Source organism: Pollicipes pollicipes, unplaced genomic scaffold (assembly GCF_011947565.3).
Source record: "Pollicipes pollicipes isolate AB1234 unplaced genomic scaffold, Ppol_2.1 Scaffold_6686;HRSCAF=7923_pilon_pilon_pilon, whole genome shotgun sequence".
In the NCBI taxonomy this organism is placed as follows: domain Eukaryota; kingdom Metazoa; phylum Arthropoda; class Thecostraca; order Pollicipedomorpha; family Pollicipedidae; genus Pollicipes; species Pollicipes pollicipes.
Genome location: NW_023596921.1, coordinates 31,139,709 through 31,211,391, shown reverse-complemented (window position 1 = coordinate 31,211,391; position 71,683 = coordinate 31,139,709). Strand labels below are relative to the sequence as shown.

The 71,683-nt window shown below is 50.3% G+C and overlaps 2 protein-coding genes across 3 annotated transcripts; one reads left to right on the top strand and one right to left on the bottom strand.

Moving 5' to 3' along the window:
* Nucleotides 1–35,833: 35,833 nt before the first annotated feature.
* On the top strand, nucleotides 35,834–56,559 carry LOC119108172 (dual serine/threonine and tyrosine protein kinase). The gene is made up of 17 exons (XM_037231750.1): nucleotides 35,834–36,259; nucleotides 37,564–37,902; nucleotides 38,129–38,299; nucleotides 38,719–38,863; nucleotides 39,486–39,652; nucleotides 40,762–40,993; nucleotides 46,417–46,646; nucleotides 47,026–47,232; nucleotides 50,151–50,334; nucleotides 50,725–50,881; nucleotides 52,062–52,224; nucleotides 52,465–52,548; nucleotides 53,054–53,166; nucleotides 54,046–54,182; nucleotides 55,810–55,933; nucleotides 56,415–56,440; nucleotides 56,528–56,559. Exons 1-17 carry the CDS (start codon nucleotides 36,230–36,232, stop codon nucleotides 56,557–56,559), a joined length of 2,541 nt encoding a protein of 846 aa, XP_037087645.1. The 5' UTR covers nucleotides 35,834–36,229.
* A 2,564-nt stretch (nucleotides 56,560–59,123) lies between these two features.
* On the bottom strand, nucleotides 59,124–63,340 carry LOC119107884 (putative NADH dehydrogenase [ubiquinone] 1 alpha subcomplex subunit 12). 2 transcript variants are annotated; one of them, XM_037231456.1, is made up of 5 exons: nucleotides 63,307–63,340; nucleotides 61,809–61,946; nucleotides 60,189–60,271; nucleotides 59,760–59,875; nucleotides 59,124–59,329 (listed from the first exon to the last, which is right to left on the bottom strand). In XM_037231456.1, exons 2-5 carry the CDS (start codon nucleotides 61,901–61,903, stop codon nucleotides 59,201–59,203), a joined length of 423 nt encoding a protein of 140 aa, XP_037087351.1. In that variant the 5' UTR covers nucleotides 61,904–61,946; nucleotides 63,307–63,340; the 3' UTR covers nucleotides 59,124–59,200. The 2 variants fall into 2 exon arrangements, with proteins under 2 accessions (XP_037087351.1, XP_037087350.1); XM_037231455.1 differs by lacking the exon at nucleotides 63,307–63,340 and adding an exon at nucleotides 63,205–63,288.
* Between the last annotated feature and the right edge of the window lie 8,343 nt (nucleotides 63,341–71,683).

The following is a 71,683-nucleotide window of genomic DNA, read 5'->3' as shown; positions in this document are numbered from 1 at the left end:
GGGCTTCATTGGCATCTCGTGCCGGGAATACCTTTTGTCGCACGCCGTGATTCGACAGCGGCTGACACTCCTTATGGCTGAGGAAGTCCGCTGTGCCACCCCATTCGCGTAAGATCGGAGTGGAAGTCATGCCGTGATTCGACAGCGGCTGACACTCCTGATGGCTGAGGAAGTCCGCTGTGCCACCCCACTCGCGTAAGATCGGAGTGGAAGTCATGCCGTGATTCGACAGCGGCTGACACTCCTGATGGCTGAGGAGGTCCGCTGTTCCACCCCATTCGCGTAAGATCGGAGTGGAAGTCATGCCGTGATTCGACAGCGGCTAGCACTCCTGATGGCTGAGGAGGTCCGCTGTGCCACCCCACTCGCGTAAGATCGGAGTGGAAGTCATGCCGTGATTCGACAGCGGCTGACACTCCTGATGGCTGAGGAGGTCCGCTGTTCCACCCCATTCGCGTAAGATCGGAGTGGAAGTCATGCCGTGATTCGACAGCGGCTGACACTCCTGATGGCTGAGGAGGTCCGCTGTTCCACCCCACTCGCGTAAGATCGGAGTGGAAGTCAACCTGAACGCGCAAACCGCCTATTAAAATACACGTAACTGGCACACCGGTGATGCTCCGAAGGCACCCACGCGACGTCATTCTGAGGCATGCGGTAAGTGTTGGTCTTTCCTTATCAGAAGCGAGATTGGGACGGCCCATTCGGAAGGTCCCTGGAGGGCATCTTGCAGGTTGCATATTGAGCATTAAGAAGGGCGTACAAAAAAATGCACGTTTGGACTGTAGTTGTCCCTTTGGGGATCTCGATGATTTTCGGAAGGCTGTGGGTAGGTGGTCACGTCAGCTAGTTTATAAGTTAGGAAAGGCGCGGGGAGTACTGTAAAATAAACAACCCTGTGCCGGTTTGTTTGAAAACAGGTATCCTGCTGTACGCAGCTGTTACATTCTTTGCAATCTCACAACAGAATGTTTAAGGCAGTCCATGATATGCCTAGGTCTTGGCGTAGCCGAGTTTGTAAAGAGCCAACACCCACCCTAGCTTGACGAAAATGGTAATACTACCGTTAATCGGACTTAAGCGACGGCCGATCGCAATAGAAAACAGGAGACTGACATTGAAACCCCTTAAGGCTCTTAAACTTTTTATCGGTAAATCATGTCAAGTGTTCGTCTTTGCCTGTTGCTGTATCGCCTGCCTGTCGCGCGGTGCGCGGTGGTGGACATTTGCGCGATGGTTCTGCATCTGTGCATCACCCAAAATCCACTTTATCCCAGTATTCATCAAAGCACTTGTTCATCACTTACCAGCCTGTCATTCCTTAGTTTCGTCACAGTTTCATTTTCTAGGTGCCGTTCACGTGGCGTGGAAGAGACAAAATAGTTTCCACAACCTTAACTCGCTTCGGCACGTCGTTTGCTCTTGTTCGGTTCATCTGACTGTGTGTGTTGTATTTGTGTATGACTTGTCTCAAACTGTATTTTTGAAGGGTGTTATGCACAATGTCGTTTGTATGTGCTGTATTGGTATATCAACTTGTAATTTGTGTAAAAGGAATCAGTTTTTATCTCATTTTTCTCGTGATTCTAGAGTAGGGTCGCATGGGGTCGCCGCTAGTTGCAAAACAGCTTATATGCCATTTCAGTCCCGACACTTCCTCAGATTTCAGCCCCCATTTTTCAGAAACAACTTCTCAGGTGTTTCTACATTTGCTCTCCTGTCTCGGCAGCGCGGCTAACGAAGGTTAGCTACAAAGCTACAAGCTACTGGCTGCTACGAAGGCTACAAACTGTTTCCTGGTTGTGCCTACCATGTTTTGCTTCCAAGTAAGTTGGGCAGTAATTTAGGATGACGCTGGCACCTTTCTAAGAACACCAAACCACAGAAGTTGGATGGCAATGACGTTTCATTATGCATCATAGTTGCCTGGGAATGAATCCCATATCGCATCAACTTGTCATCATCACAGGATCTTCCTTACGTATACAAGTCCACATTAGTAACATTATGTCATGGAAAGGAATTATGTTCGTGTAAGTAAACAAGTATTGAATCCCCGCAGCTATTCCATTTTACGTATTGAAGTCCAGGCCTATTTCCATGCTGTATGAGTAGAGTTTCATAAAAGCTATCATGAAGGCTGAATTTGCCTCCGTTAAACGTTGATGAAAACTATAACACTCACCATTTTTGCTCCGATTGCCAGGGACTGATGAAATGCTCAGAGACAGACACCTAAAGGGAAGGCGCGAAAAGAGGAGGTCTGCCGTCCTCTCAGTGAGGAGAACCGCCAGGATTACTGTGCAGAAATGTTGGAACAAGCAGCTGTGCCACCATGCCGCAAGACACCAACAATATAAACTGACTACTGTTTTGAGTAGGGATGCTGTGATCAATGTCTTACTTGTGTCCCAGTATTTGCGACATTTAGAATAAGGACGTTGTGGGCTTCCTGAACTCCTAAGCGTCGATGAATCGTGCAAGATTGTTTCAAGCATGCGCAAATAAAGGTGTGCTTTAAACAAGACGTTTAGTTATTATGGAAAGGTTTGCTTTCCTCCCTATGGCTGGCAAGTGGAAGCCTTCACCACTTTGAAAATGATTAAATTTACATTTCAAATAAGAAGTGAACAGAACAGTAGCTATTTGCGCAGCAGTGTAATCAATTTCTTAGTAGTAGTACGTAGTCTGGAAACATGTATCTCATGACTAACTTTTTATATCTTATTGAACTAGTATGACCTCATCTAGACGTCACACCTACATCCTGACTACGCAATGATCAAACAACTTGTAACTGACATTTCACATGCATTATGGGAGCGAAATAGATGTAACAAAATATTTTGAAGCATTGTTCGCGTAAATAAAGGAAATTGCCAGGTTGACGTATGGCATCGCCTTGAGCTCAAGGGTGTTGATTTCTTAAAATGACTGCGAAGGTGGTCACATTTGTGAAAGTCGTCATGGGGGACAATTAAAAAACTTCCGGTATTTCGTGTCTCGTGTTCGCGTTATTCATTGTAAACACACACACACACACACACACACACACACACACACACACACACCACACACACACACACACACACACACACACACACACACACACACACACACACACACACACACACACACACACACACACACACACACACACACACACACACACACACACACACACACACACACACACACACACACACACACCCACACCCACACACACACACACACACACACACACACACACACACACACACCCACACACACACACACACACACACACACACACACACACGCACGCACGCACGCACGCACGCACACACGCACGCACGCACGCACGCACGCACGCATATATATATATATATATATATATATATATATATATATATATTATATATATATATATAATATACTTCTACACTTTAAAGGTCATTTGCGTTGGCTCAGCAATCATACATGGAAGCCTCGCAGATCGCATTCACTTTTTGTAAAGGCGCCTGCCCTGTGAAGCTGAAGAAGTATAGCTACAGCTCTATCTTCCATACCGAAACGTTAAATTTTTACATCATTTACCGTTACGCGCTTAGGTGCTTTATTGTGCATTCTCTTATTCCTCTCAACGACGTTATGAAGATTGAATCCCTCCACCCCTCAACAGAAAAGGAAGCTAATGCCCTGGTCTAAAACGGTTGCTTGTTTTGCCCCGACTATAGATGTTGGCCATCATCATAATTTTGTTTGGCGTCGATCGTCGAAACAATATTTCGGCAATCGATCCAGGGTCGATGTTATGTGTCCCCAGACGTTGTTGGACGTGAACGGCTTCGGGAGCAAAAAGTGTGAGTTGATTTGCGTGACTAATCCTGTCTGCGATGGAAATCCCGGCTGACTGCCGCAGGGCGGGGTGCAGGCGCAGCACTCGCGTTAGGCATGTTCGACACGCCTAGTGCTGGTGGTCACGGTGGGAAGACTGCCGCTATCAGTTGAATGTGCTAGTGTCGATCGCCAGGTTTTGCAACCGTTTCATCGGATATTCACGTCGAAGTGAATGTCGACACATTTCAAGGGTTTCTTGGCATGTAGGCAACTTATAACGTGGCCACCTTTTCGGATGTAAATATTCCCCGCACTGCTTTCCTTCGCCGGTAAGACGTCGCAGCAAAATAGCGCAACTTGCTGCGGGCAGTATAACTTGAATCATCACTGGATAGGGCCAAAAATACTCCCGCAATAGCTCACAACTAAATTCGAGCCAAGATATAATACTTTTGAAGATTTCCATCACTTTCATTTAACCCTACATGCAAGAAAACAACCTGAAATACCCTAAAATGCATACAAATATGAAATAGATAAATATAAGTGATACATGACATAAATAAATGTTATATGATATTATCACTGCTATATAGATGCATACCTATATCTTCTTCTGATTTGCGTGATGCTATTCTCAGGTGATTATGGGACCATGATAGTTGGTAGGTCTGCAGTTACAGGCATGTAATTTTACAAAATACTTAGGATTAGGGTGGCAGGGAGCTCAAGAGGAAAAAAGTCTCAACCCGTCTCCAAAATGCACTGAAAACAGTTATCTCTGCAGATTTGACGCACTTTTTTTAGGGTCAGGAGCAGCGGCGTATTTGGGCCAAATTAGTGAGGGGGAGGGGGGAGGGCTGGGCCCTAAAAATGATGCAACCTGCCACTAAAATGCGCCAGTAAGCAGGTTCGTCCCCGGATTTGACCAACTCACTCCCCGTGCAGCTGAAAAGGAAACTACACCCTGGCAGGGATAGTTAAGTCAAATACGCCTTTATGTTTGAAAACATTAATGAGCTGGTGTATTGCACAAGTGAAAAAGATAATCTTACAACCAGCCTGATCGCATTCAACCGGAGCTTTCGGCGTAATCTCTATCGCTTCTTCAGTGTTGGTCGGACAATGCTATTCATGGAAACAGATGCCAGGACGCATTAAGAAAAACCTAAAAAGTCACATGCAGTCTAACATAAACATCCCCCTGAGGCAACGAAAGTAGATTAGATGACCGGCTTTACGTTTCAGCCACGGATAAATAAAGGAGACCATTGGCAAACTGTACATTCAGTACGCTCACACTTGCGATACGATCTCAATGCATTTATTCCGAATATTATCGTGACACATCACAGCTGACACCGTGCATGCCCCTTAAACATGTGCATAGCTATTCCACAGTTCGGAATCTATTCAAGAGCCACGCATCCGGCACATTGCAACATTAAAACCAGATGTCGGACACGTGTACAAATTTCCTGTATTCCGAAATCCGCTATCACGTCCCTTGATACACATTGTCACAAACTGATTGTATTTTTTCCTGTTCTAGTCCTATCATATGAAAATTCGACGTACACTCGCCATCGATACCCAAGTTGAGTGTTGACAAGTTTGTCACTGGTGGTTAGAGAAATGAAAATACCCTCCTCAATGTTTTCTTTTTCTCCAAATTGTCTCATAACTTAAAGTTTCCCCCTCCTGCCACGCGATGCAATGGCCTGTGTCCGGAACGTGCTTCGATAAGGGTGAATGGTTTACATCCGCGCTTCTTATCGCTCGCTGGTGTTCATCCGTTCACGACGACGACAGGTTATGGTGATGCTTCTCTGAAAACTTGATAGCCATATGGTTTTTAGCTATGAATCACATAGAGATTATGTCAGATTTTGAGTCTTCAGGTAAGGCTTTATGTGCATGCATGCGATGCCTATGATTTCATCAAATGCTTCTTGCTGTATTTGTTATGCACATCGTGTCCTTTTGATGTCAGGATAGCGTTACTAGACATACATGGGGAAAAATATTTACTGCGCGATGAGGATACCAAACATGGCGTTTGAGCACAGCTCATTTATTAGCCCTGGCCCTAATTCGTCTTTTTCCAGGCTCCTCTTTCTGGAGCTGGAGCTGCCTCTCCGGTGCCGGACATGCCACCTCTACTGTGACGGACATGCGGCATCCCTGTGCTGGAAACACGACCGCCCTGACGCTGGACGACTGCTTCTTTGTCAGACACGCTGCCCCCCTTGTGCCGGCACGCGGCCGATCCAGTACCGAACGCGCGATCTCTCCTGTTACCGACGGCCGCCCCTGTCTCGGCCACGCCCCCCCCCCCCCCCCCCCCCGGTGCCGGACATCCGGCCGTTCCCGTGTCGACATTTGGCAGTACCACTGATCGAAAGAGCGACGTTCCAGTCATCAGCTCACCGCCACTGCAGTAAGTGACTGGCGCTGCACACTATGTTAGATGCAGAGCATTGTAATGGCGCGGTGCGAGTGAATGCAGGAAGTATTACACGCTTTACTGTATTTTTACGAGTTTGTGATATGTGATCCCTCAAAGGCTCAAAGTGGGAACATAAGGTGTGCTGTGCGTCAATGTGTTCACAACAGGCCAGCAAAGAGATGCTATGGACGGTTATGACATGCATACTATCGAAATGCTTATCGGTAAAGTCGCGATTTTGGTCCATGAGCGGTGCCGGAATCAGCATTGTTACTAAATACTGAACAAGGTCGTCATATAACACAACAGAAGCAGCGTCCGGAGCTCGACATAATGAAACAATGGGGCTAAACATGGCTTGTTACGCGGATATGTTGACCACCATTCGTGTAACTCTGGCCATGAAATAGGCTATGCAGTCTTTGATTTCTGGTTGGTTGTTAGACTGGGGAGTCAGAATTTCCAAGACGCGTTTTGTGGATGCTGGATATCTGGATTTTGGGCATTGTTGAAAACAACTAGCGCCATGGACCCTGGCTGAGACATGAAACAAAGTAGCAAGTTCCAACTTAAGGTTACGCAATTTGTAAGCTCAGAAGAGTGTACAACTGTAAATTGTTCAGTGTATTAACGAGGAGCATTATTCACATAGATAAGAAAGTAGTAATACCGGCGAAAAACCAGGAGAATCCAAATAAAGATAGGTTGACAGTTGACAGTTCGGATATAGATGCCTTTATCGAAGTAGTGGCAGAAGTGAATTTAAAACTGTCTACCGATGATCTTACTCAATTTTTGAGTTTTTTTTTTAAACAGCAAGCCAAAGTTTTTCTCGAACACCAACACTCAGGGGGTTAAACAAAGAGCGATTACCAGCCATTATTACGATAGAGTGTCTATCTAAGAATTATAATACGCGACCATGCGTGCACATGTAAAAACAAAATCCTGTAAAAACTGTGGCTTGCTGTTAAAAAAAAGCAACTAAAAATCCAGTAGGATCATCGGGAGGCAATTTTGAATTCACTTCTGCTGTTGCTTCGACACACACTTCACGACACGACACTTCTGCTATTGCCGAAAGATGAACTCATCTATATCTCCATTCTCCTGGTTTTTCTCCGAGGAATAAGGCTATTACAACTGTCGTATCTGAGTGTACACCTGATAGAAAAGCGGTGGAGAGTGATTTTTGTGGATGGATTAAACCCTGCAAGAGCTCTTTCTCCAGCACCGGCATTTCCCCGGTATGTCGTGAGATAATCCCTGCGGTTTGTTTCGTGCCATTTGTGGTTGTGATACAGCCACTGGCTAAACATGGTCTCGCGTTTCTCCGTACGTGCGACGTCTTAGATGTGGACCGGACGACGTGCTCATCGGCTTTAAGCCCACTGCGCCGGCCACTCATGCACTAGGACCTACATCCTTGTCACCGGGACTTTTGGCATGACCAGCAAATGATACTATAATGCAAAGGAAACCTCCGAAACAAAAAAGTTAATTCTATGGCGCATTGCGCTTCATTTACCTTTGTTTGGTGTGGTTTATCGCATTTGTAGTTACATTGTTGCAGCCTGTGATAGACTTCGCCCCAGGTAACAATTCGGCTGTTGTAAATTTCGTTCGTGACAGAAAAGACCCCTTTTCACCCCTACGCCGTGTACACATCGTTTTCACCCAAGATCACCGTCCGCCCGTGTTTCTGCCCTTGGTGGACGATGGATGGCTCATTCCCTCTTTTCGGGAACGTTTCGCCGGATGTAGAGACTGTGGAGTGCGCCGCCCTTTGCATTCCCCTAATCGCCGGTGGTCCGACTGTCGTGGATTTTCGCCATAGCGATGTGTGGCTTATGAAAATGGCTGATGTAGCCCCACGGATTCGTCGGAGCTTAATGGACAGGCACTTGCTGTATGGGAATGATGTGTCCGCAAATTGCTTGTCTTTTGGTCGTTCCTGGTAAATGTGTTCCCTGAACTTTAATTTCATAAAGCCTTTGTGGTGGCCATTGCTGCTCAAGATCTGAAACGGTTTATCTTCCCTTTCGTTGTGACATCTTATAGAATGATGGCTTCCATGCGATTAAATAAAGTTTATACGTGAGCAAAGTTTATTTATACATATATATACATATATATACATATATATATATATACATATATGTATATATTTGTATAAGTTTTACCTATGGTTAATGCCTTGGCCCTCTCGCACGTTCGCTATTGCCTCGCCGCCTTTGGCAGCGGGCCGGAGAAAAACACAAACCGCCTCCAAAACATCTTGAATTCTGCGCTGCGCGTTGTCTACGGCTGTTGCAAATTAGATCAGATCTTGGACGCGCGTGAGGAAGTGGTCTAGCCTACTGCCAGTCAGCTCTGCCAACAGCACTCCACTAGCATGTCTCACAAAATATGCGTTACCAGCGAACCGCAAGCTCTTGCCTCCCAGATGCAGGACAACTCTTCTCTTCGCTCACACTCTAACCGTCAGGACTCTGACCTAGCTTTTTTCGGAAATTGTTTTCAAAGAAAACCCGTCGTTTCTAAGCTGTGCCCATTGACATTCGATGAAACTATGACCATGAACATATGCTCCGGCTATAGCCATGCTCAAAGTCTCTCATAACCATGGGTACAGCTCTGAATCGTCTAGTTTTCTCGCCATAACCCTTTTAGCTAGTGCCCCGCTATAACGATGATCGATTATTCTCAGCATAAGAACTCTCGGCGCAATACCGAAGAACCAGCACAATGCCAATCTTGCCTGCGTTTGGAGTATTTCTATCGGATGGATTAGGATGCGCCCGGATGGCTGGTTGAATACCACACGCTAGGGGAGGGGTGAATTTGAACCTCCCGAAATCTGAAAACTAAGAGAGCTTGTGGCGCTAAGTTCACGGGTTGGGTTGACCTGTACGTGAACTTATTACGTGAACTCACATGAACGCGTGTTAAGGTTGGGCAAAGATTAAATACCTTTAGAACAACATGCAAATATTCCTGGATTAGTGATTATTGGACAACTTGTGAGCAATGCAGCGTGATCTAGTGACTTTAACTAATGATTGTGCCGCAAAGGTGCATACGTATCTTCCCTCTCTTAGAGCCAATCCTTTAATTCAGTACCTCAGCAGATCTGCTTACCAGCTCTTGGGTATTATATGAACGTACCATGTGTATGTTCGTGTTCGTGGTCATGTTCCATGTTGCGTTTTCTGGTGCTAACTGAGTCCGCCGGTTTGGGAACGTTCAAGAAAAGACGAGCCACATTTGACATTGCATAAGCTTGGCAGGCCTTGGATGTTTGATGTACTTGTCATGCTCATGTTCGTGCTTATGTTTCATGACTCGTTTGCCTATACGAACTGAGTTTCCTGTTGCATGAACACTCCATTAAAGACCAGTGACGTCAGAGTATGATGCAATGAATTTGGTACTGCAGCACGATGCTTTGTGTTAAAGATAGCCTGTGGAGCAGTGTATGTCTCTTTGGCCTGCGAAGCGTGAAGATGGCAGCATTTGAGTCCTACGGGGCGTCGGCTGTTCATCATGAATTGTGTGAGATGGATCCGAATTCCGGTCTTCCAGCCCATATGATTTACAGCACCCTGCAACATTTTCCCCTCGGTCGCATCGTTGCATAGCGGTACATCATCCCACCCCGTTTAGCATGAACGGAGATGGGAGATTACTGTCTTCAAGATAATGTGTAATGCTTTACAAATTACGCTCATTTGAAACTGTTACGAAAGTTATCAGACCTTGGACATTTTTTGAATCATGGCCGAATGCAGGGTAGATCGTTGGTCAGAGCTTTTTATTGACCCAACATTTTGATATTGCTTTAAAAGACAGAACCAAATGGCAACGTTTGTGGTTGCTGGGGCTGTGCTACAACCCTTAGGACCACAGCTGATTAGCCACAGCCTACCCCGTTTAGCATGAACGGAGATGGGAGATTACTGTCGTCAAGATAATGTGTAATGCTTTACAAATTACGCTCATTTGAAACTGTTACGAAAGTTATCAGACCTTGGGCATCGGATGAGCATGTAGTTTTCCCAGAGTGAACCGATAATAAATGAGTGACATGATGCGCTTGCTGCATAGTTCTCATGTTTGGTTACCTTAGCATAACATCATAGTTTGCTTGTTTTCTAAAAATGCGAATTGTCACTCGTTGAGAAAGCAAGGACCCACATTTCGTTTGTCGCGGAAATGGGACGCACTGGTTGGCTGTGTTGATATAACTTGATCGCAATGACCGGTTTCATACATTTGCGGTATTTCGCTACACGGAAGGAAATGAGGCACAAATCGCATTTGCCAGTGCCCTAAGTCACATCCTGGAGGGCCCACCGACATGATCGGCTGATCAGGACGGCTACCCGAACGTTTTCTGAGAGCCACCCATATGTCTGCGTAAGGTTGTCCGAGTGTTCGTGATATACAAGTACATCTAGGTAACCTTTGAATAGTCTAAAACTATATGCCCACATGTTTCAGGTAAGCAGAAGATGCTGTGTCTAGAATGGAGGATTCCGGACACTGTTTGTCGGGCATTCAGTTCTCTGTGATATTGGGTTTCGATTTTGGATTGAGTTTGTTCCAGTATTCGAGGACGGCATCAGATATGCGTGAGGTTACGTGACGCAAAGTCTCGATGTCGTTCTGTTGACATGTAACCTGCGGCAATATTTGGGCGGTCGTTGGCTTGGAAACATGTCTTGACGCTTGAATGTCATGAAAGTAATTCTGAAATTAAGGCACTTGAATAAAACACCACATTTCATACGGCATGTAATTTTTTTCGTTACTTAGATGAATGGAATGGAACATGTCTTGACGCTTGAATGTAATGAAAGTAATTCTGAAATTAAGGTACTTAAATAAAACATCACATTTCATACCGCATGTAATTTTTTTTCGTTTCTTAGCATTTTACAATTCTTATCTGTTGTTTCAGCTGCCTCAGTGGGGCCGGGCACGCCCAAAATATTCTGCGCGTCAGGAATAGATTCTATGTTACGTTACATAGAATCTACGTGCTTCGCCTCTTAGCGAACGACCAAAACGATGCGGACGGCAGTGAATGTTTGTGACGTCACGTCCTTTGTCACGTCACATCTTTGCTATCCGGACTAAGCGAACGCATCCATGGGCTGAAGCCAGGAGAGAAGGAAGAAGAAGCATTTGTCCCCAAAACAATGGTGATGTAACTGACATCCATGCTTTAATTTTTGCCATGCAACGCAATAGGCGTGATGCTATTTTCTGGGATATTGGGGATGTAACTGCATTCCCAATCATCAAGAAGGGGCATCCTTCCCAATCATCAATCCCAACATCATCAAAATCATCAATCATCAAGATGCATCCATGAGGGCCGCGGATCCTGATTCTACCTGACCCATACCGATGTTACGATTCTCAACACGTGTTTTCCTGTTGCGTCCGCGAGCGTACAACATCCACAGTGCACAGATGCTTCAGCACCGAATCAGGCATGTGGTTTCTGCAATGGATGTAGCGTGAGCAGGTGTTGTGGCTACCGTTACGAGGAAGTGCTGTGGCTGCCGTAACAAGGAGGTGCTGGGGATACCGTAACAAGGAAGTGCTGTGGCTGCCGAAACAAGGAAGTGCTGTGGCTGCCGTAACAAGGAAGTACTGTGGCTGCCGTAACAAGGAGGCCCTGGGGCTGCCGTAACAAGGAAGTGCTGGGGCTACCGTAACAAGGAAGTGCTGTGGCTGCCGTAACAAGGAGGTCCTGGGGCTGCCGTAACAAGGAAATGCTGTGGCTGCCGTAACAAGGAGGTCCTGGGGCTGCCGTAACGAAGAGGTCCTGGGGCTGCCGTAACAAGAAGATGCTCGGCTGCCGTAACGAGGAAGTGCTGGGGCAGCCTTAACGAGGAGGTGCTATGGCCGTCGTGACGAGGAGGTGCTAGGCCCGCCGTAACGAGGAGGTGCTGGGGCCGCCGTAACGAGGTACCCACCTATCAAACTGGTCTTATGCGAAACGAATCGCCGTCTCATGGTGACATGGATCGAGTCAGCAGATCCCCACTTCATGCCAGCATTGTATGTATTGCAAATGAACATGATGCGCCGAAATGAGGCGGCTGAAAAGCATGCATATCCTCTGTTCTCGGCCGAGTTCCCGGATGCCGATTATAGAGGAAGTGGTGATGTCATCATGGCCGAATGCAGGCTAGATCGTTGGTCAGAGCTATTTATTGACCCAGCATTTTGATATTGCTTTAAAAGACAGCACCAAATGGCAATGTTTGTGGTTACTGGGGCTGTGCTACAACCCTTAGAACCACAGCTGATTAGCCACAGCCGATTATCAATCAGGATAATCAACTGCACTCCACATGGTACGGTAAATGGAATCATTTGGCTTCACTCGGCGCTTGATATATCATACTAACGGCATGGCCACTATAGCCACAATTTCCTGGTGGATATCCCCATATAAGCTCTGCTGAAGCCACGGCGTTCGGAGAGAGCCAAATTAAAAGTCATGCAGCTTGAGTCAGACTGATATGCACCAGGCGCCGCACAACAAGATGTGCTTTGGGTTTGCCATGCTGGAGTCCCTTCTGAACGCATAGACAATTTCTGATTGCTGTATCCAAGACATGAGTTGAAGTTGGGGCAATACTTCAGCCGTGTCAGGTAAATTGACACCCGGAGGTTTACTTCGCCTACAGAGCCCGCTTATACCGAGTTGGTGAGGAATGTGTAGGTGCTCGGGTGTGTTTGCCAGCTGGGGCGATCGCTAGCTCAACCTCCGGTGGGTGACCGCGGTCTGGGGAGACGTGGGAGAAGGCAGGGCGACGCCTGAAAACAGTCAGGGGGACCCACAATGCATGCGCATTGTTCAGGCAAATATCGCGTAATAGCCTCGTCAATATGTGGGGCGTCAGTTGATGTCAAACAATGGTGATTGTGACATGTCAGCTACAGCTGTCTGCAAGCTTGCCAGGGCGGACTGGTCGACATGGCCGGATAATACCGCTCCGCCATTGTATTTTCCTTGTCCTTCGAGGCTTTCGTTTCACCAAACCCGATTTTGGTTTGATTTTGACTAAAACCAGTACGGCTAAGAAAGACCATTTTAGAGCTATGAAATGAAGGAGTGGATATTGGTGGGACGAAACATGTACCGCGGGCGCTCCCCGAGTTAGCCCGCAAAGGAACCCCTGCACAAAATATGTGATCGATGCTTGGACGGGGCCACCAGGGGGTAGTTCAGCCACTAATGGCAGGCGCATGCAACTTTCCGCAGATGAACGGGGCGTCATGAAGATGCAGAAAAAAGGGTGGAGGAAAGAGCGGCGGATGTCGTGGCCCGAGAAACGTCACTTCCGTGCGTTTCGGTTGCGTGAGCCAACTGCTGTGAACTGCATAGGCTGGGCTCGTAAACTGAGAGGGCTCGGGGACCTCGTCCTCCAATCCAGTAAACTTTGGGACGATGCCCATGAAGTTCTGTATAAGGACGCGAACGAAAGCGTCCGCGGCGCCCAGAAGGCTGCGGAAATTCCCAGGCCACGTGCTTGAGACGATAATGCTGTTGCGGCCACCTGCCGGCCATTATTTGAAAAGGAAGTGTTCGACTCCGCGGTTGAGGCAGATGGCAGTAGGGAGAAAATTCTTGTGTGGTTACAGAACAGTACCACCGAGTCTAAAGGCCTTATGCAGGAGATGCCATGCATGAGCTTTGCCATGACTCGGGTTTTCTCGGCCTTTGTACAGAGCAATGACGTCACTTGTCCCGAGACTGCAATGCGACGCGGTCGCTAGCCGTGGGGCGCAACACCGCAGACACTCGGAACATCTGACATCCTCGTACAGATAGTGAGTCTCATGTGATCAGCGAGCCGACTACGTAAAGCTCCAGGGTAAATATGATGTGCTTTGCAAGCCTATGCCGCTTAAAACTGCGTGCAATGCAAAAGCATGACGAGTGTAAATGAACACACGGTAGTTGCACGGGATACGATGGCTGGACCATCGGATTCTCTTCGTAATGACAATAAACAAACTGTCAGCAGCAGGTACATATGACTAGCGATCGAGCGAAGTAAACGCCAGATATGATGATATGCTTTGCACGCGTATTTGATCAGCCATTACAGTGAAATGGTGGAAATTGAAAACCCTTACGTGAAAGCTGCTGCAGCCGGAATATCGGACTGCCTTCGTACTGGCAATGGACGAACTGCTGTGGGCGGGGGCATATAAACAGGGGGCCGAATGCGTAAATTTTAATGGGAGTATGATGATGTGCTAACTACAAGGTATATGACTAGCGGGTAAAATGTTTTAAGCGTACAAAGCAAAAACGTACAAAACGAATACAAAAACAAAGAAAAAACAAAACGAAAGCACCCGCGGACTGTCGGAGATATACAGCCTAAATATCAGGTCTCCAAAGTCACCTTGGCATTCATAACGTCATAAAAACGTATTCAAATCCTACCGCCCCATGCTTTATGAGCTATGTGGCGGTCAAGGCAAAGACAAATGCAATGGTCGATTAATTTAATCTAGCGTTTGTGAACACGACTTCCAGGTGTCCAGGTGTCAATTAGTTCTCAATCAATATTGCGCAAGGTAAGATGACGTAATCAAATAAAAACGTTTCATGGAGCATGCTTACTAAATGGATAATTTGCGTTGCCGGGAGAGGTCTACTTGTTTTCCCATATCTGGTGCTTGGTTCAATATCTTAAACGTGAAACATTCCCCTTTAAGGGAATGCCTTATCTTTGCGGCACACTTTGAAAACATACTGTAGTGAAACCTCAGGACCATTTGCGCCCAGGAATAGCTCTGGCCAGTGCCAGCGCGGCATCATCAAAACATAATAAGGATATCAAGTTGAATTATTTTCGAGTCCAAATTACGCTGTTCACGCTTTGCAACATTACTATCTAGTGCCACTACGCTTCTCCCCTGGATTGGGAGCCACAGTCGTTATGTGCCCCGTACCACGCGCACCTCCACTAGAGCGAATAAAAGAACGTTTGTGATTTTCCCCGCAGGCAAGGTCCTGTTACCGAGAAGTAAGCTGGCTGAAGTTTGAACCAGTGCGTCACATGGATCATGTGATACTCTCATTCTCAAAGCCAAGTGTGCCTCGAAAGAACCAGCCTGGTGAACATCAAAAGGGAGAAATAAAAGCCATAGTATGACTTGTTCCACTCGCGGGATAAAAGTTTCATTTTCGCATTAATTTTTGTCTAAACAAAGTGTATCAAACTTTTGTAGCATGATTACACATACACTTTGACACATAAATGTGCTACAAACATTACAGAACACACACATCGGAAGCATCAAAGCAAATGAAAGGTACTTCTTTCCTAGTGGTGAACAGGGGGTCAAATTAGATTTCTACCGCAGGGTCGGCTACTTTAAATAAAAGTTCTGAGCTACCAGAAAGCATTTCGAGCAAAAACTGGCATTGCTGACCAAACCGTGAGCGCTTGGTGTAACAATAAGTGACAGCACAAAAAAAGTTTGGACGCTCCCTTTAACTGCAGCAGACAACAGACTCGCCACGCTAGCCTCGGACTCGCACCACCAGGCGGCGGCACGACCGCGGGGTGCGAGGCCTTGCAAGGCCACAGCGTATCGTAATGGACTACCGCTTAAGGCTGCTGCATACATCATCATACTCGCCGCTTAATTGCACGGAATCGGCTCACTGGTTATATACATCTGCCACCAACAGCTTGCTGTCGGCACCAAGACAGCCTGATGTTCACGCCGCCCCATGGCAGATAGGTCTTGTGTGCGCGTGTTCACTTTCCAGGCCATTGCATCTTGATACTTAGCTGCATAGGCTTGGAAAGCACATCATGTACGTCATAAGATTATACGAAAGCGGCTGGCTCGTCATATGCACCTCCCGCCGACGGATTTTGCACTATCTATACAAATGTCTCGATGTTCCGGTTGTCCCTCACTGTGACGTCAGGGGCCAAGCGGCCCGTCGCGCACTGAAGCCTCGGCACCAGTGATGTTACGCCAACGTTAAGGGCAATGTTCCACATTTTAAGATGTTGACGGCATCAGTCATCAGGCATCACATATGACGAAATAGGGTCACTTATAACTATTGGCATATTTTAAGTAAAAAGACGACTCTAGACAACACGATTTCTCCTTTTAGCACACATGCTTCTGAATACGCCATTGTTTCATTGCGCCATCGTACCTTGCACAACATTGGCTGAGAGTCAGTTGGCGGCCGTTATATCTGGAAATCGTGCTCACGGACGTCAGATATGCACGACTCGACAATTATATTTTTCTTGGCCTTGATCGCTGCATGGCTAATAGCATGGCAGGATTTGAATGACGTTAGTTTGACGTCCTGGATGCTGGTGACCTTGAAGTAGTCTTCCCGAAAAAGTCTGCACATTTTTGCGGGCGCGTAGCTCAGAAAGTAAAGGGATTTTGGGGTCTCAAAAAGGACATGGCTGTGAACTGCACGGACTGTTCTTCAAGACGGCCCTTTTAGTTCAAAACCTTCTACAAATGTGGAACCGTGGGTGTAGAAACAAGGGGGGGAGGGGCATGACGGCCACGGTCCCCCCACTTTTCAGGGGGGGGGGGGTTGGACCAGCGGTGTCAACTACCCTCCCCTCATTTTCCAGATTAAGGTTGTGTATATCTTACTTTCGCACTACATGAAACATGCATGCCGATTTATCTAGTTCACCAGCCGTCTTCCAAAAAGTGCTTCGTCTTTTTTCGTTTGCTTATTGACCACCACTTAGTATCACAATCGCAGGGTCGACGTCGCGCGGGTATGGAAACTGCAACGCCTGGAGTCGGGGCTGTTGTTGCTATTACTTGCGAGCGCGCGTGTTCAAAACCATATTACATAGTCTTTTATCAGTGATCAGTTCTGACTGAATCTTATCTCTAAGTATCTCTGAAGAACACAGAAAAAACATGGAACTGGAGTCTATGTGACAATAATTGGACCGCCTGCGGAGATCACGGATATTGTTGCGTCAATGACGTTTCCTGTACTGATCCGAGGCCAACTGGCGGGTCAGAAGGCCTCCCGTGTAAGAAAGGGGAGCAATGCGATATAATATAGCCCTCTAATAGCCTCCGGATCGACCAGGAGATCCTGCCCCGCGTCGCCAGAATGACAGCCAGAAGACACTTCGCGATGGGGCCCCATGGCCTTTCGGCCCTTGACCGTTAACGGTAATGTGCCCCTGGTGTTCTACTCAGGGGGCCCCTTGCCCGAAAGGAAATAAAGGGTATCATTATTGTCGAGCAGGGTGGCGGTCTCATTAGTATTGAAAAGATTGGGTCGAAATGATGAAAAAACGAACAAGACCACTCCAAGTTTCCCTGAGCACGCACATTTTTTCAGAATGGGTTAGTGAAACAAATTACACCAAAAAGTTTGAACATGCCCGCCCGCAACCTCGAGGGCAAGGACGGCGATGACTCAGGTTGCAGCTTCCGTAAAGCCGAACGGCGTCAGTCACTGCAAGTGCCACCAGACGGTGGGCACCGTGTTAATCTGTCCTCTGGACAGATTAATAGATACAGAAACACGAAAAAAATTACGCTTCTCTTCCATTTCCACCACTAAATACCAGCGCAACTTCGCGGTGCTTGAAAGAACAATCCGCTCTTATCATCGGTCTGAAAATCGTCTACGTGAAATATGCGCCCAGACTGCCTTCCCAGTGTAAGATTTGATGTCCTGAAGCGATCAAAGATAACTTTTTTAGGACCGCCATCATTTCATCCTTTCGTTGGCTACAGCTCAATATTAACTACTGGGCGACGCCGCGCGGCCTTCGGAGACTGCAGCGCCTGGGGGCGAGTTCTTTTGTGACTAAGATTTGCGAGTGCGCATGACAAAATTTACGTCACGTATCTTGTGTCATTAATCGATTTAAGTGTTTAAAGGTATTATTTTCGTCCACTGGTGAGGCACGGCTAAAAGCAAATTGCTAGGCTAACGCTCCGCGGACGATGGAGACTGCAACGCCTGGCGTCGAGGTTTGTGTTGCTAAGATTTGCGAGCTCACAAGTTTAAAAACCACGTTACGTAAATTGCATCGCTTATAGATTCTGACTGAATGTTGAACATTTTCAGACAAGCATGGCTTGGCCATGTTAATACACATTGTTGACCCACTCAATCCGCAATCAAATTTTTATCCTTAAATTTCGATCAAACATATTGATCTACAATCGACCTTCGCAATGTCCTTGATGTCTGTAGACCCCAGATAAAAATTCTGACAAAGCTTCTGAATTCTATCGGTTTAGAAAGAGTCCACTAAACCAATGAAAATTAAGAGCGCCGTTGAAATATTTAATCCATGGGGGTCGTTTAACGTCTAATTTCCTGCAGTTTATCAACTTCAACTTACAAACGGAATTGATAGCCTCTGGTTTCTGCTTTGGTTACAAAGGTGAACATAACGATAAAACGAACAAACCTGTTTCCGTTGTTAACAAGTAAGCTATATCCCGGGATTTTTAGGTGGGGAGGGAGAGGGTTACCATAACAGGGGCTTTTGTCAACTCTTGTACTCCCCCTTGGCGAGACCCTGGCTGTGCCCTTGTCTGCACACAAAAGCAGACCAAGACGTCTAGGTTGAATGATGGGCAATTAAATGTCCGTTGGGCTAATTCATACCTAAGGCAGATAGCTTCCGGGAGACTTTTTACTGCGGCGGTGTGGTGTAAGGGAAGCGAATTAGGAAAAATACTGTCGCCGGTGTTCAACATATGTCTTGCACACCAGTTAGTAGTAATGCTGATCCAGAAATATGCCACAAAACGGTCATGCCATTAGTTCGCAGTCATGCGGGAGACAGCCGTGTCAGGGGCAGTGGCCGCCGACGGCGGACGGGAGCAGCACCCAGATAACGTATGTATGACAGGGGGCCTCCATTCTGTGTCTTAGTTTTTAAAGGAGAATCTCCAGTTTTATGGCTTTTGTCACATTGTTGTTGGCAGTTTGAAGCTTTCAAACCTGGTTTCACCTAAAATGCTGCGACAAGTCTTTTCTCTTGAAAAGCAGCCAGCGAAATGAAAGGACGTGCAAAATCTGTCACACTGTGAGCCATCGATTCACTTTCAAAATTCACACCAGCCTATGCCCGGGCGATATTTAGGCACGTACCCTGTGGAGGCAGATGCCTCCTCAATGGCCCAAAATGCCTATCTGCTAATGGAATTTCGCCTCCCCAGGAAATACATGGTTGAAATGTTAAAAGGAACGAATAATCTTCGGGGAGCTGGAGAGCCTTGTTTGCCAAATGACATAGATGAGTTGAATAGACAAAATTATGCATCAGTGAGAAACAACTCTAGATGCATATTTAGCATAGCAGCGGGCTTGCTTTCCAGATTAAGTTCCTGAAGTACTCTCTGAGCTTGGCCCTCCTACTTTTCGAAACGTTCTCACCCCAATGTGTCGAACCTGTAACGGGAGTTAAATAGAACATTTTATCTGTATGGGAGTTTGAGCTGAAAGCGCTATCTCGAAGATTATTTGGGCAGTGCTATATCTCTCTCGCACGGTCTTATGGGTAGTTAAATCATTGACACAATAGGATAGCGCCGCTGTTACTAAGGGATCATGCAAGGTTGCAGTTAAGAATAATGGGAGCAATGCATATGTAGTCTGTGCTTTCCGTCACGCATGTTAAACAGAATATTTTATATTTTAGCAGTGTTTTCTTAGAACTATCTTGTCACTGTTGCGCCATATATGTCCAGCTCTTGAGCGCTCCGTCGCTCACCCTGCCGCTGCATGCCGTGTAAAGCAATATTACGGTGGGGCGAGTAGTTTCCGGTTGGTGCCAGATAGCCTGCGGTGCTGGTTCCTGCGACTTTACAGGTGAGTGTCAGTCTTCAGTGTATCCGACTTGATTTTTCAGCTGTAAGTCTGATCGTAGTGTGTCCCTCGGTGGCACGACAAGTGATTGCATTCAATGTCACAAGTGGTGTGGACATAGGTACAGTTAAAAGAAAGATGACAAGCTCTTTTCACTTATGTTCTATTGTCGTCTACATGAAGATTTCGTTATCACTGTACTTACTCCTACTGTTGCCTGTACTTTTGTCTTATTTTGTATCTTATGGTTTATTATTTTATTAGTGTGGGTGCAGGCCTTACATTTTGTGGTCAGGGTGTACTTTCCTACCTACCTAATGTTAGAAAAAATCATTGTACACCATTTGTTGTGTTTAAGGCAGGACATATTGTAAATAATCTTAAAACAGGTAGATTCATGCTCTTACATTCAAATGTTTTATAATTATGATGGCGAGCTCCGGAGTGCCCCACACACACAGCAGCTGCGACACCGGCGCCATTACTGCGCGCAGTCACAACATTACTGCCCGTCAAGCAGCATGAAGAACCATAAAAATGTAGAGGGCCAAGGTAACAAGAATCCCTGAAATTTGATCCTCGACGCCAACAGGGTGATGGGTTGCAGGGGGATTGGGTGGGGAATGTAAAGCAAAATGAGAACATGGTGGCTAAATAAAAGCTCACTATACAGTACCTATATATGGCATGGAACATGGATGCCAATGGGATGCTGGGTTGAAGGTTAGGTTAGGTTAGGTTAGGTTAGGTTAGGTTAGGTTAGGTTAGGTTAGGTTAGGTTAGGTTAGGTTAGGTTAGGTTAGGTTAGGTTAGGTTAGGTCAGGTCAGGTCAGGTCAGGTCAGGTCAGGTCAGTCAGGTCTGGTTAGGTTCGGTTGGTTTGGTGGGTTGGGTTGGGTTAGGGTTAGGTTAGGTTAGGTTAGGTTAGGTTAGGTTAGGTTAGGTTAGGTTAGGTTAGGTTAGGTTAGGTTAGGTTAGGTTAGGTTAGGTTATTTTAGCTTAGCTTAGCTTAGGTTCCGGTCTATTTTTGGTTGGGTTGGGTTGGGTTGGGTTAGGGTAGGATATGTTCTGGACTATTCTGGCCCGTGTGTTTCATAAACGTACCTTAATGCGATAAGAAACAATTTTCATTGCATGATTATTGTTTCCTTGATCCTATACATTTTTTATGGTTCTTGATAAGCAGAAGTATTGTAATTACACAACAACGCAGAAACGGCACTGGGGAGTTGAGGCGGTCCTGTGCGTGCGGCGCTCAGGAGCACGCTATCGTATTTATTAAAATTTGAAGGTAGGAGCATGATTCTACGTATTTTGAGATCATTTATGATATGTTCCGCCTTAAACACAACAAATGGTGTACAATTATTTTTTCTAGCGTTAGGTAGCAAAGCACACCTACACCCATTTTCTGAAACAGCTAACATGCACTCCATATAGCAGGCAAACCGCACAATATTGGTGTTAGTAGATGCACCATATGCTTGTGAGTATTTCTGACACCTAAATGTATCTCTATGTGTCATCCAATGACAGTAAATAATGTCTCCCATGACACCTGTCAGAAACAGGTGTGAGGGATAGTGCTATTGTAGAGACTGCATATGTAAAGGCAGTTAAGCTAAATAAAATCTAATGTTGAGTGCATGGAGATGCTGCAGAACCACTGCCAACCCAGTAAGGCCACAAAACCACTGCCAATGTAAAACAGGGTCAACACTTGACTGGATTGAACAGAGATAGTAGGATGCTACCATGCAACCAGCTTTAAGTGTTGGTAAACCTCACACAAAACATGTATTGATATGATTTTTTGGATAAAAGCAATAATAAATGTGTCAGGTCAAATCCAACAGATTCAAAATGTGACACCAGTAGGCCTATCCTCAATGATGTATTTGAAGATCAGACAATATTGAAGTACTAGTGGCTTGTATATATATATATATATATATATATATATATATATATATATATATATATATATATATATATATATATATATATATATATCTGTTGCAACCATGCTGCTGTTTTTTTATCTCAGTCTTAGATTACAACTAGTCGCCAGCAAAGCCATGGCAATATGGGCTTCTGTAGGTGCCATGACACCCCACTTTCCTAGAATATAAAGGATGGGCCCCATTGTGACGCGTGGAAAGAAATAACCTCAAAATTGGTATTGGCTATGCTAGTTTTGAGATCATCTGCTTGTGTTACCAGTCAATATTTGGATGCTCACATTGTCAATGACATTTTGATTTTCAAGTTTACAGGAAGCACTGACCCAGAAGCAGACACAGTGCGGGTTTGAGACCAGTTGTGGTGTGCCTGGTGCCCCTGTTATCTGGACACATGTACCAGGGCTCAAAGCACAAATAAGATTGTGTTTTTTGCTTTGCACATTATATTTTTTGTTACATGGATTAAGTGGCCCCCTAGGTCTAGTTATAGGTGCAAGTAATATTAAGTCTGGATGAAAAGTAATTCAATGATCTAAATCCTGTCTTTGGCACGCAAGCACACACCTCAAACTACTCACTTAGAACTGTTGTGTGCATTGTTGGGCCAGAAAGGGTAGAAGCTCTGGGTCTGAACCTGTTTAAAAGCTGAAGAAAGGCCAGGCACAATTTTCCGTACTATGAACAAACAGACTTTATGCCAAACCACATTTATATCCTCATTTGTATTATTGTTAGCTGAAGAGGCCATTGTGCTGCTCACTGCACACAGATGACTGCCTGCAACGCAAGATCTGATCACAGAAACACGCTACTCTGTATACCAGAATTTGAAGAGGCAAAAATGAAAAAGCAGCCTCCAACTTGTGACCAGCAAAAAGATATTCTCACCTCATCCGTAGTCTCATCCTATCATTTTCTCACCTCACTAGGTGCCAACTGGTTATGCACATGTGTCACCTGGCCACATCTGAATCCACATTTGTGTTGTGTTACAGCCATGGCCGACGAGGCGACCCCCGGCCCTTCCCCGGTTCCCAAGATTGACACAAGCACCTGGCAGGGCTGGGCGGACAGCATACTGGTGTGGGCAGCCACCGACCCATACGACTTTCTCTTCAAGGTACTCCTCTGTCTGTCGCCACTCTTCTTCATCTCGTCTGTGCTGTCATTTAAGCTTGCCAAGGCAATAGACAAGGAAAAAAAGGAAAAGGAGAAGAAGGACAAAATGCTTGCTGGGATAGCAAAAAAGAAGAAGTCCAAGAAGGCTGACTGACTATGCTGTGTTATGCATTGTGGTATGCAGTGTCCATTCCGATTACTCTCTCTGTGTGATTATCTTTTGTAAAATGATTGGGGATTTGAAGCACTCATGTGCGCTTGTTAACGCCATAATTTATGTAATTTGTCGAGGTTAACTAGCCGTGGCATCGGATGATCACTTGCTGCGTGACATGGCATCTTGGCCCAGTGGAGAGCAGCCTGCTATCCAACACTCATCGTTCAGCACCGGAGGATGCCCGAGGTACGGGCGGGATCTCCCAGTCCGAGGCGCCCCATCAGCTCCTGACGACCAGGAAGAGCACCTGTGCTGACGGTTCTCCGTAGTCCGCTAGGCTGAACCCGCCGCGTGCCCGTCCGGCGCCCTACCGACTGGGAAGCGCTTGTGTAGTTCCGTGGCAGCAGACAACGATTCTGAGGCGGGCGCTCTGTTTGAGTGCTCCTGGCACGGGACTCGCGCGTGCTCCGGTCAGTGACCATATGCCACCGTGGCAGCAGGACTACCAGCCCTGTCGTGGTATTCATCGAGCTTCTCACCGGTCAGGTCATCTGCTGATGGCCCGTCTTGTTGATTATGTGAATAAAACGACTGAAAATCACTGCACTGTGTTCGTGACAGTGGGGTGCTGGTTGGGGGAGCGATGCTCTGGCTGTACGTGGGGAGCGTTGTTGGCACAGGTACAAACAGTCTTCTGCGTGATGTCGTGACATCGAAGTGGTACAAACTTATGGCCTGACATGAACAGGCTTAAACTATCATTCCTGTATCGGATTATTATCACTCACATGAACGTTGATGAGCATCGTGTATTACTTATTGTTTACCTATTTTAGATTTAAACCATGAGGAGACTTTATGTCAGGATACGGAAATCCTGTACTGTTACTAATGTCCGTGCATTTGAGGTATGGCCTCGTCAATGGGATCCAGGATATCTGTTTGAATTCGTTTGATGAGTTTGTCTTGCAGCTCATTCCGTATCTGTTCCTTGACCAGCTTTGCTAGGAGCGTGATTAAGTAGTCCACTTTAGCGTCCAGTGGACGTGAACTTCTGATATTTGATCTTACCCCTTGAACAAACAAATCGTCATCCTTCGGGGACCGACTTATTCGAGTCTTGTCCTGTGAGGCACGGATATCGATGGGTAGCGCCATCTTCCCGTTGTTGTGAAAAGCTGAACTATTAGAAAGGATAGATGGCGGCTGGAGTTGTCCAGAAGGTCTGCCGGTAGCTTGCTCACCTTGACGTGGAAAGAAACATCAACATTATAATCGCGATCACATGCATTTGCTAGCCAGCAGGCATCGTGCGCATACATTGTACGAGCGGATCGTTGTTCAAGCGTCTAGACTGAACCGATGAGAAGCGCTGGTTAAACTGATTACTGGTCTCAATCTCTTCCGCCCCCACCTCCATTTGCCGCCCCTTTGGATGGGAGCGATCTTTGAAACGCTTGTTACGGTCGATGATGGTAGATGCGCGAAGGATATCAAGACACTACTTTTTCTCGACTTTTCTCCATGCAACGTCTTGAGGCTAATGGTAAATTGTTCCAGATATTGGGCAACTGCGCCCTCTCCTTCCGCTCCCGCCACCCCCCGAGTTCCAACATGGTTCGACACGTGCCTCAGCGGAACTCCATGCGATTTGATCGTGTCCATGGCCATACCGGGGACTGTATCGTAAATATTTTTGCCGTTCTTATATCAATCGCGGTATTTTGGGGATACGGGCCAGATGCAGAGTTGGCGGAGGCAAACAATGGATGAGAGGGAGGTAAGAGGGAGAGTGGATGGAAGGAATGCAAAGAAACATGAACTTCACCCATGGTTCCACGTTGACTCTCTTTGAGGTTCCAATCTATCCCGCTGTCTTCTCCCATTACACGCGAAATATAGCTGCGGTCTCACTCCCAGTATGCACATATTTTCCGTCTTGATATTCAAGGATCTTGGGCGCGCGCACACGATATGGCCCAATGTACCCCATTATCAGCAACAGGTGATGGTCATAAGAAACCTAGAAAATACCAGGGTCAGGGTGACTTTGTGAACGACACAAAAGCTATCAATAATACTCTTCTGATCCCCATGTTCAGCAAGTTCATGTTGCGTTATCGCCAGCTTCGCCTTACTATATCCGTTTTCCTGCAATGCTTACCTTGACAAGATGTCCACGATGGAACCAAGATGAGAATGACTAAAATACACCTTGCTTGAATGCGTTCCTTTACCGTGGCCGTCATAGCATTTTCATGACAAGTGGCTGCTGGATTGGACCTTAATAAGCACTCGACTCTTAACCGTAGTGAGTTTATGGACCACCATCGCGTGACCCAAAAGACCGGCAATTCTTTTCTTAGGAAGGTTAAGGCATGGTAGCATTTAATGCTAGCGTAATGAAGACAGGGACAAAAGCTCAGGACGCCACGCCTGTCTTACGTTAGTTAAAAATACAGCTCGTTGGAGCGTTTAATGTCAACATAACGAAATAAAAGGAAAACTCTTAGAACCCTAAATCTGCTTTAGTTGGTCAAAACGAAACAAACGCTGATCTTTGCCAGGTGTCCGCACTCAAAATAAGCTGATCATTTGAACGATTTGCACGTGCTTGATCAACCAGTTTTCTTCCTGATTCATGGTTTGGGCAGTTTCCGCAGCCTGACGCAGGCAGAGGCCTTGGATACCGACCATAAATTTCGTTCAGGTACATCTATGCCCGGGATCAGTTGTCAGATCATTTCTCCGTGGAATGCAGCTAGGTCAAGGAGCTAAAAGTACGTCTCGTCGCGTATTTTAGCTGTCAGTGCCATAGATGTGTGGCAATTTTTGCCGCGAAGTGGGCGTTACCCGGTTTCGCGTCTGTTCAGCCCCATGTTGACCTGACTGTTGGGACATTCATCCTACCGTCAAGCCACTAGCTCACTTCATTGTTTGGTAAGCATGTGTGAATCATCCTCAGCCATGCAGTCAATCGCCGCTGCCTACAGTCTGTGAAGACAGTCTCGCTGCCTGGATGCATCGCCACGCAAACGAAGACCCGCCAGCACGACAGCACCTGCCGGTCACATGTCACGAGCCCCGGATCATTACATCACGCGGCGAGAGAAATGACCGTGCCCCCGTCAAGATCCGCATTGAGCCAGCATTCACCTTTGACTACATACGCGAACAGCACAGCCAGAGGACACGACGTCCGCCGTTAGAGGGCGCTGACGATGCGACGCACTGGGCCTGCCAACGGCGCGAACACGTTCCGGCTGTGAGCGAGGCAGCCGCCGGTAGGGGTGTGAAGGAGGAGCCAGCAACGACACATGAGGGTCCATCAGTCCACGGGGCCCAGTCGGACTCTATTCTCGGACGTCTGGCCAGATATGTGATGTTAAGACGGTGTCGGAGTAGTCCCGTGGTGGCCGTGTAACCAACTATACGCTACTGCTGCACGAATACGCGCGATATATTCCATTCGCCATACAAATAGACTTTTACTTACAGTTTGCCTTCCAACATGATACTCTGTGGTAGCGAACAGAGTGACCAGAGCGATTCCTGTCCCCTCCTCGAGCTGGGCATAGGAAAAGCGCTGTGATGGGGTGTCCCTGACGGCTCGGCGCCTCCAGTCACTACCTCTGCGCCCCTTCACTGCGTGTCAAACAACCCAGTACGGGCGATGTCTGCAGACCCTGGGGCTGTGCGTTATGCATAGTGCGGGCTACCTGTAATCGCAGGCGCTGTATAAGCTAAGATAAAACGCCACCAAATACAGACAACCAAAATGTAATTTAAAACTTCTCACTCAGCAGCTGTCTGACGGCATGCGGCAAACCGAAGCAGTTGTCCCGCCCGGGTCCATCAGCTCACCACGCCAGCGGCGGCCAGCATCAGCAGGCTCATGGCCACGGACATCCCATCAGTGTCTATGACAGCTTCAACCGGACTTCCCGCTTACCCCCGTCCCGTTGACGCACCCGCGGCCATCTTTCGTGCGTAAATAGTCAAGGTGATCTGGGAACTGGTGTCGGAAATTCCATTTCCGTAGCTAAGTGCTCAAGGATTGGCACATGGCTCAGAAAAATTGAACCGGTGATGCCAGTCCGGGCTTGCATTAAAGTTGTTCGATGAACGCATCGCTCTTAAATGTTACAGACACAGCATGCTTAAAGCATTTGTCATCAGCGGTCGGTTTGCTTTTTGTCCTCGGCGTGTTTGTTTCTGAAGACAAGTCACAAAAACAAACAAAGCAACGACATTTATAAACAGTTTCTGTGATATTATGTTGATATTCATCAGCCTGCTTCGGTCGAAGCAGGGTGCCGCAAGAACCAAAAGATGTCGGCAACAACCGTTACGTCTAGACAAATGAATCAATATAACGCTTTGTCTGCAGGTGCAAATTGCTATCACGTCTGCGTAGCATATGGCCAGTATGAGTGAGAGTAACTCTGCTTTTCCGAAATATTTTGTGCTACCTCCCATACGCACGTAACATTTGTACTCTGCCTCAACCGCAGCCCAGATTTGTCATTTTTCGTGATGCGTTTGAATAAGGGGCCGGTGCAATCCATCCGGCCACTTCCAGGGTAAGAACGATAGAGCCTTGCGAAACAGAGCATTGTCCCTGACCAGATCTCGCAGTTTGTTCCCTGCTTGTTAGAACTAGACAATAATTGACCCCTGATAGGACCGGTGAAAGGCTATCATTACCAACAAATGGGTTTTTTAGCTTTGCGTTCCAATACTTATGCAAAATGCAACATAGCAGCATCACACACACACACACACACACACACACATATATATATATATATATATATATATATATATATATATATATATATATATATATATATATATATATATATATATATATGTATGTATGTATATATGTTTGATGCTGCTATGTTGCATTTTGCATAAGTATTGGAACGCAAAGCTAAAAAGCCCATTTCTTGGTAATAATAGCCTTTGCCCGGTCCAATTAGGGGTTAATTATTGTCTAGTTCTAACAAGCAGGGAACAAACTGCGAGATCTGGTCAGGGACAATGCTCTGTTTCGCAAGGCTCTATCGTTCTTATCCTGGAAGTGGCCGGATGGATTGCACCGGCCCCTTATTCAAACGCATCACGAAAAATGACAAATCTGGGCTGCGGTTGAGGCAGAGTACAAATGCTACGTGCGTATGGGAGGTAGCACAAAATATTTCGGAAAAGCAGAGTTACTCTCACTCATACTGGCCATATGCTACGCAGACGTGATAACAATTTGCACCTGCAGACAAAGCGTCACATTTATTCATTTGTATAGGTGTAGCGGTTACTGCCGACATCTTTTGGTTCTTGCGGCACCCTGCTTCGGCCGAAGCAAGCTGATGAATATCAACATGACATCACAGAAATTGTTTATAAATGTCGTTATTGTATGCATATATATATATATATATATATATATATATATATATATATATATATATATATATATATATGCATACATAGTTTGCATTTTTTTGAGGATCAGAAAGCAGGGTATTCTTAGCAGTATTGTCAATGATGCACGTAAATGTGCGACTTCAATAATTGAAATAATGCACTTTTTCACGTGCATGGGCAAATGCCCATTTTATCAGGTTTTTGCGCGCCTGATTCTTCAAAAAGAATCCTTTGATGGTTTCAGTATATCATAGATCAGTTCGCCAGTTCGCTCTGCTGAATACGCTGTGTCTCCTTTGCAGATCACGTCATGACGCAGTTAACACCAGGGGCGGCGCCACGGATTTTGAGCTGGGGGGGGGGGGGGCAAGATTGTTCAGGGGCCTTTTAGACAAAAAAGTCCACCTTACAGGGACGCCCCACCAACTTAAATCGTCTTGCACTCAATGTCATACGGGATTTCATCCTACAACGGTGCCTCCTGTCCAGGAAAAGACCCTCGTGATGCGCAGAGGAGCCCACTGATCCGGAACAAAAGGCTTCCTTTTCACCAAGTGGCCTTCAAATCTAGCCAAAGGGGTTCCGTCATCCCAAAACAGGGCGCGCTGATCCGGAACCGCGGCCATCTGATGCATGGAAGGGTCTTTTTTTCTCCAAAAATGGGCCTGCTGAATATAGAGTGTACTTCCTAACCCAGAATAATGACCTTGACCAAAGCGGGGACCTCCCAAGTCAGCAAAGGAACCTCCTCAACGCAACATTGGGGATGCTAATCTAGAACATACCCACGCTCTAGGCTACCTTATCCATAAAGGTGACTTTATGGCCCAGAAAACGGGTCTCTTGGCGTAAAAAATGGGGTCTGGATTCTAAGCCAGTGAGTCAGGAAATGCTGAGTCCGATTCATTACTCTACTGCTCAATCACGGAGCCTTCCTTGATCTGACTGTTGTTAATCTACGGACAGCTTAGCGACCGTAGCTACCAGTGCCTTAAGTTAGAGAAAAGGGGCCTCTCAAAAATTATGGGAGGGGCAAAACTCGCATGAGCATGAGCATGATCGCATGAGCGCAAGCAGAACCACACCACAACTGCATCTATACAGAACACTTCCCCGATCAAATGCGCTCGCGAATGGAATTGCGCGGAATGGCACATCCGCAAATATCATGTAATGGGCGCATTTACACAGAATCTTAAATATAAAGTAAAATCATAAATCCGCTCCGGAGTGTACATACAAGTATGGCGCTACTGTGCGAGGCAACTCAGATCTGAGTCGTTTTTCTCATGAGGCCGCGTTCGCGTAAATCTACTCACGTGTGGATTTACACAATAGTACGCTTCTGTGTAAATCCACTCAGATCTGAGTCGATTTATACAAGGGCGGCATTTTGCGTATATCCACTTCGTGGATGATTTGAGCATAGCAGCTGTTTCGAGTAGATGCACTCATGATAGGATTAACACACGTCCTCACTGTTTACTGACCAGGCTCAAGTTTCCAGTTACGCCACGTTTGGGTCGTTGCTAGCATAATGGTTTCCTGTGGCCCGCCATTCAAGAACCAAGGACACCTGCGTGGGCGACGTATTTATTCCGATAGGCTTAAAAACGCCACTAGAAGAGAATATCTGCTCCAAAGCTACCAAACTAGAGAAATCTTATCGCTGGACTGCTAGGTCCGCAAAATGCTGAACGTTGACATCATGCGCCGCTGCGGTTGTACGACGGGGTGGCAGCCAGTGCCCTGTAGTAGCGCGGAAACGCGTTGGCGGTGTGGTCAGTAGAGGTATTAAAGTCAACTCGAAGATCGGAGGGCAACGATGCTGAGCGAGATATAAGAGAGTTACACATATTAAAATTTCAAGCACTTTCAAGCATGCGGCTCTGGTCGGATTACCACCAACGGATCCGCTCAAAATTTGGTGCTTGGAGTTTGACATCAAAGATGCTCTTGTCTATCACAGTCGATAATGGAAAGGAACAGTGAAATGTGGAGACAAAATAGCGCATAGTGACTCCTAAACCACGCATCAAAAACAAACCTGCACAGATCATATAAGCATAGTCTCACAAAATGAGTTGGTAGGGATGAGCTGAGCGGGGAGAAATAACCGCAATTACCACCAAATCGCGACCACCGACAGGTTTCGCCGCGAATGTGGCCCGTTATCTTCTCAAACCTCGAGCGGGGGATGGATGGGTGACCCTCATGCGCAAGACATCTGCGTTTGTTTGAATGTGTCTAGTGCGCGCCACAGCACGTCACAGCACTGTGATGCCACTCGATGCAGATAGCCTGACAGGGACGTCCTGGGCAAAATGGGTTGGCGGTGGGACTGAGCAGTTTAAATGTACGCGACCCACCTCACAAGTACGCCACCAAACGGTTTTCTTCCGCAGGTTGCCCGGTTTCTTCGCAAAGTTTGGGGGGCTGGGGTCCAGCTGTGAGTGTGTGTGCGGGGGGGGGGGGGGCTGGAGTGCTAGAAGGAAACTAAATCCATGCAACCTGTGGTCATTGCGTTATTGTGCGCGTACTCAGTACACATGGACATGGCCGGCGACTTAGAAGACAGAACGCAGGTGATTAATCTCCTGAACCTTTGCCCTGATCGGTGTCTTCACCGTATCTCCCGTCATCGTTCCCACTGTCCATGGCTTGGGGACAGTCCTGGCCTGCGACGGCTGATGCGGCAGTGCGATGAAGGGCACCGAGTATGGCGCCAATCTCAGGCTGAAACCGACCTGCCGGCTCACCGACGCCCTTGGGACCGCATGAAAGGCCACTGAAAGGTCGAGGCGTGGTCTCTCGTGTCATGCCATGCTCACCGATCATGCTGGCTTCTGGCGAAGAATGTGCACTTCACATCCCTTCGCTTTTCTGACGGCTAGGGAATGAGAGGGTGCCACTGAACACCTGTATAAAAGGGTGACAAATTTAACCGGCGTTCTGCTTCCGTTAGCCCGCGCATGGCTGCCGAACTGGCAGCGGACAGTCCTGGTTGTCGCTCTCCTCCATCTGGGCCACCGTGTGTGATCACTGTCAGTCAAGGCTGCGTCCTGCGACTTTGTCCGAACTATTGAGGGCTATGAGCGAACTGTCATCGTTCAGGGCGACGGATCTTGACGACATACCATTGCATGTCTTGCGCAAATGCTTCCCCGCTATCGGACCACATTCGCTGCATCTCATCAACGCCTCTGTCGCCTCTTGTGGTTTTCCTGGTTCCTGGAAGGTTGCCTCTGTTCTCCCTCTTCACAGATCTGACCCTCGCGACATCGCTAGTAATTTCGGACTTATATACATGTTGCCTGCACTGTCCAAATTATATGAAAAAGTAGTGCGCATGCAGCTATCGTCCCACCTCATTGCCCATGACCTGTAAGCTCCATCACAATACGCTTACAGACCTTGCCATTCAACAGACAGACAGAGGACGCCCTGGTCGACGCCGTTGAGTGTGCGGTACGTCGGATTGACGTTGGGCGCGTTGACGCCATCGCCTCCATTGATCTCAGCCGTGCCTTTGATAGTGTCGGCCATGGCGTCCCTCTGACAGAGCTGCACTGGTATGGCATTGATCCCAAGTGGTTTGAGAGTTTTCCTGCTGGTCGGCGGCAGGTGGTGAGAGGCGATCGTCTCCCCCTTCCGGTGGCGTGCCTCAGGGAACCTCGGTCGGCGCTATCCTCTTCAGCATCTTCACAAACGACCTTCCATCTTACCTCCCTCACGAACTCTAATGCTCTATGCCGACGACACCCAACTGCTAGGCTTGGCTCATCCAGACCAACCACACGTTTTGATATCTCGATGGGAAGAAACCATCTAAGTGGTTCAATCCTACTTCGCATCTAATTCCCTTTAAATGAATCTCACCAAAACAACCCTTCTTTTTGACACACCACAACCAGTGAAGAAAAGCTCATCTTTTGACCTTGACATTGCGTGACACAAATTAAGCCCTTGGCCGTCCGTTAAGTGTCGGGGGTTATCATTGAAAGTAACCTTTTCTGAGTGATGTGCATATTCCATGCTGTAAAAAGTGTAACTTCATCCTTTTCTGGTATGAATTTGTCACCGCCTTACGTTGCTACGCCGAAGTTCGTAAAGTTCTCATCCAGTTCCATGTTTTCCCCCATCTTCTACACCGCCTCTCAGTCTGGGGTGGAGCTGCAGCGTGTCACTTAACAGAGTACAAGGGGTGATAAGCTTTGGGGTCAGGATCGTCACCGATGCTCGTCGGCGACATTCAATGGCGGCGACTGTTCAAGCGCTGGGCTGGCACGTTGTTAATGACCTTGTCACTCACCGTGACGGCCCCGCTGTATTCAGGGTCCTTACTGACTCGCGAGATCCGGTGGTGACCCGGTTCTTGTTCACCCCACGTATCGCTGTGTGCCAGCGTGCTGCCCGGGTGGCAGTGGCGCCATTAATCTCCCAGCCCTTCGCCTGTCGCTGGCACGCAGGGCTTTTTCCTATCGCAAGGTCTCACCTTACCTGCCGCCTGTCGCCGACAATCACAGCCTCTCGCACCTGCAATGCGTTTCACACCAGGCCAGATAATTTTTAGATGGTCTCGTTGTTTGATCAATGCTTGCTTGCCATTGTGTAACATCTGTTCACGATTCATATCTTATTATTTTGTTGTTAATGAAGATGTGAGAATGACTAGATGGCTGATGAGCGAATGTCGTCACATTGTTGTCATATTTTGAAACTTACATTCACACTCCTTTTGCAGTTGCACCGAATCAAGCGACAAGCCACTTGTTGGGCATTTTAGTGAATGCAGTGAACTGAACTGAACTGATTCACCGCTTTTCCCAAAGCAGACCGATAGCTCGGGTCGATAAGACAACGCCCATCCCTTTGCCGATTACAAACTATGAAAGCCTAGCAAAACGCACTCGTGGATTGGTCTCAATGAGATCTCACAATTGGTGCTATTCTTGTCGTTTTTGTTCATATTTGACCCCATTGTGCCATTTCAGATTTTAAGTTTTCCTGTGCATCGAAATTTTTCATCTTTATGTTTGAAAATGTTACTCAGCTGGGATTTCGTGCAAGTAAACAATATATTTCAACCAGATTGACTGCATTCAACGGGAGCTTTCGGGATAACTTGGCCAGACAATGATGTTCGTGAAAACAGACTCGGACACGCATAAAGAAAATGAGAGCAACAAGAAACGGAGATATAAGCCATTCGGGCTTCTTGAAGCACGTTCTGGAAACATGCCATTGCATTACGAGGGAGGGTGGAAAAATTTTAGATTATGAGACAAACTGGAGAAAAAGAAAGGCTATGGGGGTATTTTGCATTTTCAAAACAGCTAGTGACCAACTTTTTCATGCGAAATCAGGGGTGCCGATAGCGAGTGCATGTCGAATCTTGGAATTACATGCCCAGAACATGACAAAGAGCTGTCGGCTCGGGACAATATGTGATACGGGGCACGTTAGCGGGCTTGCGGTTAGGCAATTCGTACGCGTTTGCGTTATATTGTTGTAGTGAGGCAATATGCCATAAGCGTGGCTATTGAATAAATTCCGAAATGTGGGATAACTATGCATATGTGTAAGAGGTATGCGGGGAGACGGTAAGTTGTCATGTGACATGACAACATTTAGAAGAAACGCACTGAAATCGCATACAAATTGCGAGTACTTTGCGTGTGCTCTTTGTCAACGACTTGCATTATTTATCAGCGGCTGAATTGTTAAATCGGTCATCTATTATTCTTTCGCTGCATTCGAGGGATGGGCATGCTAGATGGCACATGAGTCTTCAGGTTTTGCTCAAGGCGTGCCTAAATATGTTTTCATGAGTGTCATTGTCTGCCCAAGGCTGAAGAGCGGATATAGATTCCCCCGAGAGCTTCCGTTGAATACAGGCAAGCTGGTTGGAATCGATCTTGCTTACATTGTTCAGCTTTACATGTTCATACCCACCAGATCAGGTCCTGTGGCGGCACTAAACTTTGACGGGCGTGTTCCTTGTGCAGTGCGGAGTATAATGTGTAATTCTATGTGTTTTAGCACATATTTATGGTGTATGGCTCCATTGATGTAGCCGTGCAGGCCCGCCGTGTGCGGTCCGCGGGATCGTCGAATGCCGCCCGCCGCCCGCGCCAGCCGTGTATCGCCGCGGAATGTTCCACATGCAGGGTAACAGCAGAGGTAGGATATGTGGAGCGATGGCGACGACACTAGCCAGCGCTTAGCGGAAAGAGGAGGCGGGATGAAGTGCGAGAGCCGGGGTTCATGTCACTTGAGTAAGGATGGAAAGCATATCTCTCATCGATTCATTTTGACCAATTTCCTTTCGCCCATCCTCATTATGTGCTATGCTGAACTGTGCTGCCCTCCTCGTTTATGTCCTGTCTCGTCATGTCATATCCATTCTTGTCCTGGCTTGTCTGCTGTCCTATTCTCATGGTGGCGATGGTGTAGTGTTTAACGCGTCTGCGTTTACCATAGCATGTCTGGGAAACCAGAGGTGCGGGGCTCAATTTCCAGCGGTGCCCTCCCTTCCTGCCAGGGTGAGAGACAGGTGACGCTCTTATAGCCTCAGCAGCTGAGTGCGTCTTTAAGCCTCAATGAAGACTGCTGTTCTACCCTGTCATCTCCTGCTCTGTACTGTTATCTTGTCCTCTATCCTGTTCTACCTTATTCTCTCTCATCCCGCCCATCCTGATTTTAGCCTCTCTCATTCCATTCCGTTTTGATTATACGTCGACAACACCTACGTTTGCACGCATGCCACTTCCGTGTTAAAAAGGTATTATTATGCTTGCCAATTTTGTGCTCACAGCGGCATTTTCCTGGGAGCACGGTAGGTCGGTAGGTAGGTGGGCGAGTAGAGCACGGTAAGAGAACGTCTCTAATTTGGTAGCTTTGAAGCAGATTTTTACCCTGAAGTGGCGTTTTTCAGTCTACTAGAATAAATACTCGCGTGGGCGTTGAGACTGGCTGGTTGTTTTCTTGGGCTGGGGTCGCGAGGACGCGTGGTGTGTGGCCTGTGCGTGGTAATTGACGGTGAGAGGTTCAACGCATAGCAGCAAGAAGGATGCATGTCTGCTGGAGGCTGGGGTGATGTTTAGTCCTCCGTCATCGTAGTGACGTACACCCACCATCTCCAAACTCCGAGTTTGCAATGGCAAGTTGAGGACGCAAGTCACCAATTCGTTCAGGAGTAACAACATGGTGTGCAATGAAGACAGTTTCCAGAATGGTACTAAGTTCCCGAACAATGCCACTCACGTTGAAGTCAAACACCTGTCTCAGCTACTTCTTGAAGATGAAGAAAAGTTCGTTTTTAACAAGCAATACCTGAAAGGTCTTCTGGCTTCTTCAGCCCAGGCTTTGAGCCTGTTCACAGATTCAAAGCATCATGAAGAAAGAGATCATAATCCCATTCAAGGTGAGAAGCGTGTGCATACTTTAACAGAGATGCAGCAAATGTGCTGAAAACTATTCTAACAGGTTTCAGTTTGTGTTTTGAGCCATTTTAAAGCAGGTATGCATGTGACCATATTCTTACATGTTGTCATGGGAACTGCAGCATGCAAACACTCTTGGCCTATCATGGGGAGTGTTGATAACTTATCAGAAAAGGTGTGCAAACCATCTAATTTGTATAACACATACATTACAGCAGAAATCAGCCAAAACATTGTATGGACTGAAGTACTTACCATCACAACTGTACTGCACTATGTCTTCAATGACCATGCTTTGCTATATTTGTTAGAGCTTAGTTGTTTTACAGACTATTAGATTGATTATTAAAAGATATCTTTGTACATGAATTCAACCTATAAATAAATCAGTTATGATTGGTTAACTTAATACAACTAGCCAAGATTAGCACATTGCTACCCAATGCTACTTGGAAACATCATGTATTTTACATGTTAAACTTGACATGTGATTTAAATTGGTTTTGTAACATGACTAAGAAGTGCCTGACTGCCTTGCAGCTCAGCCCAGTCCGAACTAGTTTTATGCTCAGGAAGTTGATGCAATTTATACTATTTCAGATGATTTTGCCTGTTTTAGTGATCAATATGATTGATGGAGGATATGAAATTTTTGATATTGCTTTATTTCAGTACTATGAATAATTTGTTAACCAAGCAACTGTTTTCTGCTTTCTGTTGTGATGCATAAATAAACTGTACATAAACTGTTGCAATTTAATGCAATATAAAAGTAATCCAGTGCACTGATAGCTACATTGGTCCTGCCCTATAGTATTGATTTCATTGAGTTGTTTTATGGCTTGCATGCTGCATATGAAACCATCTTGTATCTACCTAATTACTAAGTCAGCTGTACTCATTGCAGCCATCACAGCACCTGCTGTTAGCTTTTCATGATAGCCTGGATACATTTTTGTTGGGAGCATAGTTGCTGTGGAGTTTATGAAAGCTGATAGTGATAAAGACATGTTTTCTACATGCCTCCAAATTTTTTAACTAGTAAATGCATAAATTATGTCATAAGGGTTTCATTAGCATGTGCAGTTTATGAACTCTGTAAACAAATGACTGCAAGCCAGATTGCACATGTGGCCAATCATTTAAACAAAATGCTGCACAGTATCAGCAGTGGCTGGTGATATGTAGGAAACACCATGATCACTATGAGGATGGTGGTCATGATCATTATGATTAAAAATGCAGTGACCACCATGCGTTGAAGTCCAGCCGGGGCTGTCTGCAGATGACCCAGTGTCAGCAGAGCTGTCTGCTGAGTTCGCCCAGCTGGATGAGGACTGCGCAGTGCTGCAGCAGCCCGTCTGCTTGGTGGTGCTGGGCGGCTCGAACGGAAGCGCGCGCGGCGGTGGTGGCGGCACTGCTTGGCGAGCCCCTGCTGTCGCTGGCCGCCGCTGCCGAGCGCCGCTGGCCGTCGCTTGTCATCCGCGGCGCCTGCGATGACTTCGCCGTGCTGAGGGAGGAGCGCGGTGGCGTGCGGCGGCAGCACGACCTGGTGGTGCAGCACACAGAGCGCGGCCGCCATACCGAGCCGCCGTGCCTGCGACACCTCGACCACCCCCTCTCGGTGGGTGCCCGCACGGCCGTCAGCTGGTGTCACATGAGACCCACCGCGGGCAGGAGCTGTCTGCTGTTGCCCGGCCATCTGTGCTGATTCAACTGAAATACTGCATTTTGTTCAAATAGCTGGTAGTCGCTGCACGTTTTACTTAATGCTGTAAGTGTCGCTAGAATAAGGGCTCACACCAGCCACTGGTCAGGGGCTCAACAAGTCACTGGTTGTCCCCTGACAGGACGAGTCTGAAGTGTGGGTGAACATAGGCCTGAACCACCCGCTGCTGAGGGGTGACCACGTGCGGCTGGTGGTGGCGCCGTCCGACCAGCCAGCCACGGTGCACAGACACCTGGAGGATGTGCTGCCAGTCTACCTGTACTGCACCTCTGGAGACTACCTCACTGCCCAGGTAGCGGTCGGAGACGTTGACGTCAGTCTGTATGCCTGTCTACCAATGTAAAGGATCCTCCGACCCACAGTGTATTCGCACAACAACCCTCGTGTGTGTTGTGTGTGGGCTGCCACTGCCAGTTTGGCGAGTAGCTCGGCACCATCGCTGTTAGAAGCCTATCCTGCACCTGCCCTGGTGGTCACTGTCCATCATTTTCTGTTTCACAAAACAGTCGCGGAGATAGCTGAGCTGCATTCAAGCGTGCCGAGTACATGTTATGGCGTGCCGATGCGAATGGTCGCCAGAGTCACCAGACCAGCTCTCATCCTGACCATCTTCCAGCCAGAGATGACCGTGGCTCAGCATCCTCTCCAGCGCCCACTGAGCTCCGTGCTGGTGTTCTCGGACGGCTGATGACCGGCCTCTGCTGCCGGCAGGAGCGGTCCGAGTTGGCCGACCTGCACCGCATCACCGGCGGCCAGTCCGTGTTCTTCTGGTGCCCGGCGCGCGACGACGAGCCGGCGCTGCCACCGCCGCGGCCGTGCCTGACGCTGCACTGGCCGCACCGGGCGCGGCCCAGCCGCCTGCCGCCGGCCGAGCGGCGCGGCGGCGGCGACACCGCCGACCGCGCCTGCCTGGCACGCTTCTGCCGCCCACCGCCCGGCCCCGCTCGTCCTCCAGCTGATAGCCGTCGGTGAGAGTCCGCTCTTGCAGCTGATAGCCTTCGGCGGATTGTGCCGAGCCTGACCGGGCGTCGCTGAGGCGGAGCCTCAACGTGCCACCGGCGGTCCGTGGTGCGGTCCGTGGCGGTCCGTGGTGCGGTCCGTGGCGGATCCGTGATGCGGTCCGCGGCAGTCCGTGATGTGGTCCGTGGTGGTCCGTGGTGTGGTCCGTGGCGGTCCGTAGCGCGGTCCGGGGTGCTCCGGGCCGGCTGGGAACTCATCTTCCCGCCGCCAGTGGAGTATCTTTCATGAGGTTTTCGTATAGAACACCTCAAATACGGTGAAGTGGTGTGCCGTTATTATATTTCTAGCGGATCGTTTTTTCGGAAGTTTGCCTTCATCGACTAAAACACGTGACAAAAGCTCCTGTACCTTTCTTTGTAAGCACCGGGGTGTGAGCGGCACAGTGACGTCACGGGCCGTTGATTGTTGCATTTGACGTGGACAGCTGCCATGGTGTGACGTGGTCCCGCGGCGGGCAGGGTACGAGTTCAGCGCGTGCCCGCCGGCGGTGTCCGGCCAGCCGGTGGACGAGCTGTGGCTGAGCTGCCAGCTGGCGACAGGGTCGGCCGGCCTGCTGGCGCTGGCGCCCTACCTGCGCACCTGGCTCCAGCTACGCCTGCTGCTCGCCGCGCACCGCATCAACAAGGTGAGCACCGGCGGCCGGCCGGCGCCAGCCACCCTCACTCGTGAGACGCGCGGCGCCGACACGGCGCCTGTGTAGCCCCCGTTACCAACACCATGCGTGCGTCAGCGGGCCGCTGGCAAAAAGGGCGGGGCCAACCGACATGTAATGGGTCCGAGAGGACACCCCCATTTTTCAGTTCGCGGAAAATTCTAAGCGAATTTAAAACAAAAATAGTATATTTTTTGCCCGGGCATTTTAGGATGACAACCAGCCACGGTTCGTCTTGACATGTGTTTGCTCGTGTGCGTGTGTTGTACCCATATCCCTGAATTACTTTCACGGGCATACGGGGTGGAAAAACGTCGTTCCACCACGTACATCTCTTTTTGGTAGATGCGCTCGCGTAAAATGATACTTGCAGACGGTGCTCACTATGTAGGCGTCCTGCAGGTTTGAATAATTCCAGCAAATGCTCAGAACGTTCAGACTGACCACAACCTGGAAACATTGCCGTTTTGAGCGTGTGTTGCAGCAGCGCGCGTGCTGCTGCGGGCACGTTCTCTACGGGCACGTGACATTCTCGTTAGCAGAGTAGCAACACCGTCTTGTCTTTGTTCTACCTCCGCTACTATCTGCCACACCTTGCCTGGAGCCGAGGTGGCGGTATGTAGAGGACCCAGTGGCGCTGGGGGCGAGCCTCGCCCGCTCAGTCTGTGCCGTGTGCTGTGTCACAACGCCACCTTCCACCGCCAGCCTTGCAGACTGAAGACGGCCACAGCTGCGCGACCGGCCGGCCGGACCACTCGGGCCAGCTGGTCGGCGGCTCGGTCCGGCTGAAACCCGCCGTGCTGTCGCTGTCCCCGTGGTTGTGCCTGATATTTATTCACGCGGAATGGGTGGCTGGGATCCCTGCTGTGTCGGGCCCCGTTGTGTCGGACCCTGCTGTGTCGGGCCCCGCTGTGTCGGTCTCCGCTGTGTCGAGGTTGTTTCGGACCCCCTGCGTCGGACCCCCGTGCGTCTGACCCCCCTGTGTCGGACCCCGCCGTGCCAGGCGCCACCATCTGAATGCCGGCCGTGTCCAGCCCCGCAATGCCTGTGCGACCGTCACCGCTGGCCGGGGCCGCCTGCAGGCGCTGAACCAGCTGCTGCGAGCCTTCATCCTGTCGGCGTTCGACATGGCACGCGAGATCCAGATCACACCGCGCCGGCTCCAGTACGCCCGCCAGAAGGAGACGGAGCTCTTCGACAATGTCATGAGCATCGCCGACAAGAACCAGCTGCAGATGTCCCAGCTGGTCAACCGCACCACGGCTAGCATGCGCGAGGAACTGCTGGCCCAGGCGGCCCTGCATCAGTTCAGAGGTGAGCAGCCGAGGCAGCAGCCGTGACCAGGCTGTCAGGATGTGTCAGAAAACAGGCGTACGAGCGTCATCGTCGGCGCATTGTCAGCAGCTGGGCGTGGGGAGCGGAGGTGGCGTTGGCCGGCGCTGTCAGGTGGCCGCCGGCCGGGCCGCACCGTCGCCGCTTCGCGGCCGCTGCGACCGCGCACCTGTGTCGCCGGCCCTTCGCCAGTGTGGCCATACGCGGCGGTGAGTCGACGCCGTCAGACAGGGCGGACCGGGCTGTAGCACCGGCGTCGGGCTGGGCCGTCGCACCGACGCCGGGCTGGGCTGTCGCACCGGCGTCGGCCTGGGCTGTCGCACCGGCGTCGGGCCGGGCTGTCGCACCGGCGTCGGCCTGGGCTGTCGCACCGGCGTCGGCCTGGGCTGTCGCACCGGCGTCGGGCCGGGCTGTCGCACCGGCGTCGGCCTGGGCTGTCGCACCGGCGTCGGGCCGGGCTGTCGCACCGGCGTCGGGCCGGGCCGTCGCACCGGCGTCGGGCCGGGCCGTCGCACCGGCGTCGGGCTGGGCCGTCGCACCGGCGTCGGGCTGGGCTGTCGCACCAACGCCGGGCTGGGCTGTCGGCCGCTGCGGTGTTGCCAGCCGCCCCCGGTCGATCTGGCTTGAGATAACGCACGTGCTGCGCTTTTTATCCTGCCCACGGCTGGCAAGGTCGGGCTGTGTTGAACCGGGCCCCCGCCCCAGGCCTGTGTCGCAGACGAGTTGCAAGAATGTGCAGCAAGTTTTGGGAAGGAGTTTTGCAGGCATGAACTTAACTTGCTATTCCTGGGATGTCTGTACTATTTTCGTATATAAACGCTTGGGCAGGGTCCGTGCAAAGCAGCTGGCGTAAAATGATGGCAACGGCCTAAAATCCACATCATGCCTACATGCTGCACGCATTGGGAAGCACGTGTTGCTAATGTATAGATAGCATTATTGGTAAGTAAAGTCAATGAGCGCCAAAGCCATTGCACACCAATGTAATCCATTAGCAATGTTCTGCAGCAGTTGTAGCAGACCTTGTTCACCAGACAACGGCCACCAGAGGTGAAGAGTTTTATGAGGTCACTGACAATCAGAACAGTGTGAAGATTCGGCCCTCTCGCGCCACACCGGTAGGAAAAAGGTGCGGCTCGGCCGCGCCTTTTTTGCCATTCCGGAAACGAATGGCCCTGCGACGACGTCAGCGCTAGCGAGCTGAAAAAAAACAGTTCATGTAAACAGAGCCAGACAAGCGCTGGAATGTGCAATGCCGAAGAGAGGCACTGGAACATACAGCGGAACATCTGAGAAGAGAGGGGGGGGGGGGGGGGCAGGGCAAAGCATCCATCCGGTGGGGTTACGATTGTTGGCCGTTTTGGCATTGTAGAATCTCTTGCTTGTTTGTCGTTTGATTTCGCAGCAAGATCAGACTCAGAGGCAGCTTCAAAGATGTAGAGCAAATGACAGCTTGCTCATACCCTAGGCCGCAGTGTGGCCGTCTGCTGCTGTCAGTTTGACCCACCCTATGGTGCCAGATCGCTCTACACCGTCGCATGGCATGGGCAGCTGGCGCCAGTGCCCGCGTGGGAACACTGATCAGGCGGCCAGAGTTGTCAGTATTGGTGAACTCCATACACGTATTGATCGCCCATCACGTGGGCACCCCGGTTATTTTTTTTGTTGTGTCCATTTATGGGAAAAGTGGAATATTTCATGCATCGTTGCCGTGAATAATTGTTGCTGTCGGGAGGTGACGTGAGTGACGAGGTGACGAAGTTCGGACTTTTCGTTGTTCCGGAGTGAGATGAGGTCGCTCGGTAGGCAACAACAACTAACACAGTGTGATTCCAAATCCTCGTCATCGTAGGTCGCATGCCGCAATTCCTATGATTGGGAAGATTAATTAGGACTTGGCTGGAGTCCATGGACGCCTCGGACGTACTCACGTGGCGGCGAGAGCGAGCGTATGGTCGATATGGCAAGCTAAGCCTTGTACAGTGTCGGTCCATCTGCGTAAGGCAGAACTCTCGACAAGCGGTCCCATTATGACTGAGCTCCACCGTAGTATGGCTGGGACGGTACATGCCGTGGCCACCTGACAGAATCCTTCCATCGTGACAGCAGCGATGCTAGAGACAACCTTCCGCGAATCGAGGACCGCTGGCCTGGTCGTGTCGGACATGCGCGACCAAAGCGCCGAGTCAGATGCACCTAGACGTGTGTTTGTGACTGGTCGTTCAGTTTATCCGGCTTCGGCGGACGTGAGCCGTCCGTGTCGGCCTTGGACACCGGGCGGCGCTGTCGAGGTTTGCTTCCCATGTTAGGGACGAGGCGCCGCTGAACGGCGGAGGTACGCCGCGTGCATGCCCCGCGTGTGTACGGCGCGGTGCAGCCTCGGCGGCTGGTAGCGGCACGAACGTCAACACTGGATGTCGACCCAAGCTTTCACGCTTCGAGCCATCCCGTGCATATCTTGAGGCGTTACACGAATGGTGACTTGGAGATCACTTTCTCTTTCGGGTCAAAGTTCAAGCCGAGACGGGGCCTACGGAGCATGGTATTGTGTCATCTCAAAACTTCTACGTCTTTCGCGTCTGGAAATAGGCCGCTATGAACGTGCTCTAATCCGCTCTCGTGCGTATTCTGCGGGATGTATTTGCGGATGCTGTGTCGCAGATCGCCATATATTTGCGGATGCTTTGGCGCGCATCACGATGCGCTTGCGGATGCTGCATTGTAGATCACGCTTAATGGGTTCGATATTCTTTAAAAAAACAACATCTGTCCAGTCACAGCAGGTGCACGGCCATAGACAGGTCCTTTTTACGACATGCTGTTCAGCCGGCCTTGCAGCAATGTTACGGATGATCGGGCTGCGATGCTCGAGAGAGGAACCTTCAACTTTGCCAGTTTTGAAAGCATGTAAAATAAGATCAGTTCCCACTGATAAAGCCGGGTTTGTTTAATTGTTGCAGAGCACAGAACGAATGCTTGGCGAAGAGAAAAACTTCATGTAGAGCCAGGAGAGGTGACGCAACTGTCCAAGTGCTTAGCAAAATGATTATAACTTCTTATGGCACCTTCAGTTACATTCGCGTGCGGATGGCTGGAATAAGACCTCACAAGTATTTGGGCTCCAGCTTCTGAACTAATTCAGCTACAGTCTTGAAACCCAGCTACTTTTGCAAAACATTCCTTTCGTATCGCGCTCTGTAAATGCCCGAAAGCTAGAGCAGTCAATGGTCACTTCAGGTTTTGACGTAGAGAGGCACATTCCAACCAGTGGCATGCATTTCCGTGGAGCGTATTGGGTGTAAATATATGGCATGCCTCGTGGCAGAAAAGTGCGTTTCTTTGTGGTGTGTTCAGTTTTTGGTAGCAAGCACGGAATGGAATTGGGATGACAGGGACTGGACTCAGGGGGCAAAGCGAAGAAATCGCCTTTGCTTCGGCCCGTTACAGCGGTACGGTTACAGCACAGGTCACTCTTTTTCATGCTATTCATATATCCATGGTTGCGAAAAGAGCCTTGAGCAGTTAGGAAATAAGACTTCCTGAAAATAAAGTTTTGTTGCGGTTATATTTTCTTTGCTGACATCGCTCACGCGTGGATTTTTTGGTGGTAGCCATCCAGGTAGATAAGACATGAATTCGTTTCAGACCAGTTGTGCCTGATCTGTTTTATTGGATTCTGGAATATGTGGCGATAGAAACCCTCTCTCCCTGTCCTCACTGAAATTCAAGAGCCCAAACAGTTACGCTCAGAACTAACAAGTCCTTCTGTAGCCACCCAAGGAAGGCGCAAGGCGCTGTAGTCTGTGCAGCTCTTTCCTGGGCGTGTGTTGGGGCTCAACACCAACACGCGAACGCCTTGGCTCTGTGCAGCTCTCTCCTGGGCGTGTGTTGGGGGCTCACAACCACACGCGAACGCCCTTGGCTCTGTGCAGCTCTCTCCTGGGGCGTGTGTTGGGGTCTCACACCACACGCGAACGCCTGTGGGTTCTGCGTAGCTCTCGCCTGGGCGTGTGTGGGCCTCACACCACACGCGAAACAAGCCCTTCGGTTCTGGCGGAGCTCATCTCCTGGGCGTGTGTTGGGGCTCACACCACACCGCGAACGCCTTGGCTCTGTGGCAGCTCTCTCCTGGGCGTGTGTTGGGCTCACACCACACGACGCGAACGCTTGGTTCTGCGTAGCTCTCTCCTGGGCGTGTGTTGGGGCTCACACCACACGCGAACGTCTTGGTTCTGCGTAGCTCTCTCCTGGGCGTGTGTTGGGGCTCACCCACACGCGAACGCCTTGGCTCTGTGTAGCTCTCTCCTGGGCGTGTGTTGGGGCTCACACCCACGCGAACGTCTTGGCTCTGTGCAGCTCTCTCCTGCGTGTGTTGGGGCTCACACCGCGCTCTTGGCCCGGCGTAGCTCTGTCTTTGGCGTGTTGGGGTTCACCGACACAATAAACCACTGGCTGTGTTTGCTCTCCGCTGGGCTATGCTGGGGTCCACACCACGTGCTCCGTTAGTTTCGCTCTCCGATAATGGCGAAATTTGTGGTAGTTCCGTTCGCTGGGACGCCCATCAAGCCAAATGTACGACCTGTCGGTTTTCGCGGCCCTGGTGACGCACGCGGCCCGGGCGGGCGACGCTCCTCCGTGACATGTCCGCCCCGTCATTGATCTGCATCTGATTCACGCTATCGATCCGCGACGAAGGTCACTGCCGTGCGGGTAATCTCTGCCAGAGCGTGGTGATGAAACCGCCGACAATCGGCTGCAGGCGCGGCGATGCGCGCCGACCCGTGAGGTCCCCGCAACCCGCCGATGGGCGACGGCGCGATCTCGGTGGCGCATCAGTGCAAGTCGCGACCTAAGCTTGTCTTGACACGCATACACACACACACACACACACCACACACGCACGCACGCACGCACGCACGCACGCACGCACGCACGCACGCACGCACGCACGCACGCACGCACGCACGCACGCACGCACGCACGCAAAGAAGAACAGGGAGACGCCGTCGCCATGCGACTGACATGACGTGATTTCGTGCTCTTGCTGTGAGTCAATGGTGTACTGCCGTCTGTCTTTGTTACTGCTTTGGTGTGCGGTGGATCCTCAGCGAGAAGTGTCCAGTGCCTGTTTACATGTTACTTCTTCCTGGTAGTTTCGTTGTGGGTCGGTGTGTGTTGGGACCGCCGCTGTCGTACAGGTGTGGAGGTGTCGGAGAGTGGCGAGGTCCGCTGTGTTGTGGGTCGGTGTGTTGAGACCGCCGCTGTCGGACAGATGTGGAGGTGTCGGAGAGTGGAGAGGTCCGCTGTGCTGAGACCGCCGCTGTCGGACAGATGTGGAGGTGTCGGAGAGTGGAGAGGTCCGCTGTGTTGTGGGTCGGTGTGTTGAGACCGCCGCTGTCGGACAGATGTGGAGGTGTCGGAGAGTGGCGAGGTCCGCTCGGCGCGGCAGCTGCAGCAGTGCACGGCCGAGATCCAGAACCTGCTGCTGGGCGCGCTGAACCGGGCCGTGGCCGGCCAGCTGGTCGGCAGCGTGGACTACATGCAGGAGCGGTTCGTGGGCACGCTGCAGCGCTGCCTGCTCTCGCTGGAGGCGCACGACGACGGCAGCGCCGGCGCCAGCAACGCCCTCAAACAGGTGAGCGGCCGGCGCCAGGAGGCGACCAGGCGGCGAACTGCCACCGGTGCGACTGCGGCTGGTCAGTGAGACAGGCGGTTACGCCGAGCGTGGATGACTTCTATGTCGGCAATGCCGGTTTATGCGCTGGTGTATGGGTACCATCGAGTGACAGCCTTGGCAAATGCTGCGCGGACCGTTTTGCCGGGCTGATATTGCAATGCATTTACAACAGCTGCCGGTATCCCAGTCTGTAGTGTTTTGCTCAATCGTCCATTGCGGTGCGTGCGTCGACATGACGCGCGGGTGGGACGGACGGTCCGCCACCCGACTGCGCATCCAGAGCCTTGTCCTGTGACCTCCGGCCTTCGGGCGCCGACTCCTGCGCGCTTCCCGGCAGATCCTGAACTCGGCCTACAGCCTGGAGCTGTCGGTGCAGACGTCATCGAGCGTCATCACGTCTCTGTGGGAGCGGCTGAAGCAGCTGCTGGATGTGATGCCCTGGAAGACGCCGCCCTGCGTGGACGCCCTCTGGCGGCGGCGTGTTGCCACCGAGATGCTGGACAATATCAACGAGCTGCGCCTCAGTCGGATCATCTGCTCCCAGGTGGGCGGAGACCGCCCCGACAGATTACTGACTGCTCCCAGGTGGACCGAGAGCGCGCCGACAGGCCACTGACTGCTCTCGGGTGGGCCGAGACCGCGCCGACAGACCACTGACCGCTCCCACGTGGGCCGAGACCGCGCCGACAGACCACTGACTGCCTCCAGGTGGGCCGAGACCGCGCCGACAGACCACTGACCGCTCCCAGGTGGGCCGAGACCGCGCCAACAGACCAATGACTGCTCCCAGGTGGGCCGAGACCGTGCCAACAGACCACTGACCGCTCCCAGGTGAGTCAGGACCACGCCGACAGACCACTGACTGCTCCCAGGTGAGTCAGTACCACGCCGACAGACCACTGACTGCTCCCAGGTGGGCCCAGACCGCGCTGACAGACCACTGACCGCTCCCAGGTGGTCCGAGACCGCGCCGACAAACCGCTGACTGCTCCCAGGTGGGCCGAGACCGCGCTGACAGACCACTGACCGCTCCCAGGTGGGCCGAGACCGCGCCGACATACCACTGACTGCTCTCTGGTGGGCTGGGACCGTGTCAACAGACCGCTGGCTGCTCCTAGGTGGGCCGGCACCGCGCCGCCAGTTGACCGCCGCCCACTGCTCCCAGCCGCCCGCACTGGCAATGGATTGTCGTGCAACATTACGTAAAAACGTTGGTGCTTACAAGCCAGAAAAGCTAAAAACACATTTTCGTGTAGAAATACGCACAATGAATGCCTCTCAGATTACTGGAATTTTAGGCCGATTACATGAATTCATAGAATTAAGAGGATGATTTCTTAAAACTGCATAGTAAAGAAATGACCGCGAAATTTGATATTATGTCACAAACATCCACCCCAGCCTAACAAACTCTGTTGTGTTGTCACTGCTGACGCTGTGCCTCACTGGTTATACTGGCGGTGGTCGAGGCGGGTGGTGCCGGGGGACTGACGATCACACCGGTAATTCACAGAGCGTCCACAGTCGTCCACATTCACGTAGCGTCCACAGTCGTCCACATTCACGGAGCGTCCATAGTCGTCCACATTCACGGAGCGTCCAGTTCGTCCACATTCACGGAGCGTCCACGTCGTCAACATTCACGGAGCGTCCACAGTCCAATTCACGGAGCGTCCACAGTCGTCCCATCCACGGAGCGTCCACAGTCGTCCACATTTACGGGCGTTCACAGTCGTCCACATTCACGAGCGTCCACAGTCGTAACATTCACGAGCGTCCGCAGTCGTCCACATTCACGGAACGTCCACAGTCGTCCACATTCACGGAGCGTCCACGTCGTCCACATTCACGGAGCGTCCACAGTCGTCCACATTCACGGAGCGTCCACGTTCGTCCACATTCACGGAGCGTCCACAGTCGTCCACATTCACGGAGCGTCCACAGTCGTCCACATTCACGGAGCGTCCACAGTCGTCCACATTCACGGAGCGTCCACAGTCGTCCACATTCACGGAGCGTCCAGTCGTCCACATTCACGGAGCGTCCACAGTCGTCCACATTCACGGAGCGTCCACGTCGTCCACATTCACGGAGCGTCCACAGTCCACATTCACGGAGCGTCCACGTTCGTCCACATTACGGAGCGTCCACAGTCGTCCACATCTACGGAGCGTCCACAGTCGTCCACATTCAGGAGCGTCCACAGTCGTCCACATTCACGGAGCGTCCACAGTCGTCCACATTCACGGAGCGTCCACATTCGTCCACATTCACGGAGCGTTCACAGTCGTCCACATTCACGGAGCGTCCAGTCGTCCACATTCACGGAGCGTCCACAGTCGTCCACATTCACGGAGCGTCACAGTCGTCCACATTCACGGAGCGTCCAGTCGTCCACATTCACGGAGCGTCCACAGTCGTCCACATTCACGGAGCGTTCCATTCGTCCACATTCACGGAGCGTCCACGTCGTCCACATTACGGAGCGTCCACAGTCGTCCACATTCGCGGAGCGTCCACAGTCGTCCACATTCACGGAGCGTCCACAGTCGTCCACATTCACGGAGCGTCCACAGTCGTCCACATTCACGGAGCGTCCATAGTCGTCCACATTCACGGAGCGTCCCAGGGATCCACAGTCGGGCCGCTTTTCTTCACCCTATTCCCAGTCACCTGTCACATGGACGCCTCATCTCATCTCACATGCACATGACATTCAGCTGCTAGACCACAGTAGTCTTGACGCACCAAAACGTCGTCTGGGAATGTCAGGCTGTGAACTCCAGGCGTGGTTCAACGCAAACTTGGCTGGACATGACCAAGGACATAAACGACGTTGCCTGATAGGTTCAAAATATGATTAAATGAAAACCCGTGATTTTCACTTATGAGACGGAGGGGCCGTATTACCTGCACGGCGCGTCCAAGTTCTCGGTGCAGTAGTAGACTTGACGCTTTCGTGGGAGAAGCATGTCGCCAAAGGTGAACAAAAATGCAACTAAATTCGAATCTCGCTGTTCAGGTATTACTTTACGCCTCATGATCTCATAATGTTTATCGACTCCTACGTTTTCCACATAGCTCACTGTCTGTACGTATGGGGCTGCACTCAAGTGCCGAGTGAAGAGGATTCAGAAAGTTGTAAACTTTTTCCTCCACGACTATAGGGCGTGAAACACAACCAGCATATACTGCCATCTAAGCTGGTCTTTTATTGATGACTTGGTGAAAGACAGGAATGTGTTAAAAGCATTAGAAGTGCTAAGATAAAAAGAATCGTCCCCGGCTAATGCTAGGTCATTGCCTTAGCCCATGCCCATGCTAGTCATCTATGTGATTGTACGCCAGATGTATGTACGTGGACAATTTTTGCATGTGGGCAATCTTTGCATGCCGCTGTGTTGCGTGCAGTGCTTACCGTGCTGCGTACCTGGCACTCACCGACGCCGGCCGCTTCGGCAGCTGCGCGAGCGGCTCCGCTGCGCTCACGAGGCGTTCGTGCACTCGATCGGCCGCCTGGAGGCGCAGCTGGCCGGCCAGCTGGAGCAGACCGAGCGCGACCGGCTGCGCATGAAGAAGCAGCACGCGCCGCACGTGGCGCGCCTGGCCCTGCAGGCGGCCGCGTACGTCGACTCCGCGCGCTTCGGTAAGTGGGCGCTGGCGCGTGTGGAGGTAACGGATCCAGTGCTGTGTCTATATATCCGTGTAGGTGTATTTCGTATTATTTTTCTTTTTCCGAGGGCTTGGAAAACACGGAGGTTTATGGGCATTTGAAAAATCTAATTTGCTAGTAGTGGATTCATGTACCTTGAATTCTATCATACAGACAGGGGATGCAAGAGGTTTGGCTTTAGGTTCATGTGATGTGGTCCAAGTGGTGCCCGACAAAACCAGGATGACTCGGACAGCGCGGATTGACGAGGAGCGCGCGCACGCCTCTGGACGTCACGTCCAGCAGCCTGCGCGCGCCGCCGACCCGTGCTGGCGAGGTGGCGGCGCGGCTGGGGCTCTGACGGCGCCGGCGCCCGGCGCTCAGGTGTGCCGCAGCTGTCGGCCGAGATCGGGCGCGGCCAGTACGGCGTGGTGTACAGCAGCAGTGCCTGGGCTGGCCGCCGAGACTGGGCCGTCAAGTCGGTCATCCCTCCCGACGAACGGCACTGGAACGACCTCTCCATGGAGTACTTCTACACACGGTGGGTGGGCGCGTGGAAACAGGGCTGGACCCCAGAACGGGGGGTTTCCAGTGTGAGGCTCGCTACTGACCGTCTTCTGCGACGATTCGAGGAGATAGTGAGTCGAAGTCGAGGGGCTAACGTGACCCGAACACGTCTGGATAGACTGGGTAGGATAGACACGGACGTCTTGAAATGCTCGAACGATCATGAAGGCTGCCTGGTGACGTTGCTTGCTGTGGATTTGCGAAGCGAAGCAGTCTGGATGTATTTGCCAGCTTGTGGTGAAGTACCGACGTCACAGGACCCAGGTGGTGTTCTTAGAGGTGATGGGGCCTCACTGCCTCAGCTTCCTCGTGACAGTAGCAGTTCACACGAAGTTAAACGTGCACGAAAATGTGAACATGCTGATAGCGGACCGGCGAGAACAAACGACGGCGCCTCAAGCGCCTGTGGTAACGTGAGTTGCGGAAGCCAAAAACGTGTCCGCTTGTAGCGCTAGCGACCATTTCTTTTCATGGCGTCTGTCAGGGGCATGCTATGTTTTGAGTTATGCGAAGCCTCACGTCTGTGTTTGTAAGTTGCTGCGTGTCTTATTGCCTTCGATCGTCTCTTTCATACTGCGCTTTCGTACCGCCCCTCGTGTGCTATGGTGGAGTCCGTGTTTAATTTGTGCGTGTTTCTATGTGTTACGATCATGTCTACCATGACTGCTGTGGCCCATAGGGCTGTGTCCGTGACACGCGCTATGACTTAAGAGACTCGCACTGCGACACTGCGGCGCTGGCCGTGACAGCTGCGCGACGGACTATGGGCAGCTACTGACTGGCAGCGTCTGCCGACTGCGCTGTCTGCTCTGATTCGTCGGCTTTCGTTCCATACGCTGTGACTGCTACATAGCGAGGCGTAATGTGATTGTCCTGGCATAGACTCAGTGCTGTGAGTCACATCATGCCAGTGAATCCCATGATTGTTGTGATGCCACTGATTGTCATGATTTATGCGACGGGGGTACCGATAGTGCAGTGGTTAAACTGCGCCTGTGGAGAACCAGACGTACGGGGTTCGATTCCCCGCGGTATCCTCCCTTCCCGCCAGGATGCGAGGCAGGTGACGCCGTGTAGCCTCAGCAGCTGGGCGCGTCGTAAAGCCCCAGTGACTCGGCTCGTGCGACGATGACGCGGCCGCGCCGCGCCGCCAGGTCGCTGCCGGAGCATGAGCGGGTGGTGAGCATCCGCGGCATCGTGATTGACTACAACTACAGCCACAGCCGGCTGTCAGCCGCCCTGCTGCTGATGGAGCGCATGCACAGTGACCTGTACCTGGCCATCCAGGACGGCCTCGACCTGCGCACCCGGCTCAAGGTCAGCTGACCAGTCGGCCCGCGCTGCCGGACCTGCTCCGCCTCGACGCGGACTCGTCCTCGACCTGTCCAGTGCCTGCCCGGGTCAAGGCCAGTGTTGACCGCTTGGGTGAAAAGGCCGCTCGCAACCAGACTCACATCGACCTGCCTTGCGATGTTTGTGTGAGGGATATGGCGCGTCAGATTCGCATCATGAAGTGTAATTATTGTGTTGTGACTCAGTATTATGATCCGTTCCCAGGTTGCCATGGACGTGGCTCAGGGCGCTCGGTTCCTGCACTCCCAAGGGCTCATTCACAGGGACATCAAGCTGAAAAATGTGCTGGTAAGGCCTCTGGTCGGCACAGACAACCTTGGCAGGGTGACACGCAGCCGTCATTACAGATGCTGGCGACAGCATCTGTGGTTGTACCCTCTGAACGTGTAGTATCAAAACGCCAAGTTGTAAAGCTACATCTGTGAACTAAATTTCTGGTTTTTCTGTTCTGTTTTACAATGTAAGATATTGGCAAGTATCTACAGTCCGCAATAGATATTTTGACATCCTGTCTCCGCCCAATTGCACTGAAATGATCCCATGCGAGGCATATCGCACCAAAGCAGGTGTGTGGGATTCTTTTTGGTATGCCTCGTGCTTGACAGAATATCAAGCGATTGCGTACATACTTGGTTGCGCTTATCACTGTGTGAGTTTGTGTTTTTAATTCCGTCCCCCTCCTTTGTTTTAGTGTTTGTTATCGCCTTTTGCCTCGTAGGCGGGACCGTCAGGGCTGGCACGCCGACGCCAGTGTCAGGGCTGCAGAACGGTGACAGCCAGCTGCCGTTTTCAGTTGGACGACGCGAACCGCGGCAAGCTGTCGGACCTGGGCTTCTGCAAGCCAGAGGCCATGATCTCAGGCTCGGTGGTGGGCACGCCGATCCACATGGCGCCGGAGCTGTTCAGGTGAGAGCGGCCACCGCCCGGCTGCGTGCGCCGATCCACATGGCGCCGGAGCTGTTCAGGTGAGAGCGGCCACCGCCCGGCTGCGCACGCCGATGCACATGGCGCCGGAGCTGTTCAGGTGGGAGCGGTCACCGCCGGGCTGCGTGCGCCGATCCACATGGCGCCGGAGCTGTTCGGGTGAGAGCGGCCACCGCCCGGCTGCGCGCGCCGATCCACATGGCGCCGGAGCTGTTCGGGTGAGAGCGGCCACCGCCTGGCTGCGTGCGCCGGCGGCGGTGCCCGCCGCCGAGACGGCCTCAGAGACGGTTGGCAGCCAGTCCGGTCCACGTCAGTCAGACCAGTCCACGTTTGGCATGCGGGACTCAGCTCGACGTAGGCCATTTGTATTCATGTGCTCGTCTCAGTCGACTCTTGTTGAGTTTTCGAGCGGCAGACGCGTCGGATGTCCACTGCGAAACCCCATGGGTGCTCGTACACCGGTCTACGATGCTGGACCGTGCGTACTGCACTTGACCCATGTACACCACAAGTCCATGTACACCCGTCATCCTCTGGTGTTCGCGCCGCAGCCCCGCTTCTGGTCAGCCCTGCCTCCCACTGGCTGTTCGAATGCTGACCGGCCCTTGACCCTTGTCCGCCCCCGCGCCTGACCTGCCCCGCCTCTGACGTACCCGGTTTCTGACCTACCCGGTCTCTGACTGACTCGTCTTTTTACCTGCCCCACATCTCTCCGTCCCCGCCTCTTGACTGAACCCCCTTCTGAGCTGCCCACATCTGCCCAACTCTGTTTTCTGACTGGCCCTCTTCTGACCTGTCCAATGTTTGCCTGGCACCGCCTTCTGCGGACCCCTTCTCTGACCGCTCCCTGATCTCTGGCAGTGGCAAATACGACAACAGCGTGGACGTGTACGCATTTGGCGTGCTGCTCTGGTACATCCTCTCTGACGACGTGCGGATGCCGGCCGTCTACGAGCAGTGCGACAACAAGAATGACTTGTGGAAGTGCGTCAAGCGAGGTGAGCACGCCCAGAAACAGCGACGGCGCCGAGGCATCATGGCGCTACGCCTGGTGTCGCAGCCATGCTACGGGGCAGACCATAACTGGTCGTGGAGACCATTTTACACCGGCCCAGGTGGCCAGTTGAGTACCCTTCGCTCGGGCGGGGGTCAGTTTGGCCCCCCTGAGATCTAAAAAGCAAGCGAGCTGGAGACACCGAATTCACAGGGTGTGTTGACCTGTATTAGAGCTCACTTGTGTCAAAGTTTGAAATTTCTAGGTCATGAACCTCGGGTAACATAAGGTCGGACAAGATCGAACCTCAGAATGGTGTCCATAGTGCCTCCAAATCGTCTCATGCAACCGCCGCGAATCGAACCTGTTCTAAGCAAAAGGTCACTGGTGCTTATGTTAGGTTGGTAAACTTGTTTGATCTTAAGGTTGAAGTGGCCAAAGTCATACAAGACTGTTTTTTGCATTTGAGCAAGTATCAAAGAATACGCTTAGCGACATGTTCCTGAAAACGAAATGTTGACCTGCGTTATTTAAGATCATCGATATGTTTGGCCTTTAAGAAATCCATGGAAAATATGTGATGCGGTCCCTGTTATAGTTAAAAAACAGGTTGGCTTTGATCTTGGTCTGACCTTCGTACCTGACCCTAGGTGAATTGAATTTCATCGCTTCAATTGTTCTGTTGCTTAAAAAGCGATCTCAGAGATGTATGGCTTCGTGTAACGCTTTGTTGTCGCAACATATTGAACGATTTCCTTGAAATTGCTCCGGTTGAATCCATGACCTGACTTCATAGGGCAGTGACCTTACAAGGTGCATCTGAATTTTTGGTACCAAAAGATCTGTCATTCAAATGTCTACAGCTATTCCAAATTTGGCGCGGCTATGCCGCAGCGTTCGGAAATCATCCCGAAAAACCTTGGGGTGGTCAGATCGACCCCCGCCCGAGGGTGTATTAAGATGATGGGTTGCTCGCCGACGGGAGTGCAAGCCGTCTGCCGCGTCATGGCCTGTCTTCAACCCAATCCTATAACAGCCTTAGCAGCCCGAACAACTTGCTTTGGCGGTGCATGTGCCGTTGTCCGCATGTCCAATACTACCCACACCACCGCATGCCCCTCCTTGTGGCGCGGATGAAGGGTGCACGGGGTGTCGGTAGTGTAGTGGTTAACGCGTCTGCGTTAACCACTGCGCGTCTCGAAAACCAGAGGTTCGGGACTCGATTCCCCGCGGTGCCCGCCCTTCCTGCCAGGGTGATAGGCAGGCGACGCCATATAGCCCTAGCAGCTGAGTGTGTCGCAAACGCCCAGCGGCACACACAAGGGTGTAAAGAAAGCCGGTGTCCTGTTATGTGGCAAAGTGTTGAGCGCAGTCTCGTGTTCCTCCGTGCGAGGCGCGATTGCGTGCGTATTAAACCGCGTGCCACCCCCGTCTCAGCGAGTGAGGCAGGCGGGCGAGGGGTCATGCCCCTACCTGAGGCCGGCCAGTCTCCATGACCAACCATCAGCGACTTCTGGCTCGTGTCGAACTGCTGTCTCAGACGGCGACACGGGCGGGTTGTTCGTGACCTGTCTCGGGGACGGTGTGCGTGTGCGACCCCGTCTGGATGTGTGTTGTGTGTGTGCCGGCAGGCGTGCGTCCGTGCCGGCCGCGCAGCTGCAGTGACCTGGGCTGGGAGCTGACCCAGGCCTGCTGGCGCGGCGACCCCCGCCAGCGGCCCCTGTTTGGCGTGGTCGAGCTCCAGCTGCACCAGATGCTGGACCAGCTGCGGGAGACGCCTGCCGCGCCCGCCCTAGGTACGCCCCCCCCCCCCCCCGCCCCGCCCCCTTCTGCTAGTCAGCAGGCTGCTGCCGGTATCCTGCACTGCTTTGAGGCCTAGTTGTGGTTGTTTCCAGCATGTCAAGATTGTTCGGCAGTTCGAGGTCACTCGAAGTATTGTGATGCAGCTCATGTTCATATGCTGTGATACATTCAATTGAGTGTCTTGTACGCGTGTATCTGTGCCCTGCATTGACTGGGATTGAAATTACATGCTTTACAGTTCACAAGTTCACAGCACGTCTCAGAATGCTTTGCGTCCTATTCAAGGCATGCTGTCGTGTCAGTGGCATCGCCGGACGTTCTGAGCGGCAGTGCTAAGGGCGATGATGGTGTCCGTGGTGAGGGCTGTGATGACGGCTGTGGGGAGGGCGGTGATGACGGCCGTGGTGAGGGCTGTGATGACGGCCGTGGGTAGGGCGGTGATGACGGCCGTGGTGAGTGGTGAGGGCCATGATGACGGCCGTCTACCGTACCCAAGGACCAGTGGCTGCGCCTGACTCTGCCTGCGCTCTCTCCGTCCGTTTACAGAGGCCGGCGCCGTGATCCCCTGCTGGTCGTGAGCGGCCGGCGCCGTGATCCTCTGCTGGTCGTGAGCGGCCGGCGGCGGCTCCAACGCCTCCCCTTCGCTCTCTCTCCCTTCCATACCTGGCTGTGATTGCGCCGCACCGCGGCAGACTGCGTGGACGCGCGCCATCGGTAGCACCACTCGGTGCCTTCCGGCTTTTAGCGGGTGTAGCGGTTTTTATTGGGCTCGTGTGAGGTCAGATGAGGTGGCGTGCGCACATCGCCCGCCGCCACTCTGCGCAGAACATTGCAGACGTGGCGTCACATTTACGCTGGCTTGTGTGGCCGCCGGAACGCGCCGCCTCTTGTGGCTGCTATGGCCGAGCGAAACCCGGGACTTGTGCTCCTCGCGCACGTCATGGGCCGGTCCCGCGTGACGGGGCTGAAGGGTGCAACGGTGTCGATACGACGGTCACATTTAATATTTCTCAGTCGGGCTGGAGCTGGTTTGCATTTAGGTCGTGGCCAGGCCAGTGGTGTGCCTCTGTCTTTTTGTTGGACTGCGTTGCATAGTCTGCACTCGTTCCCAGTAGTACTTAGATGGCGTTCGGCGTGAATGAGGCCCATGGTTATTTCTTTGAAAGGTTAAGATCTTTTCGTCGCATGGGGGAGATCGCGGCAAGTGTCCCAAGTTGCGGACCGTGCACTTAGTCATGCGGCGCTCGTTACGTGCATTTTTATGTTTGCTCGCCTTCTGCTGTACTGGAGTGCTCCTTTACATACTTTGGCCGGCACCGGCTCTGCGACCACCTGATCACAAGCTCGCGGGCGCCCCCGCAATGGGTGGTGAGGCGGCGTGCTTTACACGCGGCAGAGGTATCAAGGTAGACGGTGTTTAGCGTGTGAGTGTTCTGTGAACCGGCCCCGCGGTCCCGCCCACGGAGGTAGATAGGTCTCAATGCAATTCTGTGTCCATGCACGTAAACTATGCCCACTTTCATCTCGATCGCCATAATATAATGAAGCTTGTTCGTCAGCGACGCGCTGGTCTATCAGCCTGGCGTTGTTTTCACCAGGCCCTGTTGGATATTTTATACTGGCTTGAAAGCTGTGTATTTTTCTGTCAGATTGCAAATGTGAGTTAGTGCAGAATATAACGCCCTTGTAGCTGTGTGTTGTTTAGCCCGCCGGCACGTGCACCAGTGGTTGTGTGGTTCCTGGATCTTGGTGCGTTGCGCGGACCGGCCACAGGGCGCGCTTCAGCGCCAGCAGGCGCTGTGTGCCGCGGTCCGACGCAGAGCCAACCGTCGGCCGAGCTCGCGCTCCGCAAGCAGGGTGGCAGGGAACACGTAGGCCTCGTCCGATGCAGAGCCAGCCGTCGGCCGAGCTCGCGCTCCGCAGCAGGGTGGCAGGGGACATGTGGCCTTGTCCGATGCAGAGACAGCCGCCGGCCGAGCTCGCGCTCCGCAGCAGGGTGGCAGGGGACATGTGATCTTGTCTGACACACAGTCGGCCGAGCTAGCGCTCCGCAGTAGGGTGGCAGGGGACGTGTGGCCTTATCCGACACAGAGCCAGCCGTCGGCCGAGCTCGCGCCCCGCAGCAGGGTGGCAGGGGACATGTGGCCTTGTCCGACGCAGAGCCAACCGTCGGCCGAGTTCGCGCTCCGCGGCAGGGTGGCAGGGGACATGTGGCCTTGTCCGACGCAGACAGCGGTCGGCCGAGCTTGCGCTCCGCAGCAGGGTGGCAGGGGACATGTGACCTTGTTGACACACAGTCGGCCGAGCTCGCGCTCCGCAGCAGGGTGGCAGCGGACGTGTGGCCTTATCCGACGCAGAGCCAGCCGTCGGCCGAGCTCGCGCTCCGCAACAGGGTGGCAGGGAACATGTGGCCTCGTCCGATGCAGAGCCAGCCGTCGGCCGAGCTCGCGCTCCGTACCAGGTTGGCAGCGGATATGTGACCTTGTCTGACGCGGTCAGCCTCGGCCGAGCCCTCGCTCCGCGGCAGGACGGCAGGGGACATGCGGCCTTGTCGGACGGCTCCGTTTCTCGTCGCGTCTTGCTAGCGATGCTCCCATGCCCGTATTCGCCAGGGGTCGGGCCTACTGCCCCACTGACCATGGGTCAGGCAGTACGCGGCTTAAAGCCGGGCCTATGTGGCTGGCAAGCTTACAGGCTCCGAAATGGTTCGAGCTCTGGATGATACCTAGGCAAGGGCCACGGGCTTACATCAATCACAGGCACCGGACATGCCCCAGCCATACATCATACTAAGGCAAGACAGCCAGGCTCTACATTAAAATGGAGGGGGTCCGCCGTCCAATATGTCTAGCAAGCGACTATTGGCTCCCAAGAAACGTAGGCCGTCCCAGCGTAATTTGGGCAATTGTTTCATAGCAGATTCACAGCGAACATGGCCGTTCCAGCTTGGATAACAGCTGCTATATTCCAGCAGACGTTCGGACGATTATCTGCATCAGCTACCGGACCGTGTCGGGACACCATACCACGTGAATAAAAGGGCTTTTCCTACTGCTGGAGCTCGGCTGGCTTCATGGCCTGCATTCACTAGGTCACCAGCGTCGGCCGACGTCAGCGCGTTAGTGGGGTCCATTGCAAAGCGTTGCCTTTTCACCTCTGTATTCGTCTCCCGTGTAGGCCACTATACATATATACATACAACAGACCATCGACAAGCATCTACTGTTTCTTGGGCGGCACCCAGGCCTGAATCTTGGGTTTGGTGGTGGTGTAAGGGTAGTACGCGTCCGTCGATCCCGACGGATTCGCCTCGTGGTTCAACATCCACGGATGGCTGACGGGCGGCTTCTGCGGCAGAGCGAGACCGTGCCGTTAAACGTCGCATCACAAGCTCATGTCACGACAGGGCAGGACGAGCTGATATGACAACAGAGCAGGACCACAGACTGGGCACAGTACAGGGCACGGCCAGGCCGCCATGGGCTGACGCCAGTGCAGTGACGCTAACGACTGAACCTCAGACGCGAAAATCACTGCGAAAATAGGCCGGTTCGGGCCGCTGGATACAGTCGGACCAACGCAGACGGCGAACAGACACGCGGGTTGCGGGCCCGCGCACGCGGCGGAAGGGAGCTCGACCGGGCAGGGGGGGGGGAGCTCGACCAGATGGGAGGGGGGCTTAACCGGGCCGAAGGCAGCGCGACCCGGTGGGGGTGGGTGGGGTAGGGGGAGCTCGATCGGGCCGGAGGGAGGTCGACCGGGCGGGAGGAGCTCGTACCACAGTGGGCGGCTCATCCGTCTTGTGGTGCAGCCAGCCGAACCACTCGGGCGGCACCATACTGCCGTCGTAGTCGGTGCCCACGGCCGGGGCGTACTCCACCCAGCGGTTGCGGCCTGTCCGCCGGAAACAGAGGACGCGTTACAGATGGCCGGGGGCAGCGGCCACGCAGCGGCCCAACCACCGGCGATCTCAGCCGCAAGTTGTTCTGTTACGCGCGAGTACCGCGTGGCACGACACGCTGTCACACCATCGTAGCCATGACACCGCCGGCAACCCTTCATAACTGCTGCAATTGCGCTGGTTTTCCCGTACGCAGCTTACAGAAGCATGCTAGATAATGAGCGGCGTTGGGCGGAGAACTCGAGCATTCGGCTGTGAACAGCCGCAAGCACTTGCAAACTCATGGCCCGATCGAATATCACCTACCGACAAAGTACATGTCGTTTTCAAAGTACTTGTTGCCGTATTTGTCCGAGCCGACCAGAACTCCCAGCCTCAAATCGTCGAACCTGGAGGTGAGGGCCGTGAATGTCTGCCACATGTGTCCGGTCCGATCACAGCTCCGTAAAACACACGCATCGCTCCGGTCTCGGTACATAATTGGGAACACTAGCACGTGAGCACGACGCCATAGGTTCAGGCTGTAGATGCTCTTGAAGCGAACTTGAAGCGATGCACTTGCAATCACACAGGAAGGTTATGCCTCAAGAAATAGACAAATTGGTAACAGGTGTGTGTGTGTGTGTGTGCGAGGGCCGGTCATCACCGCCACACCGCACAGGTGACGAGCTGGGCACGGGTCCGCACGACGCTGCGCTCTGCAGTACACCATCGCAGCACGGCGGCCTGGTGCGCAGTCTAACCTGGACCAATAATAAGCATAAATACAGCTGCTCTGGTTTGTTGTTGGTTTTCATGTTTGCCTGGTGTCAGCTAACATCCACGGCCCTTGCCAAAAACTAAAAAAATGCAAAGCCAGCTATATCATTAAGTTTCAAAACAATCATCTATATCACATCACAGAAGGCACACTGCCTGACACTTGATCTTATATGTTGATTCAGGTCTTGTGCAAGTATGCATACTTTGCAGAATATATCCATTTGCAGCCCCTCTGGAGCACAGCCAGAAAACAACATGACAAGATGTTTATGTAATACAGCAAATTTCCATAATTTTGGGACTCTATACATTTACCTGAAATGGTTTTCAAACCTCACAAAAACAAAGTTGAAGAGGAAGAAACACACCTATGTGGCAAATCCCTGTTGTTTTTTGGCAGGAAGGGGGAGGCATTTAACCCAAACCCAAGGCAGATTCTGACCATTAGTGAGTCTGAAGATATTTAGTGAGTGAAGAATCAATAATTTCTAAATCATTTATGGCCACCAATTCAAGTTTGAAAAAGAAAACCTGCCATGGAAGAGGACCTAACTGTATCAAAGTTTATAAGGATGCATGTCATTTCCAAGACACAGACAGGCTGCGTCCATTCCTGGCAGCCACATATTAAAAGAAGGTTTACATGATTATTCATTGTTTATGGTTATTGATTGCTTACTCTGATCATAGATGACCTTCACCATACCAGGAAGCAATGGTCAAAACAAAATGTTGGAGATGGCTCAATAAAGATCTATGCAGTGAATTAGGAAATGCTGCAAGCCATTTCAGTGATTTAAAAAAGTAGCTGTAGCTAAAAAGTCAAACATCTATCTCAATCAATGAAATCACAGAAATCTTCCACAACATATTCAGTGAAAGGCTGTGACCTCCTTAAGGCACAAGCTTATGAGCTACCAACAACAGGCCATTATATTACAAGCACAATAATTCACAATGCTGAAAAATCAGAAGCTTCAGGCCTTTCTCGCTTGCAAGCACATCACCAGCTTTGTTTGTTTGGCACTTTCCAATTGGGCAAATTAAAAGAGCTTGCCATAGACATGGCATACAAGCATAACCATTTACATGCAATGTCTATACATTCTGTATCACCCCACTTCTGAAGCACACATGCTTACACTGGGCCACAAAAGTACATACCTGTATAGTTTGTATAAGCTGGATCTTATGCCACCATTTGTTTTGATAATTTGAAAAAGTCTTGCTACTTTATCTAAACCAAGGAGCTTTGCCATAGTTCCACTTGTTATTGAACATACACTTATTGTATTACAATGTCTGAAAAGGCATGGATAAATTACTAGGACACATGATGAAACTACCTTATGAAAAGCTGGTTTCATAAAAAGCAAACAGCTTTTCTTGGCACATATGTTATCTGGTGCAGCAGTTCAAATGAAAGTACAACAAAACAATGATGGTAAAACTAAGATGAGCCCAGAAATACCAAAATACTAAATTCAGCACCCTCTGCTTATATGATGTAATAACATACATGACATAACATTAGCATCTTCAAATGGCTTACATCCAGAAAACATGTGCTACATAAATAGCATGAAGCTGGAGTATGTTACCATTGCATCATAACTGAATGAAATGCACATGTTTTAGATATGCGGAGAGCATGCCACCATATACACAAACAAGCATATTCCACTAAATGCTTTATTTCATTTTTTCTCTCCATTTCTTGCCTGCAACTTGCAATTTTCAATATAACTACAGTATTATAAAGCTCCTTATATGCCAATGTTTGTGATTCCAAGCAGCCAATCATTCTAGTTTACCATGCTCCAATAAAACAGATCTACTTAACTCAACTTACATATAAATCAAGGAAACCTCAACCACTAGTAAAAAATCCACCAATGAAGCAATGGCATTTGTGAATACCACATCCATGGAAATGTTGGAACATCTAGCTGGTTAGTGCTCCAGAAGTTGATTCCCACATATTCTATGCAATGCAAAAGCCAGCATGCAGCAAAAATAAATGTGGTAGGGTGGCATGGACTGGTTTTATCTGTGTAAGACTACCTCAGCCTTGCTTAGTGTGAAATTCACAACTGCCAAATACATCCAATTCATTACTTGCTTTCTCAAACTGACCATTTTCTACTTTCATTGCAAAGAAAACTGAACAGTTCAGCATGCCACCCTGATACCACATGGCATCATCTGACCCAGCCAACTCCTCAGTTACTGGCTGTGATAAATTCTGAGGAAAGTAGAAAATCAGTGCAGCACATGGAGGAACAGTCAAAAAGAAGCAATCCTAATTAGCAGCCCACTGCACATTTAAAAATTGTATCAGCCAGAGGCCACAAGGCAAATTTCATTTTTTAAAATGTTATGGAGGCCCAATGAAATTACCTCCCCTAGTTCAAAGAATTCCAGTGCCTCCGGTGTGACATGAAAGCCATGTCAACGGGGCATAGTCTTATTAACAGAATTGAAAGGCTGAACCATGATCTATTATAAAACCCTAACTCCATCAACAGATTGCTCCCAAAATGTGTCCCAATTTGACCACCTGATGGAAGACGGCGCCAAGGAGGTCCCTTAGTGGACCAAGCACGTATCACCATCACATCCAAAGGAAAAAGGACCACTTACATATCCAGGGGAAACAAACCTGCCAAGCCAGCAACAACGGGCCTTCGGAATCCAAAAATAGCCCTGGAAGTCGGAGGCAGACAACTCTGACGCAGCCGTGACAAATATGGGCGAAGTCATGGAATGGAAGCAGCTGCTAAATAACTTTGGTGGGGCATTTATATTGAGGAACGGCTGGCTCCGCGTCTGTCGTGAACTGAGGGCCATTTCCCAAACAGGGTCTAGACCGGGCCCCACGATTTATATCAATCGAGGCAATCGAGTCAATGATGGCCCCCAGTGTCAGTCAGAGAAACAGTGTCTAACAAGTCTTCTGTTTCAGCCTTGATGAAAGCAAGGAGCCTAGAGTCGGCTAGGGAAGCATTTGCTGAACTCAGACAGGGACTAGACTGCGGATGTCTAAGGGCATCTTGCGTTGGTGGGGGTTCTCTGACAATTCAAGGAGACGTGAGAGCTTAGCCTGAGTTTACAATGATTTGCGGAGAAACCAAACTGTTTGTAACTACATCTAGAGACTGACAGAGTCATTTTCGCTATTCAGTTCCAAACTCACGTTGCGAAATCACGCCTCTGACCATTCTTTAGGTTCATGCTACTGCAATCCACGCTCTAAAAACCGCAACATGCATGGCTGGGAATAGGAGCTGCCATAAGCGTGTAAATAGGCTGAAAAGAAAATGCTAACGAAATATCGTCGAAAAGAAAATCTTAACAGCCTACTCCAAGGGCTTTTTTGGATTTGGGACCCTGTTTGGAAAATTTGTTTCTCTGGGAGAAACAAATCGCAGCCCTCGTGACTGATTTAAATGAAGTATCCCACTTTTTGCACACCTCAGTTATTGTTACATCATGTGCGTACAATTTGCTATGGAAGACCTCTTCTCTAGAAATCCTTCCGAACAGCCTATAATTTATTTTTGAAGCAGCCGACCCTGCTGGTGGAGATCTCATTTGACGCCCTGCTCACCGCTATGAAATTAAACTGATGCGTTCATTCACCTTGCTTTTTCCAACGCGCGTGCTTTGTAATGATTGCGTCACGCTAAGGTGTAAAACGTTTGGATAATAAATGCTGCGAAAGTGTAAAACACTTTTTTAGACAGACCGATATGCGAACATGAAGCTTTTATCCCCCGAATTCCACAAAACGTTATGCTATGGCTTTTATTTCTTCCCTATGGCGTTTAACCACAGTGGCCCTTTTCGAGGCGCACTTTGGCTTCGGGAATGGGAAGAACACATGATCCATGTGACACCAAAGAGACACACGTTTACGGAGCACGATGAACAACGCTAAGGTAACATACCCATAATAGTCTGACCCGCAGCAATGGAGCAGAGTACAACAAAAACCAACTTTGCACATTTGAATGGGGTTTGGAGATATCCATCTGAAAAAAAATTCAGTGCAGTTCACATCCATGCCCTCTAGAAGGCTCAAAACTCTCTTGTTTCTGAGCCTGACGCCTACGAACCTGTGCAGACTATTTTGTCCGGACTGTTTTGAGGTCACCCAGACAATTATTACGACGTACCAACGTCATGCCAATACCGCCAGCTAGTGGGTGATGTAGTGCTAAAGGCCAAGAACAAATATGATCATCGCATTATTCGTGCCCGGCGTATACGCCAAGCACGAATACAAGAAATAAACGTCATGAATGCACGAACACGCTGACGTATGCCAGGTTCTGGCACCATTCATGGCATCAACGATCATCAGTTGACCTTCGACCACTCTGATGCCTTGAGTGCAAGCTGCGAGCACAAATAGCACGTGTTGTGCTATATGATGCGGGGCTGAGTTCCAGCATGGCGGGTGACTTCTCACCCGTAATGAGCGCCCTTGACTTTGCTGCCGAGGAGCATTCCGTAGAACGCACCATCAGCCGAAAGACGGACTATCCGTAACCGCCTCATTCTCCGAATTTCACCCCCTCTATGAATTTATCCATGGAGTGTATGAAATTCCGAGTCTACGGGAAGAATCCTCAGGACCTCAGTGATCTGAAGAATGCCTTTGGGCAGGTAACGCACAGAATCACACATGATGCGTATCGGTTGTAAAACAATGCGCAAAGGTTGTCAGTTAAGTGGCAAGGCGCACAGACCTCTGTCTCCTACCAAAAACGGATCACGTGGAGCACGTGCTAAAAGCATTCCCTGAGTGATGGCAAGGCGCCAACAATGCATGACATGAATCTGCAAGGCTCGGTGAATCTTTTGCATGAATACATTTCGTGTCACAGGCATGAAATAAAATGACTGACATGAATGTATCCCACTCTGAATTACCATTTTTGTGCTGTAGGCATGTGACGCCAGATCATGTTTTTCACCGCGTATGTAAAAATTTACAGCGCTTGCTTCCAGGCACTCATGAAATTTTGTATCGCAGCAGCAACCGAGCTTCAGGATATACCTGCAGATATCATGTCTTCGGCATGAGCCCCTCCCGGAGCCCGGCCGGCGCCCAGCGCACGAGCGACGCCACCGATGCCGTGCGTCTACGCTACGCTGCAGTACTCCGCTCATGTCACGTGCGGTCAAGACCAGCCAGCCGATCCAGTCATTGCACCGGAAACAAATTAATCACTGTCCTGCGTCAGCTGTAGTTGAAAAGAACAATGTTTCGGCTCGCTACCTAAACTGTTCAGCTAAGAGCTGTTTGGTGAGTTCAATGCTTTCAACGTTAGCTCAGAAAAGGTTTAGAGATTCAGCTCCCCACCATTCCTTCTCTTAGGACTGCGGCTTAGTGTTATGCTTGCGCAGTTGTTTCAGGAGATATTTGGACCGGAATACTAAGCTCTGGCCGCGGTCCTTTCGTAGCAGAGCCCATACGGTCCCAGTGCTTCTAGTGGCACTCGATATGCCGCTTATTGTTGACTGTGATAAAAAGCTGCTGCTCGAAATCTGGATATCGAAGGAGGCCTGTTCGGTTTTTGTTTTTGGTGCGACGAAATCCTCGATGCTTATCAGCTGGCTGTTGGTTTTGATGAAAGTATCGTATGCATACCAAAGCACCATCGTGCATGCAAGTGTACGCTTACCTGCGGAGTTTCCTGAGTCCCACTTAGTGCAATTTCATAAAGCCTAATTATGTATGCGGTTCATCCGAAGATTGATTAGACAAAATGTTCGTAAAAATGTTTGAGGATTCTATTTCAGTTTTATTCTTGGAGCCTTCGAATCAACACACGTTCTTTACAGTTCAACAAGAGCTGTCTTATGTCTTATTTCGGTGACGTGCACTTTGCCTAATTCCCGACAAGGCAAATGGGTCCTATGCGCGCTATCGGCGTTGCCCTCGTGCCTGGATCTGCCAAGCTACAGCTCCCATTCACTGAGCAAAATTGGCATCACTGACATGACTATATGCGCCATGGGCTATGCCACATCGCTTCCGTACTGTCACTGCTCGCACAGTACCAGCCAAAGGGAAAAGGCGCCATCTGGCAACAATAACTGTGGCTCTGGAGCGGATAGCCGTACACGTACTACCTTGCATAACCACCGAAAAAGGCGCCCCTCATATGAATGCGGCCGACCAGGAAATCCCAGACGGTCCGGGGTTCTGGGCCGACAGTACCCCTCAAACCACATCGGGCTTCGCGCGGTCGGGCGCTGTGAGGGTCGTCGGAAGACCAGAACCTTTGGCTGGGTCTCACCGATTTGGGGACTTCGCCGACTGCAACAGACAGGCCCTGAGATGGTCAGGTCCAACCTGCGGACAGCACTATCCTACGTGAATATTTTTGTCCTCGGGGTTATTAAAGGGTAGCGGCCCTTTTCAACAGCTTACCTAGACACCCGTCTGAAAGCAGATGCTTACAACTGGCCGTTGATTGTCATACGGCCTGGTGCGTTGAATGCAGCCATGAAAAATATCCACGCCGCAGTGGAATACGTACAAGATATCCACATCCCGTAATGTTACATCCAGTGCACCATTATTAAGATAGCTGACCGATCCTTTCCTGGTAAAAAACAGGCATAAAGCAATGCACAGGTACCCAACCTCAATATTCAATTAGCATGCATCTAGCCGGCTTGCTATGATCATGCCGCTGCTCTCCGCCTGTTAACAATCTCATTCCTTGCTCCACGGGTGGGCCAGGCTTCCATGGGCCGGATCACCCGGTGCGGTTCAGACCGGTCCGATCTGGCGATTACAGGCGCGTCCCGATCTGAAGAGAACAGGGTCACGTGGGGGTTGGGGCGGCCGGCGGGTTCGACCAAGTCAGCGGTCACGAACGGCAGGGCGGTGCTGCGTATTTGGAACGCACATACAAAGTTCCGTGTCCTTGCGCGGACAGCTCCGTCCCCCGGTTGGGTGGTGGGACTGACCGGGCCCCCCACCCAGAAAAAAATACTTAAATTGTCCTCATCCACCTCCCAAATTTATAGAGCGACAGGGGATGGTTCAGACGGAGGGTTAATGGCCGCACGGTAAAACAGCATTTCATCAGCGGTTCACTTTAACTGCTAACGCCAGCTTGTAAATCGGCCCGATCATGAGTCAGTTTGGCGACGGAATGCAATTTGCTTTCCACAGTTTCCTTACACGAAGCACATTGCCTGCCCATCTGTGTTTCAGACAAAATAGACAGGATCCCACCTATTTTTCTACCATCCCATCACCCATCAACCAGCGACCGGGAGTGCCGACCCCCGTCTACCGCGACACACAGAACCTTACTTTATACAAACGTTAGTAACTAAGAAGCTGAAGGCCGCGGCACTCCCAGCTAAGAAATGTGAAACCAACAAAAAATCAAGCAAAGCCAAATTGATTAAGGATTCCCCCATCATTGCTGTCATGAAAACACTTGTTAACAAGATATAATTAAAAGCAGCCAGCTGATAGGGTGAAAACTGGCGGGTCGCTAATACCATTACCCAATTAAACATGGGTAATTGTATTAGTCATTATTCCCATCAATAATTCCCATCGTTTAATTTTCTTCATTAGATGCAGAAAGCCTGCGTGTTTGTCGATGAAACAATCCAGGTTATAGTGGACTGCGTCTACAATCACCCAAAGCTTGCCGCCACTGAGACCGTCACGATCCATCCTTGAAAAGAATGTTCATCCTGCAACTCACAAAACACCCTTCTGTCGCCCGAACGGAGAACTTTACCGTCAAGTAGATGGTGCTGCAATGGGGTCACCCGCTCGAATGCTTCTTTGCGAATATGTACATGTGCTGCTGAGAGGACGACGGGATGCGAATTGAAACATCCAGGTTAATCGTCCAGTGTCCCTGGGTAGAGAGAATCACAACATCCAAACTCGCAGAATCCAAAGCCGCAACATCTAAAGTACATAGCCTCCAGTGTTTATGACGTCCAGAGGTTTGGAGAAACATGCGCCAATCAAAGCTTATCAGCCGGGCGCCGTGAGTGCTTGTTGCTCTGAGGCATTGCATGCAAGGACTTTGAGCGTTGCAGGCTTGGATGCTATGAGCCTCTGCAGTGGGTACAATATTGAAAGCAATTTGGATGTTATGAACGTTGGATGCTGCGATTTCGGATGATATGAGCACTGAACGCAACAATCTTGGACGTTTTGTTAGCTTTTCAAACCATGTCCTCAAAACTCTACAGGGAGTGTTCCTCATTTCAAAGAATTGAGGTAAGCATCAGGTATGATGAAAAAAGCGCACTTGTAACTATTGGTATGCTTTCAAGGTTTAAAAAGTCTGCCTAAATAGCCGAATTTCACAAATTTGTAAAGTGCTCCTCATTACGTCACCATTTGATGTCATGGAATCGTTTTTTGACCACAGCAATGTCTGGCAACATCTGGCAGCCAGACCTAAGGAATGCCTCCAAATGCACGAAAGCTGACACCAGCCACCACTCTCGTGGCGGCTGCTGTGTCGGGTATCGGGTTAGTGGGTGGCTTGTCTGTGTTTTTTGTGTGTCTTGGTCCTGGGCAAAGAAGAAGTTTTGATGAACTGTTTGACATGCGCAACGTAATAATCGCCAGTTTTATTGCAGTTTGTTAATGTCAAAGCACGATATGCTGTGAAAACCGTCATATGCTGCCATGCATCTCGTACCGAACTGTGCTTAACCTGCGCCCGGTCGGGGATTTCAGACAACCGCACCCGGCCCGGCCCGGATCCGCCCATGTTGGAAATGAGCTATCCCACAGCCAATGTATAGGCATCGATTATTATTGTCAAGATAGGGCGTGGAAAAGACCGGGTTGTTCAGACTAAAGCAAGTTCAAATAAATCTGAAGCATCTCACGATAGAATGTTGGTATCTTACTGCTTTTTTGGTTGATCTTTATTTCGATTAAGGACATGAAGCAGTAGATGATAAGATGGCTGGATGGCGCGTAAGCGCAATGCTTAGATCTGAGCGCCTCTCCTAGCAATAGCAAAATATAGCCATCGCCGCCATTACACCCACAGCCCTTCGCCCACTCGTCCGATCTGCAAACTGAGTCGGGCCAGGCGTCCGCCGCCGCTCCGGTTTGCATATAGCCGTCTCGGGCCGGCGGCCGGACGCCGGGCCCGGCAACGCCATCCAATGACCCTTCTGCCGCCCACGTCCGCTGGAAGTTTTCAGGCGAATAGTTTGGTCCGAAAAAGAAATGCTTGAAAATTTGTTCTATCTGCTGTCCGGTGCTGTTTTGTAAACCGTTACCTTCTGAGTTAGATGCTGAGTTGCTCGCTGTGAGTGAGCTCAGAAAAGTTTGGAATGATGCGATTTGTTTTATGTAGCATTGAAATTCTGATTTCATGATAGCGGGGGCAGCTCAGTACAAGATGGCTTAGAGTCTTCGCATGGATAGCCACACAAGCGACAGGGAATTGGTGTTGGATTTTGAATTTCGAACATGTAAGCATTAGGGTGTGACATTCCCAAGCCTAATTTTTAGGATGTTACCGTGCCTGGATCCAAGGCTGTCATTACGCTCTGGAGCGCAGCCACACCGCTGTGCTGGTATATTTTCTATTTGAAGGAGCGAGAAGACTGGAGAGATGACACCTCAGGCGGGAGTTGGTTCCGTCTTTCGCAGTTGTTGGAATAACATCACAATATATCTATGCTATATACTATTATATCACCGATATCTTATTTTAGTTATTATATCACACACATTATTGCATCATATACTACCAATGGGCAGAGAAGAATACTGTATATATGCACAAACACACACACACCACACACACACACACAACACCCACACAACACCACATATATATATATTATATATATATATATATATATATATATATATATATATATATATATTATGAAAGTCGAGTGAGGCACCCACAACTACACTACGCATTATTTCCAAACATTTTTTGTCCTTGAGTCGTTCCATCCGTTTGGTCGTAAATGTGTTGGATGTTTCTCTTCTGCTCGGCGGAGCACTGTTCACTCCGACATATTGATTGGAAAGGCTGAGATACCCAGCCAGTTTTACCAATCTCATGAGCAAAAAGACATGCCAATTTTTATATAATACGCAGCACATAACTATTGGAGGAGACCGCACGCAATAAAATCTTAACTAGGTTCGCTTCGGAGCACGTGCGACCTGTAGAATGTTAAGTGTATATAGTTGTATACATGTATATATATACGTAAATGTGCATACAGATATATACATGCATGTTGTATATATGTATATATATATATATATATATATATATACGATATATAGATATATATATACTATGCTATATAAATATATATAGATATATATATATATATATATAATATATATATATATATATATATATATATATATGTACATGATAGTTAAACTCTCTCTCTCTCTCTCTCTCCTCTCTCTCTCTCTCTCTCTCTCTCTCCCCTCTTCTCTCTCCTCTCTCTCTCTCCTCTCTCTCTAAACACTGGTATTAAAACACTTCGTTTTTGCATTAAACACTTCGTAAAACCGGCGCTTCGGTTCTATTGCCTTCGATATGTGTTCGATGCTGCGGATATTAAGCGCTTGCTTCTGAACTGGCTTATGATGCTTTAGGGACTAAAGCGAAACTCATGCGAGATAAGTCCCAATTCCGACATTCCTGTCACGTCTCTTATATTCAGTTCACAATTGCCATCCTTTCAAATTCTGAAGACACTGAACCGGAATCACACCTGTCACACAGTGCAATATTGGGCAATACCATGCAGTTTTGAACAGTTTTGAGGTAAATGCGGAACGCGGGCCCATAAACTATTCATTTTCCTTGTGACGAATGCAGGATGCGTGCTTGTTGTCTACAGGAGAGCTATTTTATAACAAAAGTCGTAGCAAATAAAGCTAACAGCTAAATCATCTCCCGTTAGTCTTTCACGTTGGTTCCAGGTACACCATGTTCGGCGTAATCGGCCTTATCCGTGGGATCAACGTAATC

Excerpts from the sequence above, each read along its gene's own strand:
- LOC119108172 (XM_037231750.1), top strand. The coding sequence starts at position 36,230 with ATGAAGAAAGAGATCATAATCCCATTCAAG. Across the intron at positions 38,864-39,485 it reads GCACCGGGCGCGGCCCAGCC|GGTACGAGTTCAGCGCGTGC; the intron begins GCCTGCCGCCGG and ends CGCGGCGGGCAG. Across the intron at positions 55,934-56,414 it reads GAGCTCCAGCTGCACCAGAT|GGCGGTGATGACGGCCGTGG; the intron begins GCTGGACCAGCT and ends GGCCGTGGGTAG.
- LOC119107884 (XM_037231456.1), bottom strand. The coding sequence starts at position 61,903 with ATGGCAAAGCTCCTTGGTTTAGATAAAGTAGCAAGACTTTTTCAAATT. Across the intron at positions 59,876-60,188 it reads AAACGACATGTACTTTGTCG|GCCGCAACCGCTGGGTGGAG; the intron begins GTAGGTGATATT and ends TCCGGCGGACAG. Across the intron at positions 59,330-59,759 it reads CGGATGAGCCGCCCACTGTG|AAGCCGCCCGTCAGCCATCC; the intron begins GTACGAGCTCCT and ends GCTCTGCCGCAG.